General features: G+C 44.1%; 1 protein-coding gene, 1 long non-coding RNA gene, 1 pseudogene and 1 gene segment (V, D, J or C); 1 reads left to right on the top strand and 3 right to left on the bottom strand.

Annotated features, from left to right (window-relative positions):
- Window positions 1-14,395: 14,395 nt before the first annotated feature.
- On the bottom strand, window positions 14,396-16,162 carry LOC100011889 (bifunctional purine biosynthesis protein ATIC-like; annotated as a pseudogene).
- An 11,632-nt stretch (window positions 16,163-27,794) lies between these two features.
- LOC100618272 (immunoglobulin lambda variable 4-69-like) lies at window positions 27,795-28,334 on the bottom strand. The segment is given in 2 exon segments: window positions 27,795-28,160; window positions 28,289-28,334. Coding segments are annotated over 2 exon segments (378 nt in total).
- A 4,002-nt stretch (window positions 28,335-32,336) lies between these two features.
- LOC130457888 (uncharacterized) lies at window positions 32,337-40,688 on the bottom strand. The gene is made up of 2 exons (XR_008917145.1): window positions 39,680-40,688; window positions 32,337-35,864 (listed from the first exon to the last, which is right to left on the bottom strand). It is a non-coding gene; the product is annotated as an uncharacterized LOC130457888 (long non-coding RNA).
- Window positions 40,590-69,322, top strand: LOC100618223 (zinc finger protein OZF-like). 5 transcript variants are annotated; one of them, XM_016433040.2, is made up of 6 exons: window positions 40,590-40,780; window positions 48,407-48,529; window positions 54,300-54,426; window positions 58,942-58,982; window positions 67,475-67,596; window positions 68,283-69,322. In XM_016433040.2, the coding sequence occupies exons 2-6, from the start codon at window positions 48,443-48,445 to the stop codon at window positions 68,320-68,322; spliced, it is 417 nt and encodes a 138-aa protein (XP_016288526.2). In that variant the 5' UTR covers window positions 40,590-40,780; window positions 48,407-48,442; the 3' UTR covers window positions 68,323-69,322. The 5 variants fall into 5 exon arrangements, with proteins under 5 accessions (XP_016288526.2, XP_056676490.1, XP_007490758.1 ...); XM_056820512.1 differs by lacking the exons at window positions 58,942-58,982; window positions 68,283-69,322 and having other exon boundaries at window positions 40,595-40,780; window positions 67,475-67,597; XM_007490696.3 differs by lacking the exons at window positions 58,942-58,982; window positions 67,475-67,596; window positions 68,283-69,322 and adding an exon at window positions 57,153-58,907 and having other exon boundaries at window positions 40,595-40,780.
- The last annotated feature ends 1,958 nt before the right edge of the window (window positions 69,323-71,280 follow it).

Raw genomic sequence — 71,280 nt, 5'->3', positions numbered from 1 at the left:
ATCCAAATTTTTAATAGAGAAACTAGGAGAATTGAAGGAGGAATTAGACAGTAAAACCATATTAGTGGGAGACTTGAACCAACCACTATCAAATTTAGATAAATCAAATCAAAAAATAAATAAGAAAGAGGTAAAAGAGGTGAATGAAATCTTAGAAAAATTAGAATTAATAGACATATGGAGAAAAATAAATAGGGACAAAAAAGAATACACCTTCTTTTCAGCACCACATGGCACATTCACAAAAATAGATCATACACTAGGTCATAGAAACATGGCACTTAAATGCAGAAAAGCAGAAATATTAACTGCAGCCTTTTCAGATCACAAGGCAATTAAAATATTGATCGGCAAGGGTACATGGAGACCCAAATCAAAAATTAATTGGAAATTAAATAACATGATACTCCAAAATCGGATAGTTAGAGAAGAAATCATAGAAACAATTAACAATTTTGTTGAAGAAAATGACAACGGCGAAACATCCTTTCAAACCTTATGGGATGCAGCCAAGGCAGTACTTAGAGGAAAATTCATATCCCTGAGTGCATATATTAACAAATTAGGGAGGACAGAGACCAAGGAATTGGAAATGCAAATAAAAAAACTTGAGAATGAACAAATTAAAAACCCCCAGAAGAAAACCATACTAGAGATCCTAAAAATTAAGGGAGAAATTAATAAAATAGAAAGTGACAGAACTATTGAGCTAATAAACAAGACTAGAAGCTGGTACTTTGAAAAAACAGACAAAATAGACAAAGTACTGGTTAATTTAATTAAAAAAAGGAAAGAAGAAAGGCAAATTAATAGCATCAAGGATGATAAGGGGGATCTCACCTCAAATGAAGAGGAAATTAAGGCAATCATTAAAAACTACTTTGCCCAACTATATGGCAATAAATATACCAACCTAGGTGATGTGGATGAATATTTACAAAAATATAAATTGCCTAGACTAACAGAAGAAGAAATAGTTTTCTTAAATAATCCCATATCAGAAATTGAAATCCATCAAGCCATCAAAGAACTGCCTAAGAAAAAATCCCCAGGGCCTGATGGATTCACCAGTGAATTCTATCAAACATTCAGAGAACAGTTAACCCCAATATTACACAAACTATTTGACATAATAAGCAAAGAGGGAGTCCTACCAAACTCCTTTTATGACACAAGCATGGTACTAATTCCAAAGCCAGGCAGGCCAAAAACAGAGAAAGAAAACTATAGGCCAATCTCCCTAATGAATATAGATGCAAAAATCTTAAATAGGATACTAGCAAAAAGACTCCAGCAAGTGATTAGAAGGGTCATCCACCATGATCAAGTAGGATTCATACCAGGGATGCAGGGCTGGTTCAACATTAGGAAAACTATCCACATAATTGACCACATCAACAAGCAAACCAACAAGAACCACATGATTATCTCAATAGATGCAGAAAAAGCCTTTGATAAAATACAACACCCATTCCTACTAAAAACACTAGAAAGCATAGGAATAGAAGGGTCATTCCTAAAAATAATAAACAGTATATATCTAAAACCATCAGCTAATATCATCTGCAATGGGGATAAACTAAATCCATTCCCATTAAGATCAGGAGTGAAACAAGGATGCCCATTATCACCTCTATTATTTGACATTGTATTAGAAACACTAGCAGTAGCAATTAGAGAAGAAAAAGAAATTGAAGGCATCAAAATAGGCAAGGAGGAGACCAAATTATCACTCTTTGCAGATGACATGATGGTCTACTTAAAGAATCCTAGAGACTCAACCAAAAAGCTAATTGAAATAATCAACAACTTTAGCAAAGTTGCAGGATACAAAATAAACCCACATAAGTCATCAGCATTTCTATATAATTCCAACACAGCTCAGCAGCAAGAACTAGAAAGAGAAATCCCATTCAAAATTACCCAAGACAAAATAAAATACTTAGGAATCTATCACCCGAGACAAACACAGGATCTATATGAACACAACTACAAAACACTTTCCACACAACTAAAACTAGACTTGAACAATTGGAAGAACATTAACTGCTCATGGGTAGGACGAGCCAATATAATAAAAATGACCATCCTACCCAAACTCATCTATCTATTTAGTGCCATACCCATGGAACTTCCAAAATTTTTTTTTTACTGATTTAGAAAAAAAATAACAAAGTTCATTTGGAAGAACAAAAGATCAAGGATATCCAGGGAATTAATGAAAAAAAATACAAAGGAAGGGGGTCTTGCAGTCCCAGATCTCAGACTATATTACAAAGCAGTGGTCATCAAAACAATTTGGTACTGGCTAAGAGATAGAAAGGAGGATCAGTGGAATAGACTGGGGGCAAGCAACCTCAGCAAGACAGTATATGACAAACCCAAAGATCCCAGCTTTTGGGACAAAAATCCACTATTTCATAAAAACTGTTGGGAAAATTGGAGGACAGTGTGGGAAAGATTAGGCTTAGATCAACACCTCACACCCTACACCAAGATAAATTCAAAATGGATGAATGACTTGAACATAAAGAAGGAAACTATAAGAAAATTAGGCGAACATAGAATAGTATACATGTCAGACCTTTGGGAAGGGAAAGACTTCAAAACCAAGCAAGAATTAGAAAGAATTACAAAATGCAAAATAAATAATCTGGATTACATCAAATTAAAAAGTTTTTGTACAAACAAAACCAATGTAACCAAAATTAGAAGGGTAGCAACAAATTGGGAAACAATCTTCATAAAAACCTCTGACAAAGGTTTAATTACTAAAATTTATAAAGAACTAAATCAATTGTACAAAAAATCAAGCCATTCTCCAATTGACAAATGGGCAAGGGACATGAACAGGCAATTCTCAGCCAAAGAAATCAAAACTATTAATGAGCACATGAAAAAGTGCTCTACATCTCTTATAATCAGAGAGATGCAAATCAAAACAACTCTGAGGTATCATCTCACACCTAGCAGATTGGCTAACATGACAGCTATGCAAAGTAATGAATGCTGGAGGGGATGTGGCAAAGTGGGGACATTGATTCATTGCTGGTGGAGTTGTGAATTGATCCAACCATTCTGGAGGGCAATTTGGAACTATGTCCAAAGGGCGATAAAAGACTGTCTGCCCTTTGATCCAGCCATAGCACTGCTGGGCTTGTACCCCAAAGAGATAATGGACAAAAAGACTTGTACAAAAATATTCATAGCTGCGCTCTTTGTGGTGGCCAAAAATTGGAAAATGAGGGGATGCCCTTCAATTGGGGAATGGCTGAACAAATTGTGGTATATGTTGGTGATGGAATACTATTGTGCTAAAAGGAATAATAAAGTGGAGAAGTTCCATGGAGACTGGAACAACCTCCAGGAAGTAATGCAGAGCGAGAGGAGCAGAACCAGGAAAACATTATACACAGAGACTGATACATTGTGGTACAATCGAAGGTGATGGACTTCTCCATTAGTATCAATGCAATCCCTGAACAATCTGCAGGGATCTAAAAAAAAAAATACTACCCACAAGCAGAGGATAAACTGTGGGAGTAAAAACACCGCTGAAAAGCAACTGCTTGACTACAGGGTTGGAGGAGATAAGACTGAGGAGAGACTCTAAATGAACACTATAATGCAAACTCCAACAACAGGGAAATGGGTTCGAGTCAAGAACACATGTGATAACCAGTGGAATCATGCATCGGCTATGGGAGAGGGAAAGGCGGGGGGGGGGGGGTGCGGGGGGGGAAGGGGAGGGGAGGAAAAGAAAACGATCTTTGTTTCCAGTGAATAATGTATGAAAACGACCAAATAAAATAATATTAAAATTAAAAAAAAACCTATTTATTTATATTATTTCAAAAAGAACAGGGACAGGAAAAGGAAACAGAAAGGTAGGAAATATATTGAGTGTTGATTTATTTACCCTAAATCTAAAATAACTATTTAAACCATCTAAATCAGAACCAAATCTGCCTCCCCCAAGAAGTCTTCTTCCCTGATTAATTAGGGGTAATTTAACTCTTAATGTCTATTTAAAAAAACCCCTAAAAACTGAATATCTATATTATTAAACTAATCCGTTTATTTATCTCATTAAACGTATTTAGAAATCCAGAACCTGCTCTCTCTACAGAGAAAGATCTTATCTGTCTGCTGTTAGGCTGTCTTCTGTTTGAACTTGTTCTTTGTTTCCACCTAGTGGAATTCCAGAGTACTGCACATGTATTCTTCAGTTTGGATATAGAGGTTTATAGAGATTTTCCAATCTAGATATCATCAAATTCTTCCCAATAACTCAGTGCCATCTTTCTGGACAGCCATCCTCAACTAGAGAAATCAAATGAGTGTCTGTTTATCAACTGATGCTTTCCAGGGAGCCTTGGAGATTCCAAAAGCTCTGACCTCTTCAAAATTCTCTAAGTTAAATAACTTTTTAAACTCTGTGTATTTGTCCCAACTTCTTACTTCTATCTGAAGCCTATTCTTTAACTCAACTAATTCACATAACTTATTATTTAATTTTACATTTCCCCTGGGCTTCTTTGAAAAGACATGTTGATTAAAGACATTTCTTTTTATCAAATGAAGCAAACACCTAACTATTCTTATGCTAAAGCTAAACTAAGCTATAATCTATGCTAAAGACAGAGAGAGAATTACAGGAAAAATAAAAAGAGAAATTAGGGAAAATTCTTGCAACACTGAAAGTCAGACATTACAGTTACAAAAAGATTCAAATGCAAACAACTGCAATAACAAAATAACACTTTACCATATAGTAACTGCTGGCCCAGGACCAGCCCCACAGCGTCCCCTGCTGGCTACAGGACTCGTGTCCAGAAAAAGCTTAGCCAGAGACAGGAAGGTGGTCTCTTCCAGGGCTGGAGCTGGTGTTCTCTCTGGGCCTGACCTTCCCTGACAGGGGGATCTGGGCCTGCTTCCCAGAGGAAGCATGAGCACCTAGAGGAGAAGGGAAGCCAGGGGACCCCTGTTTCTGTCTCTGTTTCTGTTTCTCTGTCTCTCACTTTTATTAATAAATAATTGCAAATTAATATCCAATGAATTATGAATTAGTATCCAATCTCCAGGAACTTTAATCAATGGGCTCCTCAGGGGACTTTGGACAGCCTCTCAGCTGAGTCTGGGGTCATTATTGTCAGTCCAGTATCCTGAAGGAGTCCCTGAGGGAGACCCAGACCCTGCCTAGAGCTATCTGCATGGAGGTGGGATGAGATCTCAATATCACTTGGATCCCACTGCCACAAGGATGGGGGTTTGATGGGGAACAGCGAGGAAGAGCTAAAGGAGGGCAGAGGTGAGTGACGGACAGGACTCACAGCCATTACTATAAAAAATATAATGAAAACCTAAAAATAGACAAGGAGAAAGTCAATCACCTCATCATACCACTGAACCATTTTAGTATTAACAGGTATTTGTGAGGCTATATATGTCACATAACAACATAAAGGGACATATGGACTATTCTCCCACCTAAGGGGTAAGACTGTAGAGTATAGAATGAGTCCCTAGGTATTGAGGGGAAATATTTGAAACCTTTTTATTTTCTCTATTATCTCAATAAATATCATTTTACAGAAATAAATTGTGTTCATTGGATGATTAGAAATGTTAAAGATGGGAGATCCTATCTGGAAGGGAAGAAGTTCCTGGGGATTCCTGGGACAAAGAAATATCCAAACCAGAAGCCTAGAAGGTATCTCTGATGGGACCCCAGAGCAGGAATGCTCAGTCATCCTCCCAAATATTTGAGATTCATTCAATACATGAAAAATAAATTCTCAAAATTTCTCCCTGTGGGGATCCTGGGCCTCAGTTTCCTAAGTGAAATTCCTGAAGGATGATGGTGACATGTTACATGGAGGGCTTAACTAGGATGCTTGGGTGTTAATCTATGTAATATTAAAAAAAAGATTGTGAAAGGCCGTGCCAGGTAGCCATTGCAGGGCCACCTCCCTTCTAGCATAAGAGTCTTACCAACAAACAAACCAAAAGAACATGGGAGAGACACGAAGGGCACTGCTGAGCCAACCTCCTGTCCAAACAATAGAGATCTGCTCAACAGACATATGGCAGGTCCTTGGAACCGGGTCAAGAGAAATTAGCTGGAATGACAAGAGGATCCACCCCACAGGTTTACAGATTAGGCTTGCAGACATCCTCTTGCAGGCTAGTGGCACCTTTACTGGTTTGGGTAGACAGTTTGTAGGCTGAAGGACTGGGTAAGCCTTTTGAAGGAACAATGATTGACAATGATTTACAAGATAGAACCAGTGGATGGAGATGGCCTCAGGGGCTCTGAGCAGTGTTTTCTAAAGGATAATGAATGTCTGACCCAGTTCACTATAGAAAATGGCATGTTCTTCTTATAGGGCTCTTGCTTATTGTTTTGTTGTTTGGGGAGGGGGGGGCACAACTTCTTGTGTTTTGGCCGGCGGGAAATGTTTGCTTGTCTCAAGCTGGGCAGCAGACTGCCTGTGTCACTGCATCTGAGTCAATGGCTATGCAGACTCCTTGCAATCTGGAGTGCCCTGGACTGGTTTGCATAGCCTGGCTCAGTGGAAAGCCCCAGACTTCCTAACTGCCCAGAAGATTTCTGTCCTGGGCTGCACTGTGCCTGGGAGCCCGGGATCTTCTGTGCTAACCATAAGGTCTGAGTAACCAAAGTCCCCGGATGCAGGGACTGGACTTCTGGGCTCCTCCACTATTGCCATTCTCTTCTTGGGCCATCTGCAGTCAGGCTGGTGCTGGGAACAGCTCCTCCCGCTGATCTCCCTCCTCCTGTCCAGGGTCCTGGATCGCCTCTTTCCGGGAATTCCTTTCAAAAATAGAAGCTAATGCAATTCAGCCCCCAATCAGCATTGTCAGGAGCTGGTCAGATGGTGAGAGCAAACTAGAATCTCAGGATTGTCAAGTTCTTCCTACAAAGGAGATCGCAGGGGGCTGTTTGGCTTCTCTTCCTCATTCCTGCTTTCCAGAAATGTCCCTAACAAAGTGACAGAAATGAAGCTGATTCTTTCCCAGCATTTCTCCAGCTCTCCATTGGCGCATGCTCAGAGCCTTGGACAGGATCAGAACCAGATCTGACACCACAGACACAGCTCTGTGGAGTCTTCTGGTCTTTGTAGCTTTCTGAGGAAACTTTACCTCCATTATTCTCTTACTCTCATTATTCATCATTGCTTTAATACTCTCCCATTGTCATTATCAACCCCCACCTCCGGAGAATCTCCTCCTCCCTCAGGAACCTCAAAGGGCAACTCTCTTGGGTGCTTCTGTGCCTGAGTCAGCTGGTGAATGCCATGAATCCACCCAAAAGATGCTGCATCCTTTCCATTGTAACAAAAGTCGTGCGATGGGGAAACTGCAAAGCTGGACAGATGAGGCTACATGGTCGGACAATTTCTCTCCTGTTAGATGTCACCAGTTTCTAACCAGCCCCAAATAGACTCGATACTGTACTGCCCCCAGTGATGCCCTCAGAGCCCCTCCACACCCTGAAATGATGTGGCTGATTTTGCAGACTCCAGGCAGGGTATCTAGTCCTCAGAATTCAGCCTCTCCTCAGGGGATGCCTGTCAAGGCTTGTAGACGTGTAGACGCCTGGTCACAAGGTGTACCAACATAACACAGGGACTGTCAGCAGCAGCCTCTGTCTCCTCTCTTCCCATTTCATTCCTGAAATCTTCATTTTCCCTTTTTCTTCCCCTGAAGGATGTCTCTGGTCCTGGCCTCATGAGCACTGGCAGGGGTTCAAGGGATCTTCTCTTACAAACAAGATTCAATTCCCTGAGAGCAAACTGGGGCACAGCCAGAGCATGGCAGGGAGCCTCCTCTCAACTTATCTCCACCAGCCAAATCCTCAGCCCTGAAGGCTCAGCTGAATCACTCCTCTGCTTTCTTGGTCATCCCAAAGTGGGCTGGGACATGGAGGGAAGTACTGGTGATGGGGTGAGAGGACCTGAGTTCCAATTTTAGTCTGTGTGACCTTGGGTAAGTCACTGCTGAACTGGGTAAAATAGAGACACACAGAGAGAAAGAAGGACACACAGAGAGACAGAAGGAAAGAGCCAGAAAAAGATTCCGAGAGACAGAAATGGGGAGGGAGAGGCAGAGAGAGATAAAGACACAGAGACAGAGAGAAAGAGACAGGGAGGGAAGGACAGAGCCTAGGAAAGACAGTTGGGAGTAGGGTGAAATACAGAGACAGAAAGAGATGGGGAAGGAAAGAGAGAAAGACAAGGAGACAGAGACACACAGACAGAGAGAAAGAGACACAAAGAGGACAGAGATTGGGAGAGACAGAGGGAGCTCTAGCAGGGACAAAGAGACAAAGACAGAAAGAGAAAGAACAGCTGACTTGCCCCTAGCAGCACCCTGGCCTTGCTCACGAGCCTGGGGACAAGCGAGAAGCTGCTGCAGGCCTGACAAGGAGGTTTTTGTCCCACTTCCTCACTGAATGCATCACTGTGTAAAACGAAAGCTACTACCACTGCCATAATATGACAGACAGAAATAATCAGCTTCATCCTCAGGCTGGACGTTGCTGATGGACAGGAACCGATCAGCCCCAGAGCTGGAACCAGAGAAGCGCTCAGGGATCCCGTCGCCCCTGCTTATATCTCCACCACTGTTGACAAGCAGAAGATATCGAGGGGCCTTTCCTGGGCTCTGCTGGTGCCAATACACAGTATTACCACTGTTCCCACTGCTCAGGGTGCAGGAGAGTCTGGCCGAGCTCCCCAGGGCTGCAGAGGCAGAGGGAGGCTGAGTCACCACAGGCTGGGAGAGGGAGCCTGCAAACAGAGAGACTCATTAATGACCCTGAACAAGGAGGAAGCCAGAAGGTGCTTTGAGATCCTCCTGAGAGGCAAGAACAGGGAGGGAGGAGGAGGCCAAAGGGGAGGTCTGGGATGGTCCTGACCTGAGCAGAAGGAGAGCAGTGAGAGACAGACAAGAGGCCAGGCCATGGCGAGAGGACCCGAGAGCTCAGCTTCAAAGAGCTCCCAGCTGAGTCTGGCCTCTCTCAGCTGCCTCTTATTCTCTCCTGGTTACCCTGTGATGGTGGCTGATGGGCAGGCGGGGATTGATGCAAATCTGGGCCTGCTCCAGCCTCCTCTAGACCCCACCTGCATCCTCTCTCGCGGTCCCAGGGGGGGGCAGCCCTTCATGCAGGGGGGTTGTTGGAGTCACTTGGCCTAACCCAGCTGAGACGTCACCCAGGGGGGATCACAGGGCTCAGAGCAGCCACAGGCACAGCCAGCTGGGTTCACCCCTCCCCCCAACACCTCCAGGCTTCCCAGGCCCTCCCTGCCTGCCCATGACAGCCCCACAGCATCCCCTGCTGGCTACAGGACCCACATACAGGCCACAAGGAGGCAGAGCTCAGGACCCCCAGGCAGAGGAAGGTCTCTGCTGCCTCTTCTGTTTATCCCACCCAAAGATGGAGCCTCCCTTGAGCCCCAGCCTGAGGCACCCAGAGCAGCCCCTGTCCTCAGCCCCCTCCCTGGCCTGGCCTCCTGCCCTCACCACACTCTGCTATCAGGCACTGATCCAGGCCTGGCTTCCAGGGCTAGAAATCTTGGCCTCTCACTGGGCAAACGTTCTCCATCCCTGACCTTCGAGCCTTCCCAGAGCCCAGCCCTGCCCGCTGCCCATCCCAGCCTGCTGGGGCTCCTGGACCTACAGGAAAGTTTGCTCTCTGGTTCAGGCCAGCCTGTCCTGCCTGCCATCCTCATGGAGCTCCCCAGGCCCAGCTGGGCTCAGCTTCCAGGCCTTCTGGGCTCCCCCACAAGCCCGCAGGGTCAGCCTAATAGAAACTTAATGACTGATTCAGTTTGAAAACCAGATTCGGGAAAGCTGCCCCACCTTGCAGTGACTCTGCAGGTGTGCCTGTGCGGCCTTCTGGCAGCAGCTGGAGAGGTCTGGGAGAGGCTGTCCAGAATACCCTGTGCTGGCGTGTCTCGAATGCAGGACTGAAGCTAAAAGAGTCCAGTCAGAGACTCTGAGGAGGAGAGGAAAAGCCTGGCCAGAGACAGGAAGCTGGTCTCTACCAGGGCTGGAGCTGGTGTTCTCTCCTGGGCCTGACCTTCCCTGACAGGGGGATCTGGGCCTGCTGCCCAGAGGGAGCATCGGCACCTAGAAGGGAAGGGAAGCCAGGGGATCCCTGTCTCTGTCTGTCTGTCTGTCTGTCTGTTTGTCTGTCTGTCTGTCTCTGTGTCTCTGTCTCTGTGTCTCTGTCTCTTTGTTTCTGTCTCTGTGTCTCTGTCTCTACCTGTCTCTCTCTCTCTCACTCACTTTTACTAATGCATAACTATGAATTAATATCCAATCTCCAGGAACTTTAATCATTGTGCCTCTGAGAAGTCACAGGGTCTCAGACATTCAGTCAATCAATGAACCAATGAAATGTTTCTTTGTTCTCTGCTAAGTGCCAGGCACTGTGCTTGGTCTTAGGAACACCAGGATGAGAGTCCAGACCTCCCTGCCTCCCAGAGGCCACCCTGGAGGGGATGGGATATTTTTGTATCAGAGTGTACAAAGGTTTAACCTGCTTCCTGGCAGTTGCTTGGGCAGTCCCTCATAGGGCGCTCCTCAGGGGGCTTTGGGCAGCCTCTCAGCTGAGTCTGGGGCCATTTGTGTCCTCCCAGCATCCTGAAGGAGTCCCTGAGGGAGATGCAGACCCTGCCTAGGGCCATCTGCATGCAGGTAGGATGAGATCTCTGTATCACTTGGATACCATTGCCACAAGGATGGGGATTTGGCAGGGAACAGCGAGGAAGAGCTAAAGGAAGGCAGAGGTGAGTGACGGACAGGACTCACAGCCAAAGTCTGGTCAGGCCTCTAAAGTCAGTGCAGAGAAGAAGCCAGAGACAGTCACCTCCTTGCTGGGGGAGGTCAATAATGGTTGCAGCCTTTGCTCAGCTTTTCCTGGGTCAGTGGCTTCCCAGCAGCTCAGCCTGGCAGCCCTTCCCAGAGGAAACGTCTCTATGCTCCCTGGTGTCATTAGACCTGATTTGTAGAATTGACAAGATGGTGCACACGAATGGATGATCAGGGGAAGGAAGAGTTAAGAATGACTCAAGTTACAACCCAGATAACTTGAAAGATGGTGTTGACAGGGGAAAAAATGAAAGGATAGATTTTAGAGAAATTATTTTCATTTGTGGCATTATTTACAGACATGTACATGAATTGGTTTAAAGTAAAGCAGAGTTATACAAAATTGTCAGCCTCTCTTCCAGAGTCATTGAAGTCTAATGGCAAGACAAAAGTCAGGATGACCAGTGATGGTCTGGCATGCAGTGGGTGATGATCTTGGAGTCTTCAATATATGACCAAGCTCTAAGTGCTTCACATCACCTTCTTCAGCCGCCTTTACAGTCATTGGAACAAATTATTTTCACTCACTGATTCTGATGGGAAATCTTCACATGCCAGGATAGACACTTCTCTAATTCACTGATGGGTTTGAGACCTGTCAGTTACTCTCAGTCTTGTTTAGTCCATCTGCTGAGATGGTTTTGCTAGGATGTGGCCAGTGAGCATGTTCCAGCTTCTTAGACCCTTAAGTGAGAGTTAGGTGAAAGGTGGACACCAAACATGGATGAGCAGTCTTGAAAAGGACTTGAAATCCCTTGTATCACAGGCATGAATCCTCCCTGAACACCCCCAAACAAATTCATATTATAAAGGAAACCAACTATATTTAGTAATTCATTTAAAAACTAATCTCAGGGTCAAGTAGCTGGCTTATTGGAGACAGCCAGGCCTCAAGATGAGAGATCCTGAGTTAAAATCTGGTCTCAGCTAGCTGTGTAACCCTAGGCAAGTCATCTAACCCTAATTCCCTAGCTCTTATCCTTCTTCTGCAGTAGAGATCTGATCTTTGGGAAGCTTTTCCTGAGCTCCCAGATGTTAGTACTCTTCATTATTGTTACTTTATATTTAACCCATGCTATATCAACCAAGTCTCTTTTTACCTAATGACCTGGAGGAATTCCATGGGAACTGGAATGACCTCCAGGAATTGATGCAGAGTGAGAGGAGCAGATCCAGGAGAACATTGTACACAGAGACTGATACACTGTGGCACAATCGAATGTAATGGACTTCTCTACTAGCAGCAATGCAATGATTCAGGACAATTCTGAGGGACTTATGAAAAAAAAAAATACTATCCACAACCAGAGGAAGAACCGTGGGACTAGAAACACAGAAGAAAAACAATTGCTTGACCACATGGGTTGATGTGGATATGACTGGGGATGTAGACTCTAAATGATCATCCTAGTGCAAACACCAACACTATGGAAATAGGTCTTCATCAATGACACACGTAAACCCAGTGGAATTGCTCATTGGATATGGGGAGGTGGGGAGGGAAAGAACATGAATCATGTAACCATGAAAAAAATTTTCTTAATTTAATAAAATTTAAAAGATAAAAATTTAAAAAACCCATATATTTGTATGTAACTAACAAAGTAACAAAGGATGACTAAGAAATGCTTATTGATCTTTATGATATACTTTTTTTGCACATGAAAGCATGGGTACTTTTACTGCAATGAAGGATTTCTTAAGTATCACAAAATTGATACAAATGGCTTTCAGAAGATGCATTTCACATTTGCTCTGAGATGGGCCTCCTCTAGGGACAACTAATCACAAAGGTTGGATTTAGTAGATTGTGACTCTTAATTTGTGGCTAAAGGAAAGCAGTTTGGAACCTAAAAAAATTAATATCACCATTTTCTTGGCCAAGGTTTGCAATTTGGGGGTCATTTTTAGGTCTTTGCTAGCTCACCCGCCTTGCTAAACTATATCAGCTGTCATATCATGTCATGACTACTTCCGATTCCACATCAGATTGCAAAGACTGGTATCTCTTAGGAGTTAAGAATCAAGGTTTCATGCACTAGAACAGTTGAGTAACATGGTCATTTTATTCAAAGTTCACAAATCACATATAAAAAATCGAAAGGAACTGTAGGAATAAGAGAATTTTAAAAAGCCAAGATTTTAAAATGCTAAAAAATTCACTCCATTCACAAAACAGAAATGATTAGCGACCACTGAGGTCTAATTTTTTCTTCATTAGGCTAGGTCCAACTTCTTGCTGCAATGTTTATTCCAAAGAATGTTTTACTTAAATATGGATGTGGTATGCAAATCAATGTGTTAATATTTGAAAAATTGGCAATATGATTGGCATAGAATAAATGAGGCTGCTAATATACTTGCCTGTGAGGATGTTTAGAGACCTGAGACAGCTCAACCTAAGGCACACTTATGCTGAGTTCACTGGGAAAAAAGATGCCATCCACGTTAGTCGAAGCTGAGGCTTTTCTTCGCACCAATGAAGTTAAGATTTCTTAAGTATAAATCATGAGGAAGCATTTATTAAATGCAACCTGGAACAGCAGATGGTGAGAGGGCCTGAGGAGTTATTAAGACAATGGTTTGCATCCCACTTTTAACATATTGGTATGTGACCCCAATCAAGAATCTTGTCTTTTTAGTACCTCAAGAATGTTTCTAATACTCTTAGGTGGCAGATTAATTGTCCTTCTAGAAGAATTTTCTCACCAATCTTCAGTGGGAGTTTTTTTTAAACCCTTACTTTCTTGTTTCCATTGCAGAAGAGTGGTAAGGGTGAGGCAATTGGGGTTAAATGACTTACCCAGGGCCACACAGCTGAGAAGTATCTGAGATCAAATTTGAACCCAGGACCTTCTGTCTCTAGGCCTGGATCACCATCCACTGAGCCACTCAGCAGCCCAGGAGTGAAATCAAAAGGTCTACATTTATAAAGAAACACACAAAACTAAAAGATTGCTACTGGCTTTGGGAAAGATTTTGAGGTTGTTGTGTTTTTGCCTCTACACTTTAGGTCCACTTTAAGCAAACTTAATTTATGCAGATATAAAGCAGTAAAAATTTTTAAGGTAAAAAACAACAGAAATATCATCACCCATTTGTAGGCATTTCAGCACAAAATCTAGGCAAAAGGCTCAAAAGGGTTAACCCAAGAGAATCCACGTGAAGAGAAAACTATTAGAAGGGAGGGACAACCTAAGCCTGAAGCTCAGTCTGAAAGGGTCCATTTTTCCTTTAAACATTTACATAAAGAGGTACATTGGAGAAGATCATATACAGTAGCTGTTCAATCCTCAATGATGAAATTATGTAAACTTCCATGATTTAGATTTCTGATAGTTTTCTAATATAATTTTTTTTCAAAAGGTTCAAAATCCAGAGAATGATAAAGCATTAAAATTTGTTTTTATAAGACATCCATTAGAGTTTTTCATACATGTTATCACGATTATCCAATTATTCCAATATGATTTTGTAAATAATCCATTAATCAGAATCAATGATGAAATAGTCAAAGATTCGTATGAATGAGTGTAATTCCAAGCTCATCACAGCCTCAATCACAATGTGGTCAGCAGTTGAACCTGAGGGGGCCACAATGAAGTCTACACCACTCCTTTTTGCTCTGTCTACATTATCCCTAAAAGGGAAAAATGCATCAGAACTGACAGACACTTGTTTCAGTGTATCAGTCCATTCCTTCTTTTCTGAATCAGTTAACAGTTTAGGAACTTCCTCAAACATTGCTTCCCATTTGGCCAAATCTTCATCCTCACCAATCGTGCTGGTCACAAACTGATCGATTGCATTAGAGATTTCTGCTCTCTTTACTCCAGCTTTAAATTTCATTGAAAGCACTCGAGGATGATGTCTAAGCCACCAATTATTTGCCTTATCTCCTGCAAGCCGAGTACAGTGTATTCAGGATTGCTGACCTGCTCCAACACCAATTACCTGACCGTTCTTAGCATGGCACGCTGAATTGGACTGCGTGTATTTGACAGCAATAGTAGCTACGATGAGGTCTCTAATAGCAGGCTCAGGCAAATCTTTATGCTTTGTCACAATATTGTTAAATAATGACTTGTCAATAACACCATTATTCCTCTTCTGACTTAGATGTAATCCAAAGAGAGGACGAATTTCATCTTCTTCTGGTTTGTCCATCTGCAGTACACAGTAACTTCCATTTTTTCTTTTTGGAAAGAATCTTCAAGGCTTCCTCTTCATATCCTGGTGCAATAATACCATCAGATACCTCTCTGGAGGTAATTTTAGCAGTAGTGATGTCACAGACATCAGAAACAGCAATAAAATCACCAAATGATGACATTCTGTCAGCTCCTCTTGCTCTTCCATGTCCAGTTGACAATGGAGTAAGGCTCTTGTAGAGATCATGAACCATGCAAACTTCAGGCTCTTCCTCCCCAAGTGGTACTCCAATAGCAGCACCTGCTGGACTGACACCTTGAAGGAGGTAGCTGCTGAAATACTTGAAGCTTCTCTGAGTTCTTTTACCAACTGCCAGGCATTCAAGGCATCACACAGGTTTATAAACCCAGGGGATCCATTCAGAACTGTAAGAGGAAGTTTGGGCTTCACTGGATATAACCGTGCAGGTTTTTGGCGAGGGATCATTCCATATCTTAAAGGAATCTGAGCTATTCCTTTACTGGATTCCTTTCTGAAATAAGCTGATATTGCTTGATCATTCTGAGCAGTAAGAGTAAAGGCCTTTGATGCAAGCTGCCGTCGAGTCTCCATAGTAGTATCTTTAGTATCAGAGTTCAGCATCTCAGTATCCACCACTTCATAATCTCCTGGTTCACACACTACTGTCACTCGAGCAGGATTTTTTGTAGCATCTCTGAGTAGAGTTACTCCACCAATATCAATTTGTTCAACAGCTTCCTCAACAGTTACATTTGAAGGAGCCACAGTTTTCATGAAGGGATACAGATTACAAACAACTATTCTTATAAGACTGAAATCAAGTCTGGCCACATCAGGTTGATCTTCTGCAGAGTTGCATGCAAGATCCCCCATGGACTGCAGGATACAGTGTTTTCACACGTCCTCCTAACCTTTCTGGGAATCCTGTCAGTTCGGAAACATCTCTGACTGTGACACCAGCATCTCTTAGAGCTTTTGCAGTCCCTCCAGAAGCAACTAGTGTCAAACCAACCGAATTCAGATTTTTGGCAAAGTCCAATAGTTCTGTTTTGTCAGAGACACCAAACAAGGTGAGCTGGTGGGAAGCCATGCTGGAGGAAGCGGCAGTCTAAGGGCTCTTTGGGCAGGGGGCGTGCACATTCTATTCAGGGCCCACAGAAGCTGGGCAAGTAGCAAAAGAAGGCCGATAAGTGTCTTAAAGACACCACATCTCCAGTTTTATTTTTCTCTCTCCAAGCCCTTTAATATTTTGCTTTTTTAACAGCTTAAGGCACCAGCAATATTCAAAAATTCATCTTTTTTTAGATTGAAAGTTCTGTATAGTGTTTGTTAATGTAATAAACTAACATTCTTGAAATTTCTGTAACATCTTATATTCTGAGCAACACCCTTGTCCACAGGTTGAATAAAGTAACAAAAGCAGGCATAATGATGGTAAAAGTATTATACTCCATTTGGGATAACTGCTACAATTGTCAGAGTAACTTTGTTAACTTCAGATAAAGGTGTGTTTCTAAAATGTCTCTGTTGCGTCACACCAATTATTAAATTATGAAACAAATCAAAAACATTTATACACACAGATTTGTCCATCTTTAAAAGCTCATGACTTTATAGTTCCAATTTGATTCACTTGCACATTCTAGAGTTTGACATCAGCAAAGTTGAACATAAAATCCTTTAGGTAGAGGACCAAGGACCAAATCCTACAGATAACACATTCAAGGAATTTCAGATCTTTCTCTAGTTTCCAGATCAGTTATTTTTCACCAAAGATGTTGTTTCTGATGCCATCTGTGACTTAACAGCATTAAATCTGTAACTACCCCCCAAGAATTCAATTATAAATTGTTTTAAAAATGCATTTTTCATTCAGTGAACAAAAATGTCTCACAACAGGGACCCAATTTAAACTCTTTTAGGACTAGAAATAGTAAATGAAAATAACTGTCTTTACTGAGCTTTGATGTCACAACATGGATAAATTCATTACTTTCCTGTATCAAAGTTGATTGCATTCTTGCCTTCCTTTTACATATTTTGTAGATGGATGGTACAATAGGGTGGGTGTTAAGTTTTTTTCCTCCAGATCTCTGATTTTATCAATGTAGAGAATTCCTGGCAAACTCCACAACCACAGAGCAGCAATTTTTTTGGTATAACTTAGATTTCTCCATGACTTTTCTTCTTTCCCATCAAAGTTTAAATGATCAGCTCCATGCTACATTTTCTGTGATACCCCATTTCTCCCAAAGAAGGTTGCACTTTGCAATTTCCTTGTCTTAGTTCTCAGTATCAAGCATCTTACCCTAATTATCTGTAGAGGAGCTCTTCAAAAGCTTTATCCCTTTGGCACAATGACCTTTTCTCCACCTCCACTTTTGGTACCTAAACCATCACTTTAAGTTTCTCATTTCTTAAAGGAGCAATAGAACTAGAGATTACAGAAATCAAGATTTCAATATCACTAAAGAAAACGTATGTTTATAAACAGAAAATTTTTATAAACAAATTGTAAAAAATTACTGAGGGTGGGTTAATCACTGTGCAAGTTCAAAAAGGTCTAGGCAGGAGTTCAGTATAGAAAATCCCAATATGTTCCCAGTACAAAGCTCCAGTTTTCAAACTCGTTTGCCTATAGAAAAGGAACTTAATTAACCCAATCCTTCTTTGAAAAAGCTTTCATCTATGATGTCAAATATTGTCGTCTCTGTGTTCAAGAAGACACATGAACCAAAGGTTTGGAAGTGAGAAATGAATCAAGACGATGGAGGTAAGTGCAAGGAAGGAGTAAAGAGGTCAGTTAATTTATGCTAAAATGCATACAGTAATAAGGTTGGAAGACATTTTACCTTTGAAATCATCTAATGCAAACCATACCTGAAAAGGAATTCCAAGGTCATGGACTCTAATTTAAAGATTCCCCATGATAGGGAATTCACAATATCCTGAGATAACCTACTTTTCTTTTGTGATAGTCAATTATCAGAAAAATTTTTCTTCACAACTGATTTTTCAACAAAAATTTTATTTCAACAAAAATTTTCAACCAAAATTTCAACAAAAAAAATAAAAACTAAGCAGGGTAAGAGGCCAAGAGAACCATTTTGGAATATGCAATAATATGTGTGACTGTAAAGACAAATATGTATGGAAAATATTAACTAAGTGGCTTTGACGATGAGGAAAATAATCATAGAACTGAATAGGAACTCAGATTATTTAGTACAAACTTCTCTCATTTTACAGGGGTTCTTGTGATAAAGAGTCTGTATTTTGGGGGCATCTGGGTGGCTCAGTGGATTTAGAGTCAGGCCTAGAGACAGGAGGTCCTAAGTTCAAATCTGACCTCAAACACTTCCCAGCTGTGTTACCCTGGGCAAGTCACTTGACCCCCATCACCTAGCCCTTACCACTCTTCTGCCTTGGACACAATACACAGTATTGATTCCAAGACGGAAGGTGAGGGTTTTAAAAAAAGTCTGTATTTTGTCCTATATCAATCACAGTATATGTTAATGGGAGAACAAAACTAGAACATTCATTTCCTGATTGTTCCTAGTTCAGTGCTCTTTCCACTAACTGAATTGCAAAATAAATATCCAGGACTCATAAGCTTGTTTTAACTAAACTTTTGAAGGTTTTTTTTGAGGTGATTAATAGCTATTGCCCTATACACAAAAAGTAAACTCTCTCCTAAATGTATCCATGATTATCTTTATGAATAGGAAGCACTTTATATCCAGTGACTTCACAGCTTGTTCGCTTTGGTGAATTAAAAAAATGAAGTTTTCTAATATACTGCAAAAGATCCTGGGACAAGCCAAATGCACCCTTGAGCTCTGTGGCACAGAGTTCAGAGTTCTTATTAGATTGCCTTAACTTGGTCAAAAAAGGAGCACTGGGTAGTTGAACATGTAGAAGTGTCCGGTCATCTGTAGGTCACAACTGCATTTTTAGTAGTGAATGAAATGGGTGACAGTTAGATAACTCAGAGTGTATTCATAAAATGAAATTTGTTCTTCGGTTTGCATCAAAATACACTTCTTACTAAGATAAATGAATAAACTCGGAGCAATCCTACCTACACAAAGTTAGAATTAACCTTGGTAGACTTCAGTGTAACACGTAGTCCATAACTAGCATGTTTGCCCCTTTTCCCCCATTGCTGCTCATCTTCCGGGCTAAGGATTATTTACATTTTTTATTAAGATTCTATGACGTTGCCATGTTTCTCATTCTGCATCACCTTCGGCCAAGCTCTCTACACTCACAATTCTCCGGCTAATTGTAGGCAGCTTAGTCAGAGGCATCTGGAACACTGATGGCGGAAGAGCTTGTTGTAAAACTTGCAACAATTGCTGTGGCTGCCCCCAGTCGGCCATGGCGTTTGTCACGTGGTCAACACCCCTTTCATGTTCACCTTAGGCTAGTAATTCCTCACCAAGCTGTATTTCTTCAAGGAAGAACTTCTGAACAGCTTTGGAGTATTTAAGGTCGGGAAACTTGGAAAGCCCAGCTCTGGAAGTGTGACCTCAGGTACAGCATGGAACTTCCTGGGCTAGGAGAGAGAAAAAGAGAAAGAGATACGGGCAGAGATACAGAAAAAAGGGGAGAGGGAAGGAGAGACAGAGGGCAAAAGAAAGACGGGCACTTAGAAAGAGACATAGAAACCGAGACAGAGGCAGAAAGACAGAGAATGAGACATGCAGATACAGGGGAGAGGGAAGGATGAAAGAAGAGAGAGAGGGAGGGATGAAAGAAAGAGAGAAGAAAAGAGAAAGAGAGGGGAGAGAGACAGGCAGAGAAAGGGGCACAACGAGACAAAAAGGAATGGAGAGAGAGGGAGGGCAGGAGAGAGAGACAGAGAGGGATGAAAACAGACAGAAAATGATACAGAGCGAGTCCTGACAGGCTCCTGGCAGTTGAGGGGGTGGTAAGTTTGGGGCCAGGCATGAAACTGGGCTTGGGTTGGCAGGGAGGTGTTTGTCCCACTTCCTCACTGAATGCATCACCATGCCGAAACATAACCACTACCACTACTATAATATGACTGGCAGTAATAATCGGCTTCATCCTCAGGCTGGACGTTGCTGATGAACAGGAATCGATCAGCCCCAGATCTGGAGCCAGAGAAGCGCTCAGGGATCCTGTCGCCCCTGCTGGCACTTCCATCACAGTAAATCCTCATGACGTATCATGGGGCCCTTCCTGGGCTCTGTTGGTGCCAACCAACATCATTACCACTGTTCCCACTGCTCAGGGTACAGGAGAGTCTGGCCGAGCTCCCCAGGGCTGCAGACACAGAGGGAGGCTGAGTCACCACAGGCTGGGAGAGGGAGCCTGCAAACAGAGAGACTCATTAATGACCCTGAACAAGGAGAAAGCTAGAAGGTGCTTTGAGATCTTCCCAAGAGACAAGAACAGGGGTGGAAGAGGAGGGCAAAGGGATGTCTTGGAGGAGTCCTGACCTGAGCAGAAAGTGAGCAGTGAGAGAAAGAAAAGAGGCCAGACCATGGTAAGAGGACCCCAAGAGCTCAGCTCCCCAAAGAGCACCCAGCTGAGTCTGGCCACTCTCAGCTCCCTCTTATTTTCTTGGTTACCATGTGATGGTGGCTGATGGGCAGGTGGGAGTTGATACAAATCTGGGCTTGTTCCAGTTTCCTCTAGACCCCACCTACATTCTCTCTCAGGGTCCCAGGTCCCAGGGGGGACAACCTTTCATAATTGGGGTGGGGGGATTTGGGTCACTTGGCCCAGCCCAGCTGAGACATCATCCAGGAGTGATCACAGGTCTCAGAGCAGCCACAGGCACAGCCAGCTGGGCTCATCCCCCACCAACACCTCCAGGCTCCCCAGGCCCTCACTGCCTGCCCAGGACCAGCCCCACAGTGTCCCCTGCTGGCTACAAGATCCACATCCAGGCCACAAGGAGGCAGAGCTCAGGACCCCCAGGCAGAGGAAGCTTCCTGCTGCCTCTTCTGTTCATCCCACCCAAAGGTGGAGCCTCCCTTGAGCCCCAGCCTGAGGCACCCAGAGCAGCTCCTGCCCTCAGCGTCTTCCCTGGTTTGCCCTCTTGCACTCACCACACTCTACTAGCAGGCATTGATCCAGGCCTAGGTTCCAGGCCTAGAAATCTTGGCCTCTCGCTGGGCAAAGTTTATCCTTCCTGGGCCATAGAGCCTTCCCAGAGCCAAGCCCTTGCCTACTGCCCCATCCCAGCCTGATGGGGCTCCTGGATTTACAGGAAACTCAGCTCTCTGGGCCAGGCCAGCCCATCCTGTTGTTGTAGTGAAAATTTCACCTTTTAAGATTGTTATAATATTGAACAATGGCCACCAAGGAATTTACTTATGAAATTCCTAAAATGAAACACTCAAGTCAGAATGGAGTTTATGAGGTTTAATCACAATGGGAGTAGGGAAAAGGAGAGGGAGAGAAGGAGAGAGGAGAAAAGGGAAAGGGGTTACTCAACCTCTGACCAAGGCAGAGGGAGTTTAGGCCCAAAAGGCCAAGGTGGAAGGAATCAGTCCTTGACTCATGTGACCGATCTGAAGGGAAGCTGTCTGCGGGCCTCCTCCCTGTCCAAGCTCCTCACACGAACTGCCTTCTAGCCCTGTCCACAGGAAGTGAGCGAATTTCCGAGGCTGCTCTCTCCATCACTTCCTGTGCCTCACAAGTGCCAATGGTGGCTCAAGCTTGGCTTAGGACAGCCCAGGTGGGCAGTTAGTTATTTCTGATTTGTCATTGACTAGCACATGCCCATGTAGTGTGGGTGTGCACAATTTTGGGTGCTAGACCAAGATGGAGATTTTAAAATTCACACTGTCTCCCAACCTCATGGAGCTCACCAGGCCCAGCTGGGCTCAGCTTCCAGGCCTTCTTGGCTCCCTCCCCATAAGCCCTTTCAGAGGTCATAGAGTCTCTGATATTCAGCCAATCAATGAACCAATGAAGCATCTATTTGGTTCTCTGCTATGTCCCAGGCACTGGGCACCTTAGAAAGAGCAGGGTGACAGCCCACACCTCACTCTCCCTGCCTCCCAGAGACCATTCTAGAGGGGCTACCATCTCCTGGTACCTCTGGATCCCAAGGACTTACCCTGCTTCCTTGGCAGATGCTTATGCAACCCCTCACTGGACATTCATCAGGGGTCTTTGGGCAGCCTCTCAGCTGAGTCTGGGGCCATTAGGCTCAGGTTTCTGGGCCTTCTTCCTCCCATTTGGGGTCTCATTCCTCCTACACTGACTCTAAGTACATCAGATCACCTGGTCATTGCATAGAACCAAAGCCCCTCAGACAGGGTAAGTGCAGGAGGGGAGGGAGGAGGAACATGCTCATTGGGTGCAGGAGAAGTCATCCCTTATTCCCTCCTCCCCACCCAGGGCAGCCTGCTCCCAAGAGGACCAGAGGGAGGGAAATGGTTTTTACCTGCTCCCAGATGGAACCTGGTCCCATGTTCTGTCACTGGTTCCCTCCCCTGAAAGATGGGGAAGAAGAGAACCCTTGGGATTGGTTAAGGAGCCAGAACCCAGTAGCCAATCCCCAGCATACACAAAGAGAGTCTGGGGCTCTTGTCCTTCCTCCCTGGATGAGGGTGAAGAGAGAGGTGCTGGGAGCCCCCGGATGGAGAAAGGACATAGGTTTCCCCATTGAAGGCCAGGAAATGGCCCAGGAAGGACTGAATCTGTTTTATCCTTTGAGGTTGTCATTTCTGTTACATGAAAGCCATCAGGGAGAATTACTGCTGATGAGGTTGAACCGGTAGATATGATGAGCTTCTGAGGGACCAAGCAGCAGAGGCCAGGTCAGATTTGTAGCCAGACTAGCAGCAACAAAGGAGCCCAGAGAGCCAGGTCCCTGATTCTTAGGGAGAAGACTGAGCATGGGGCCAGACCTTATCTACAAGGAAACTGAAGGGGATGGACATAAAGTCCAAAGTAGTTCCAGTTGGAGTCCATTCTCTCCAATACACTGGACTATAGAGGAGAGATTGGGTCCCTAGATATTGAGGGGAAATATTTGAAACTTTTTTATTTTTCTGTATTATCTCAATAAATATCATTTTATGGAAACCAATTGCATTCATTGACTGATTAGAAATGTTACAGAAGGGAGACAAGCAGAATGGGAGTCTGAGCCATTACAAGTAGAAAATGGCAAGCACAAGACTCAGGGAAACCCCCAGAACCCAGAGAGAAATTAAAGATGCTTCAGGGAGTATGGGAGGTGGGATGAAGGTCCTCAAACCCTAGTCCAGTGTCCTCAGACCCTTGTCCAGTACTGGCTTTCCTGATCAGGAGTCACTGGACTGAATTCATGGTCTCTTAAGTCCCACCTCATTATCTGAAAAACATTGTTGTAAGACTCCATCACAGGGTCGGCCAGCCCTGTGTGACCTTACTTGGGGTAACGAAAATGAAGAGTAACGAATGGACGCTATATGAAATGCATAGCAACAAAGTTTATTGGATTCAAACAAAGCATATATAGGTTAAAACCACAGGAAGATATAACGTTACAGCCCAGCAACAGCAGGAACCAATAATTGGGCAACTTCATAGGAATTCATGACGTTACCTGCCAGGCACCTGGAGGAACCGAGAGAATTCCAAAAAAGGGCAGAAAAACAAGTTTCTCACAGTCGTTATCAAACCTCCCTCATGCTAACTATTCCAACCTTGAACACGCAGCTAGGCAGGTTGTACACAGTTCAACCTACGACCTTGACTATGCAGCCCAAGCAGGGAAAAAAGGAGGTCTCCTGCCTTTACGGCAATGCCTCGACTACACATTGTCATGCATGGTACTGTCAAAGATAGCTCAGAGCATATTGTTGAGTCCTCATTAGCTATTAGCTTCTGGCACCAAATCCCTGACCCTCTCAGAGGAAGTCCTCCTCAACACCAGGAGCTTCATGTTTTGGATGGAGTCATGGGTCTCCTGCTCAAGCCTCAGCTGGCCAGGGAAGCTTTCCCAGCCTCCAGTAGAGGACAATGAAGGAGTGCCACAGGGCTAGTGAGCAATAAAGGATGCTCAGAGAGCAATTAGAGAATGGGAAGAAGAGAGCAAGAGAGACTGACTTGGGAAGAGAGGAGGAGACCCATATGAAGGGATGGTGCCAGACTGCTGACAGCATATCCTTGGCCATTCCCAGAAGTCAGACCATGGTTGCACCCTTAGGACCGAAAGGATAGAATTCAGGAACTGAAATGAAGAAGACCTGAGTTCAAATGCTCCTGGAGACACTGAAATGTTGTGTGACCCTAACCATGTCACTGAGTCCCTATCTGCCTCAGTCTCTTCATCTGACAAATAAGCATAACAATATTTATATTCCAGTGTCCTTGTGAGTATCAACAAATATTATATTTGTAGTGCTTTGCGAACTCTATAGGATTATCTAAGTGGTGATTCTTATTGAGTTGTTATAGTTGTGCTTTTTCTTTTTTATGATTATGAGTGTCACCTCCTGCTGCAGCCATCAGTCCCTTTAGTTCATGACTAGAAGGTTTAGACCAAATATGGTACCTGGTGGGCCTGCCTATCCCCTGTTATGTTTAAAATTAAGGCAAGAGACTGACTCAGGGGGAAGAAGACGAGTTCATTGATGGTGGCCGCTGGCAGGTGAGACAGCATCAAACCCCACAAAGTGATCCGAGGCTCCCTGGCACTCTCATGGCCAGAATCCTCCTGTGCTGGGTCCCACAGCTGCAGAAACCAACTTTGAGAAGCTCATTACTCAGAGGTGCCCCATTAGCCCAGACAACTTTAATGTGGGAGAGCTCATGAAGAGGAGGCAGAGCCAGCTCTCCTGCCCTCCCTAGCAGACGTCATGGGAGCCCACATAGGCAAGGAAGCCTTGATGCTTTCACGGATTAGCCCAACCCTGCTGGAAAGGAAGACATTCCTGGGGATTCCTGGGACAAAAAAATGTCCAAAGCAGCAGTCTAGATGATGTCTCTGATGGGACCCTACAGCAGGAATGCTCAGTTGTCCTCCCAAGTATTTGTTATTCATACAGTATATGAAAAATAAATTCTCACAATTTCTCCCCCTCCTTCTTGGGGTTCCTTGGCATCAGTTTCCCCAGTGAATTTCCTGAAGGATGATGGCTACATGTTACATGGAGGGCTTAACTAGGATGCTTGGGTGTTACTCTATGTAATATTTAAAAAAAGATTGTGAGGTTCTGTCAAGGACACATGTAATACCCACTGGAATTATGTGTTGGCTACAAAAAGGGGGAGGGGAGGGGAGGGAGGGTAAGAATATGATTCTTGTAACCAAGGAATAATGTTCTAAATTGACTAAATAAAATTTTTTAAAAAGATTGGAGAGGCCTTGCCAGGTGCCATTATGGGGTCACCCCCTGCTAGCAAAAGAGTCTCATCAACTAACAAACGAAAAGAACATGGAAGAGACACAGAGGGCACTGCTGAGCCAACCCCGGTCCAAACTGTAGAGATCTGCTCCACAGACATATGGCGAGTCCTCCGAAATGGGAGAAGAGAAATTGGCAGGTATTACAGGGGGATCCACCCCACAGGTTTACAGATTAGACTAGCAGACATCCTCTTGCTGGGCGGTGACAATGTTTACTGGTTTGGGTACACAATTTGTAGGGAAATGACATCAGCTAAAGGATGGGTTAAGCCTTTGGCAGGAACCACGACTGGCGGTGATTTACAAGATAGAACCAATGGATGGAGATGGCCTCAGTGGCTCTGAGCAGCGTCTTCTTGGGGTTAATGGATGTCTGGCCAGTTCACTGTAGAATACGGCTTGTTCTTCTTCCCGGGCTCTGGCTTGTTGCTTTCTTGGCTCGACGTCTCCTGTTCTGGCCGGCGGGAAATGTTCGCTTGTCTCAGGCTGGGCTGCAGACTGCGTGTCTCACTGCTTCGGAGCTAATGGCTATACAGACACGTTGCAATCTGGCGTGCGCTGGGCTGCTTTGCCCAGCCTGGCTCAATGGAACGCCCCAGACTTCCTAACTGCCCAGAAGATGTCCGTCCTGGGCTGCACTGTGCCTGGCAGCCCCGGATCTTCTGTGCGGACCATTAGGTCGGAGGACTCAGAGTCCCGGGATGCAGCGGGCTGACTTCCGGGCTCCCCGGCTCTTTGGATCCTCTTCTTGGGCCCTCTGCAGTCAGGCTGGTGCTGGGAACAGCTCCTCCCGCTGATCTCGCTCCTCCTGTCCAGGGTCCTGGATCGCTTCTTTCCCGGAATTCCCTTCAAAAATAGAACTTAATGCAATTCAGCCTCAAATCAGCATTGTGAGGAGCTGGTCAGCCGGTGAGAGCGAACTCGGGCCTCCGGACTCTGCTTCCGCCTACACAGCACAGACAGGACGGAGGCCGGCGCGGGACGATCCGCGTTTCTCAGACTCGGGGCTGTTTGGCTTCTTCCTGCTCTCCAGAACTGGCCGTAACCACGTGACCCAAACGAAGCTGCTACTTTCCCGACGTTTCTCCAGCTCTGCCTTGGAGCACACTCAGAGCCTTGGACAGGATCAGAACCAGATGAGGCACAGACGCAGCTCTGTGGATTCTTCTGGTCTTTGTAGCTGTCTGAGGAAACTTTCCCTCCGTTATTCTCTCGCTCCCGTCAGTCCTCATTGCTGCAATCCTCTCCTTTTCTCATTCTCAGCCCCCAGAAGCTCCTCCTCCCTCCGGAGCCTCTCAGGGCGGCTCTCTTGGCCCACGCGGGGCTTCTGGGCCCGAGTCAGCTGGTGGCCGCCAGGAATCCACCCAAACGCTGCTTCCTCCCTTCTACTGGAAGGAGAGACTCGCAATGGGGGTGCTGCCAAGCAGACGGGGCTACACTGTCAGACACGTTCTCTCCCGTCATGTGGCAGCAGCTTCTAACCAGGCCCGAATAGACTTGACACTGTCCTGGCCACAGGGAGGCCCTCAGAGCCCCTTCGCAGCCCTGACAATGACGTGGCTGATTTTCCAGCCTCCAGGCAGGGTTTCTAGTCCTCAGGATTCAGCCTCTCCTCAGCTGATGCTTATCAAGGCTTGTAGAGGTGTGGGCGCTTGGCCACAAGGTGTACAACATGGTGCAGGGACTGTCAGCAGCTGGCTCTGTCTCCTCTCTTCCCATTTCCTTCCGGATATATTCACCCCTTTTCCTTCCCTGGAAAGTGTCTCTGGTCATGGACTCATGAGCACTGGCAGGGGTACAAGGGATCCCTTCAGACAAACAAGATTCTATTCCCTGAGAGCAAACCGAGGCACAGCCAGAGCATGGCAGGGAGCTTCCTCTCAGCTTCTCTCCACCAGTCGAATCCTCAGCCCTGAAGGCTCAACTGAATCACTCCTCTGGTGTCTTGGTCATCCCAAAGGAGGCTGGGACATGGCGGGAAGTACTGGTGATGGGGTGAGAGGACCTGAGTTCCAGATTTAGTCTGTGTGATCTTGGACAAGTCACTGCTGAACTGGGTAAAATAGAGACACACACACACAGAGAAAGAAGGACACACAGAGAGACAGAAGGAAAGAGCCAGAAAAAAGAAACAGAGAGATAGAAATGGGGAGGGAGAGACAGAGGAGAGAGAAAGAGACTGGGAGGGAAGGACAGAGACTGGGAGAGACAGAGGGAGCTCTAGCAGGGATAGAGACAAAGACTGGGAGGGAAAGAACAGCTGACTTGGCCCTAGCAGCACCCTGGCCTTGCTCAGGAGCCTGAGGACAAGGGAGAAGCTGCTGCAGGCCTGACAAGGAGGTTTTTGTCCCACTTCCTCACTGAATGCATCACTGTGTAGAAGCATAGCTACCACCAGGGTAGTGATACGACTGGCAAAAATAATCGGCTTCATCCTCAGGCTGGACGTTGCTGATGGACAGGAATCGGTTAGTCCCAGATCCGGAGCCAGAGAAGCGCTCAGGGATCCCGTCGCCCCTGCCTGTACCTCCACTGCTGGTGACATACAGGAGGTACCGAGGGGGCTTTCCGGGGCTTTGCTGGTGCCAACCAACATTATTACCACTGTTCCCACTGCTCAGGGTGCAGGAGAGTCTGGCCGAGCTCCCCAGGGCTGCAGAGGCAGAGGGAGGCTGAGTCACCACAGCCTGGGAGAGGGAGCCTGCAAACAGAGAGACTCATTAATGACCCTGAACAAGGAGGAAGCTAGAAGGTGCTTTGAGATCCTCCTGAGAGGCAAGAACAGGGAGGGAGGAGGAGGCCAAAGGGGAGGTCTGGGATGGTCCTGACCTGAGCAGAAGGAGAGCAGTGAGAGACAGATGAGAGGCCAGGCCATGGCGAGAGGACCCGAGAGCTCAGCTTCAAAGAGCTCCCAGCTGAGTCTGGCCTCTCTCAGCTCCCTCTTATTCTCTCCTGGTTACCCGGTGATGGTGGCTGAGGGGCAGGCGGGGATTGATGCAAATCTGGGCCTGCTCCAGCCTCCTCTAGACCCCACCTGCATCCTCTCTCGGGGTCCCAGGGGGGGCAGCCCTTCATGCAGGGGGGTTGTTGGGGTCACTTGGTCCAGCCCAGCTGAGACGTCACCCAGGAGGGATCACAGGGCTCAGAGCAGCCACAGGCACAGCCAGCTGGGCTCATCCCCCCCCCAACACTTCTAGTCTCCCCAAGGCCTCACTGCATGCCCAGGACCAGCCCCACAGCATCCCCTGCTGGCTACAAGACCCACATCCAGGCCACAAGGAGGCAGAGCTCAGGGCCCCCAGGCAGAGGAAGCTTCCTGCTGCCTCTTCTGTTCATCGCATCCAAAGGTGGAGCCTCCCTTGAGCCCAAGCCTGAGGCACCCAGAACAGCCCCTGTCCTCAGCCCCTTCCTGTTCTGACCTCTGGCCCTCACCACAGTCTGCTAGCAGGCACAGATCCAGACCCGGGTTCCAGGGCTAGAAATCTTGGCCTCTCACTGAGCAAAGGTTCTCCTTCCCTGGCCATAGAGCCTTCCCAGAGCCCAGCCCCTGCCTGCTGCCCCATCCCAGCCTGCTGGGGCTCCTGGACCTACTGGAAACTCTGCTCTCTGGGCAAGGCCAGACTGTCCTGTCTGCCATCCTCATGGAGCTCCCCAGGCCCAGCTGGGCTCAGCTTCCAGGCCTTCTGGGCTCCCCCCACAAGCCCGCAGGGTCAGTGTAATAGAAACTTAATGACTGATTCAGTTTGAAAACCAGATTTTGGACAGCTGTCCCACCTTGTAGTGACTCTGCAGGTGTGTCTGTGAGGCCTTTTGGCAGGGGCTGGAGAGGTCTGGGAGAGGCTGTCCAGAATACTCTGTGCTGGTGTGTCTCGAATGCAGGACTGAAGCTGAAAGAGGCCAGTCAGAGACTCTGAAGAGGAGAGGAAAAGCCTGGCCAGAGACAGGAAGCTGGTCTCTTCCAGGGCTGGAGCTGGTGTTCTCTCCTGGGCCTGACCTTCCCTGACACGGGATCTGGGCCTGCTGCCCAGAGGGAGCTTTAGAACCTAGAAGGGAAGGGAAGCCCGGGGATCTATGTCTCTGGATGTCTGTCTCTGTCTGTCTCTGTGTCTGTCTCTGTGTCTCTGTGTCTCTTTATCTCTCTCTCACTTTTACTAATAAATAATTATGATTTAATATCCAATCTCCAGGAACTTTTCTCATTGCGCTCCTCAGGGGGTTTTGGGCAGCCTCTCAGCTGAGTCTAGGACCATCCGTGTCAGCCCAGCATCCTGAAGGAGTCCCTGAGGGAGACCCAATCCCTGCCTAGGGCCATCTGCATGGAGGTGGGATGAGATCTCTGTCTCACTTGTATCCACTGCCACAAGGATGGGGATTTAATGGGGAACAGCGAGGAAGAGCTAAAGGAAGGCAGAGGGGAATGATGGACAGGACTCACAGCCAAAGCCTGGTCAGGCCTCCAAAGTCAGTGCTGAGAAGAAGTCAGAGACAGGCACAGCCTTGCTGGGGAGGTCGACGATGGCTGCAGCCTTTGCTCAGCCATTCCTGGGTCAGAGGCTTCCCAGCAGCTCAGCCTGGCAGCCCTTCCCAGAGGAATCGTCTCTTTGCTCTCTGCTGTCATTAGACCGGATTCTGCTTACTATGGCAGGAGGGGAAGCCCTGGCAGGAGCTGCTGTGAGCTGTTGGGACCCTCTGAGTGACTGTGGAAGGGAAACGTCCTGGAGGGGTCTGGCACCACCTGCACAGAGAGGTGTCGGAGCACCCAGTGCCATTAGCTGGTGGAGTCAGTCCTTTGGGGACTCAATCTGGGAGTGCCCTGGGGGAGGCAGGGGGGGTGAACTTAATCTTAAGGACAATCACAGAAATCCCAATAGCCGGCTCTTACCCACATCAGGGCTCACTCTTCATCTTCTCACAGGTTCAGCTCTTCTGTCTCAGCCCTCTCTCAGGTTCTGATGACCTGGGCATTTTACTCCCAGAAACTCAGGCAAACTGTTAGCAGGGAAACTCCCTCCCTCCCTTCCATCCTCATGACTCTAAGCCTAAAAACACCCAGTGACCCCTCTAGGGTCCTGAGATGATTATCCTTCTTTGATGGTCCTCTAGATTTAAGATGGACAGAAAGAGGCACCTCCAGGCTACACCTTGATCCTATTAGGCTACATCTCAGACAGCTGTTTGTTCCTTAAAACTAAGGAATCTTTATGTCCCCAGGCAGATGATCACCTCACCTCACCAAATGCCTGGGAGACTAACACTCTGTTGTAAAAAGTATAAAATCCCCAGAACTGATGTGGTCAGGGGTGGAACAGCCTTTCCATTCATGCTGTCCTCTCAAGGAACTGCTCCCCATCTTGCTGTTCCACCTTGCTATCCTCCTGGCCATTCTCAACATTACCTCCTAAATTAATACATTTCTCTTTTTGTTTTTAAGCTAAGTTTTGGAGTCTTGCATTCTTGCAAAAGGTATCCTTCCCGAACCCCAGGGGTTCACCTCTGCACCCCCACAACACCAAGTCATTCCTTGTCCTCTCCCAAGGAGTTCATGCCTTGTTAACAGGCTTCTTCTCATTCTAATCTCTGGTTCTCAGGACTAGGAACACCAAAATACATATTTTTGTCCTTTAGAAGACACTGACTTCTCAGGTATTTGTTTTTTTATTCTTTTTAAAAAAAACCTCTCATCTTCTATCTTAGAATCAATACTGTGTATTGGTTCTAAGGCAGAAGAGCAGTAAGGACTGGGCAATGAGGGTGAAGTGACTTGCACAGGGTCACACAGCTAAGAAGTGCCTGATGGTAGATTTGAACCCAGAACCTCTCAACTATAGGCCTGGCTTTCCATCCACTGGGCCAACCAGCTTTGCTTCTTGCCTTGCTTCTCAGTTATCAGTGAGAAAAAGCACTTCTCAATTAGTAAGTATCCATAATGACCCAGATATTGTGCCAAGAAAACCCCCAACCAGACCACAAAGAGTCAGACATGGTTGAAAGGGCCTGAGGGACAACTGTGTTAGACCCATGTGAACCTTAAAAATTCTCAGACCCTACTTCATAAGGTTGGGTTAAGACCATTCCCCATTTGGGCAGTGAAGGTACTTAGATCAGGAATGTGAGACCTCTATTCCACCTGTACTTAGGCATGCTTTAGGGGAAGAAATTCCTGGCTGAACAATGAAAAATACTTAAACCCATACTTATAGTAAGGCAAAAGTTCTTAAGCTGTGCCTATTTTTAGATCTAATACAAAAGGGTGCCAAGTACCTATAAAGGTCAGGCAACTTGTGAATTTACAAAGGCAAAGAAGTGAGAACTTACTCAGGCATGAATTACTCAAAAATTTAGCCTTCTTAGGTGTGAATTAAGAATGGTCTGTCCTTTGGAAAACGTCTACTGTGATTGGTAGATGTGAGAACTTAGGGGAGGTGACATAGGAGAAAATTCCCTTCATAAGGAGAGGAAAAACTGAGTCTCAAGAAGTCTCAGAGGAACTCTATCTGGAGATGGCAGCTGGCCAAAGCTGAGCTAGTGTTTCTCTGAACACTAGAATCCTTGCTTGGACAAATCTTGTGGTGAGTGGATAAAAGACTGACTGATCTCTCTTTTAGGGCTTGGGCCTGGGCTGGCCTGGGTTGGCCTGGGCCGGCCTATCTTTTTCTCATTATTTCCTTTTTTTCTCTCTCCCTTTAAATTAATTCCTCATTTGTATTAATTAAAATCTCTATAAAACCCAGCTGACTTGGGTATGTTTAATAATTCGGAATTTTTCCCTGGCGACCACCTTATATTTAATTTAAAACAAGACACTGTCTTGAAACCATATTTTCTGCGGTCACAATTTAAGCCATACACTCTTTTATCTGCAACAATTTGTGTCTTCCACTATTTTAATTGTTACACCCAGGAACATTGAAGAACTCTCTGCCCTTTGGAAGGCCATAGTATAGCGAGAGAGTATTAAATGTGCAAGTATAAATATAGAGAAAATATAGAAAATGAAAAAGTCATTGGTTTGTGGGAAATAGAAGACATCATAAGCTTGGGGAACTGGGAAAGCCTTCACATCAAGTAGAGAATCTGAAGAAATCAAGGAACTCCCAAAGGGAGTGGAGGCATGAAGGGCACTGCATGGCATTGGGCACCAGGAGTGCTAAAATTAAGATGATGGATGATGGATCATCCAATCAGAAGGACATATACCTGGGCCATAGGATTATGGAAGAGGAAGGATTTGGAGTAAGGTATAAGGAAGGTTGGGCTGGGTTTGAAAAGCTGTGATAAACACACAAAACCACTTCTGTACAAGGCTGAAGAATCAATGAAATCTCTTAAAAGGAATCTACTTTCAATGAACTGACTTCTCAGCAGAGCCCCAGAGCAGAAAATCACCTAAAAGCTGTGGGCCTCCATTTCCTGCTCAATAAATTGTGTGAGGTGAACTTCCTTGTTTTTAAAGTCACTTCCAGGTCTACATCTGGGATCCTGGGATCCCAATGAATTAAGATTGTGAGCAAATAGATGACTCACTGGATTGAGAGCCCAGCCTATAGACAGAAGCTCAAATCCAGCTTTAGACACTTCCTACCTGGGCAAGTCACTTCACCACCATGGTCTAACCCTTACCATTCTTCTGCCTTAAAAACCAATAAAAAGTATTGATTCTAAGTGCAACATAGAATCTAGCAATCCCAAACTTGTTACCTAGTGAGATCTGATGAATCCCAAGTTTCAGGACTAGCTTGTAGATTGGAGACCCCAAGGCTTGTCATTGTTCCCTCTTCCCATGGGAATCTACCCTGAAGGGAATCCCAATCTAGCATTTTCAGACTGAGTGGGAGACCCTCACGGAAATGACAATCCTAGTTGGGTGAGACTAAGCAGATGCTAAGGACCCTCTTTGTCTCAGGCAATCTCCCCTATTGTATCAGAACCTTTCCCAAGAAGATCCACACCTGGGCAGGAAATATCCTTTAGTGTCTATTGTTAGTAGCCCCTTCTCTTATACCCTAGACTCTAGCTATGATTCCTTTCCCAGGCTTGATTGTATCCTGTCAGTGTAGTTTGAACACTCCCATTTTCCTTGTAGCTATGGTGATGTCAATCATCTTTCCTTGTCCCTGGACTCCCCAAATGGTATATAGGTTCCCCAGATTCTTTTGTTCCTCGGAGTCCATCCTGAGTTGGTGGCACTCCCAGGTGTCAGTGTCCAGAGCGGCCAGAGTTCAATCCTTGGACTCTGTGCAGTCATGGGAACAAGCAGCTCTGTTGTCGAGGCCTATTAGCACTGAGGCCTTTTAGTGCTGAACCCCTTTTGCCCTTGATTAAAGAGTGATTTTGACTATTGAATAGTTCTGTGTTTTTTTCTAGTTAACATAATGGAGGTCCCACCGAGATCCGAAGTCCCGGCTGCCTGAGCCTTCCTGCTAACAAGGACCATGAGACTTGAGGTACCTCACACAACCCATTTGGGGTTGGGTCAGGAGTCCTGTTAGCAAGCGCCAGGTAAGCAGCTCTTGGAGGCAGGACTCGCATCTCCTGTATTTGGGAGTGACTTGCTCTTTAATTAAGGGATTGTTAATTGGGCGTCTGTGGGGTACACAGAGCTGCATCATCCATAGCCACCTGGGCACTATTGGACATGGATAACAGCTTATCTGTTGTCCCCAAAAAAGGTGGGGGCAGTCAGCAGCCCGAAGAACCACCTAGAAATACGGCCGCAAGTTTCATGATTTCAAAGTGTGGACCTGATGCAAGCAAGTATTTAGATAAATGGCAAACAGTGACAAAGGCCAATCCAAAGGTAAACTGGCCAAGGTGGGGTTCATGTAATGAGGAAAAGATATTGTTTCTTTAGTCTGTTTTAAGGGAAGCAGATTGAGAGATTGAAGAAGACAAAAGAGAAGTCTTCAACCAATGGCTCCAGGAGTGCACCAGAAGAAAAACCAGGTCAAAACGGTCCATGAACCAGGAGAAGGGTAAGTACAAGAGAAAGGTAAGGGAGGAGGAGAATCAAGGCGAACAAGGAGAACAGTCTGAGGAACAGAGCAGGGAGACCACTAAAAAGGAAATAGCCGATTTACAGAAGGAGGTAGAGAACCTTAAGGAACTCGGAAAAGCTCTAATAATCCAGCAACCTCTTTAGACAGCATATCTGAGCCCCTAGGATCACCTGAGGCACCCATCCCTCAATTCCCCGTTAAAATTAAGGGAAAGGAAGGAACTGAAACAAAGCAGCAACAGAGCTCAGAGCCAGGGCCAAGGAATTCCCCAAGGCTAGGGAAAACCCCATAGAATTTGCCAAGGAATTTGAGTTGACTCTTTCTACTTATCAGCCTGGCCTTCTACTCATCAGACCTTTACCAGCTAGCTCACATATTGGTAGGTCCGGGAGATGCCAATCATTGGTTTAGAACTGCTAATTGGGAGAACCCTTTAGAATATATTAATCAGTTAATGGCCAGAAAGGAAGGACTTGAAATTCGCCTCCAGGAGGCAAAGAAGATGGGAGAAGCTTTGCTAGAAGCAATCCCCGAGGCTATTCCAAAGTCGGTAAATTGGAGGGAAATCCAAACTTGCACTCCGAAGGAAAGGAGAGTCGGTATTTGATTTTTATAATAGAACTTTAGTTACCTTCAGGGAGAATTCTGGGCTTTCCCCAGTCAGCCCAGATGCCTTAATCACTTTTAACACCCTCTACAAAATAAGGCCCTTGCTAATCTCCTCAAGAGAGGGAAAGTAGTGGTAGTCTCTTGGCAGAGAATGATGATTGTCTTTGTGCAGTTTCATCTACGGTGTACCCTCATGTGGCTTTGGAGTCCAAAGGCTGAGGCGCAGAGTGTGTGGCACATGGGGCCTGGGACGCCAGTTGTTACAAGAGGTGCGGTTGTGGCCTGGTGTCGGCGTTCACACGCAGCAGCAAGACGTCGACGTCGCTCATCTTCAAAGATGGCGGCAGCATGGTTAATGTGGGCTCGCCAGCTGCTTCTGTCAGAGGCAGCGAGTTCTAGTTGCTTTGGTGTAATGCCAGCCCACTTCAAGTTGGACTTTAGCTGATCCTTGAATCTTTTCTTTGGCCGGCCTTGTTTCCTGAGTCCAGCTGACAGCTCACCATAGAATACGTGTCTTGGTATTCGCTGTGGGTCCATGCGGATGACGTGTCCAGACCATCTGAGGACCAGGACTTCGATGCTGGTGGAGTTGGCTCTGTCGAGGACTTCCTGGTGGGTGATTCGGTCCTGCCATCGGATCCTCATGATTGACTGGAGGGAGCGTTGGTGGAATTGCTCCAGCTGCTTCATGTGCTTTTGGTACAGTGTCCATGTCTCACAACCGTACAGGAGCGAGCTGAGGACCACTGTGTTGTACACTTTGAGCTTCGTCGCAGTGCTTACACCTCTGTGGTGGAGGACTATGGGAGGAGGGAAAACGGAGAAGAGATAACTGCCTGATCTGTTAGTTATCATTAATAATCAATATAGTCCCTCATTATTATCTATTACATTTATTTGGGGTTACTTTTTGGACCTGTCTACCAAACCAAGCTCTACACCTCACTGTATACCAAAAATTTCTATTGAAATTCCTTTAACTCTTGCTTCAATATTAAGGCCTGCCCCTTGTTTTGTCTCATTTCAAAGAAAAAATGACTTTAAAAATGGAAACCTGACTTACTTCAGTCCCTCTCACCATAATTCCAGAGTCTCTCCTCCCCCTCTACCAATTTCTCCTTCTCTTCCTCTTCCTCCAGCTTCTCCCCTCTCCCCTTTCCTTCCCACTTTGGCCCTCTCCTGCCCTCCCCCTTTCTCATTCTCTTCTTCTTCCTCTCCCTCCTGCCCCAAACCTTTCTCCTGCTCCTCTCTTTTCCTCCTGCCCCTTCCTTCTCTTCCCCTCTTACTCCTCCCCTTCACCTACCTGCTGCTCCACCCCTTTCACTTTCTCCTGTTCTCACACACACACACTCCACCTGTGATGTGTTCCGTCTTTACTCAGACTTCAGCTAGGTATTGGGTACCAAAGGAATCTCAAATAAAGGCATTCTTCCCCTCACCCCAGAGAAGTTTCCACCCAAGATCAAAGAGAGAGGAAACCTAACAACAATAAGAAATCATGTCCCATTCAGTTCCAGTGACATTGATGGATAGATCCCATACCTTCCTTTGCTGTTGAATCCTTGATCATAACCAAATGACTAGAGAAAGTTTACCTTACCTAGAATCCAAATTGAACTGATGTCATGGATCTCCTCTATGCTTTGTTAACTGATGGAGATAGGCAGATGAGTCTTTTAGCTACTGATGATTCTCAGGGTGAAAATGCGAAACAATGGCCTTTAAAGGACTCCAAATGGGACCCAAATGTAGCTGAGGACTATATACCATTAAGTGAAGGCAAAAGGCTTTATTAGGAGTTATGAAGACTTGTTCCTCAAGACCAGAGAGCTGGGTAAAATTTGAATATATTAATCAGGAAAAAGATGAAAAGTCAACCAGATTTTATTATAGAATTATAGAATTAGAAGCTAGATAACTTGAACAAGATGTATCAAAACAGACCCTAGAATTCTAAGAAATCATTTTATAAATCACTCTTTCCCAGAAATCAGAGAATATTTTTAGAAGAGTAGTCCAAACTGGTCTAGCATGGACATAGAAAATTTGAAGAGAACAGCAGTATATGTTTTTGAAGGCAGTGAAAGGAGATGAAAGGAAAAAAGGTTTAAAAGAAGATTTAGAAAAGAAAAGACAGAACAAAGAAAATGAGGCAGTCACATTAGCTCCTATCTCAACAAATGCAATTAAGGAAATCTTGGCCTTTTGAGAAAAGTGACAAGGGCCCTGACAGACAAAGGGTCAACACAATGCTATTTCTGTGGTAAGCAAGGCAATGTACCTGTGAATTGTAGAGGGAAGAATCAGGAAAATAGGAACAGACGTTGGAGGGATAATAATAATAGAACTTCCAGCAGGCCTCAGAATTCTATTGAGATGAATTATAACTCAAACCATAATACCCCTCAAGGATCCTGTAGTCACTGTGGGGGACCGCAGAGGAATGGCCAGAGGTATTGCCAAAAGAATCACAGGGATGGCCAAAGGATTTCTAATGGCATAAGGGAAAGGAAGGGACTTCAAGAAGTCTCTCTGGAGGTGAAGTTTACTCCTTTTCAGACTCCAATGTTTTGTTGATGCTATTTCAGTCTGCTCCCCTCCCCCTAGAAAAGACCTCATGTAACACAACAGTAGATGCAGATCTGCACCCAGGACACAAGGTGTAGGTAAAAAATTTCCAGCAGCATTGGAGGAACAAAGCCTTCCTGGAAAGGCTGTTTCCAAGTATTGCCAACTCTGATTACTATCAAAATTGGAGAAAAAGACTCTAGGATTCATTGTTATTTAAATTGGTACTATCTGACACTGAGTAACTACATCCTGTCACACACATTGCATTTGTTGCTTCTTTGTTTTTGGATTTGATTTTGCTTTAGTTATAAATTAATCTAATCTGGGGTATTTTGTTACAAAATGTTACCTTCGGTTGGTGTGTTTTGGTTATTAGCTATGAGTTCTGTTACATTGTCTTCCATTTGTATCCAGTTTGGTAGCGACTATAGACAAAAGAGGTTTTGTTTTGTTTTTTAATCCTAGGAATTGTGGTACTTTTTGGAATACTGTTGTAACAAAATTTATACTAAACTTTTACCAGGAGAAAAAGTTATGTACAGTCAAATGGTGGATCACGGTCATATCTTTCACTTTTGAGTGACACATCTTTTTGTTATCCCTATCTTCAGCTGACCCATTGTTTAATTGGGTGTACAATATGATTTTCTTTTGCTTGTTTGTTTCTTTCTTACTAAAATATGATAGTTTTTAACCTTGAGTTTGTGGAATCAGAATTGATATTTTGATCTCGAAGGATAAGTTTATAATACCTGTTAGCTCTGATAACATTGCATGCCCAAGAGCTTTAGACTATTGAAACCTACCATTGGTTGTTAAATATTGTGGGGCTTTAACTGATATTTGTGTCTGATTTCAGAAGAAGGGACTGCTAGTGAGTCACTGATTAGTTTGAAAGAGCACAGGATCAAGGAGACCAACAATTCCAGTGGGGTTGGTGAGGATCTATGCCAAGGCAGAGGACATGTTTCAGAAGATTTGGGGAAGCAGCTGTTTGGCAAGTTCTGATGTCAGACATCCCTGTTTTCTGCCTTTCCATGAGGCTAAAATGTATCTCTGTTTGGCTTTCACTTTGCCTTACTATCCCTGTGAGTGAAGTTGAAATCAGACCAGGGAGTCATATTTCCCTTTTCCTCAGACTTTTGTCCCTTCTTTCTTCTTTAGTATGGCAATTTTCCATAGTCTTGACTGATGGTGGGTAACTGCAATACTGCTGCACCTGGCCTGCATGCTGATAGGATATAAGCTACGTCTACTGGCCCTTGATGGCGAATCAAGGACCTGTTATGATTTTGATTTATACTCATATTTATATACATATATGATTTTATCATTTTTAAAATTAATTTTCTCTCTCCTCTTGTTTTTGGGAGAATTGATTCATATACCTTATAACTTAAGCCATGCATCCTGTGTCAATTCTATTGTTGGTATACACCCTCCTGGGGGGCGGGGGTTGTGTAATTATTCTGTAAGTCCAAAGTCTAAGATGTTTTAAAGTAATTTTAGGCAAAGATAACCACCAACACCCTGTAGCAGAAGGCAGATCTTCTGGAGGAGATGCTATAAGGATGCTAGCAGAAATCAAACACTGCATAAGGAGATTCAGAGTGAACTTTTGGAAATAATGAACTGAGGTGAGGTGAGGTTGAGCCCCGCCCCCCTTTATCCTGATTGTAAACACGTATGCCATAGGGGAGTGATCCCTCAGTACTTCCTGACAATGTGCCCATCAATCATTTTTTCTTTCTCTTTCATTCCCAAAATTGATATAACTTCCTCCAAGAAACATACAACATCTATTCTTTTTTTTTTTTTATACCCTCAGTGAGAAAATCCTAACTGAACAGACTCCATATGTGGAATGATTCCCTGGGGAGACCTGGTGTGCTAATTTCCTAAAGAACCAAGAGTGGGGAGGCTCCACATGCTGGTCTCCCAAAGAATCAGAGAAGGGGGATTGTGTGAAGTAAAATACCTCTAGCCCCCAGGATCCCAGCAGTGGGCTTAGCTGTTACAGAGTCAAAGGCTACTTCATCCTCACCTGGAAGAATGGACGTCCTTGGCTTTGGCTGGGTGAAGCAGGAGCAACTTGTTGCCCGGTGGGGAAGCAATTAACTTTGTAGAAGCAATTTGTTGGAATGAGGCAGGAGCCGAGATCTGGGGCAGTTTCCCACACTCTCAGGGGCTGGTGAAAAGTCAGAAGGTAAGTACATCACCCCAGCACCTGACCCAGGTGAAAATCCAGCCTGAGACATTTACAACTGTGTGACACTGGAAACTGGACAGATCACCTAAGTATGTTTCCCTCTTTTCTTCATTGTGATCACAATATTATAAAGACAAACAAATTTGAATGACAGAAACTCTGATGAAGAAAAGAGCAAGAATATTAGATTCATGATGAAAAATGGTATCCACCTCTGAGCCCAGGGTACAAATTTAGCCACATTCTTTTTGGCCATGGCCGAGACTGGGCAGAAGCGGGCTTCCTTGACAGGCTACAGAGAAAGGGAGCCCGACATTGGAAAAGGCCCTGCTCTGGCTGGACAGGACCAGGAACCCCCTTCGGGCCTCCTTCCAGCGTCTTCCTGACTGGCTTTGGGAAGCAGCGCCAGAGAAAGGCCCCATCGGAGCACGAGAGCCCATCTGCTACCCAGAATGCCCCACGCGGTGCCCTCGGGCCCCCTTCCACCCTCGCACAGCGTCGGAATGCAAAGACCCCAAAGAAAGCGCCGGGCCCAGAGCTGTCTTGGGCCCAAGAAGAGCTGGGAACTCGGGACGCCTGAGGCCCCGGGAGCCTTTTTTATCTTCCAGAAAGCCAGGAGACCGGAAAGTCCTAAACTGAGCAGACGAGGACTGGCATTCCCGGCCCTCTGACCCACCGGGGAGGGACGGGAGTAGGGGGGGGGGAAGGGGCAGGCCCACAGTGGGTACGGAGGAGTGAAGGGGACCGGAGTGAGGAGAACAAGCCCCAAGAGGGGAGGCGGGGCAATCTAGCCCTGGAACAGGTGGAGCAGAGGCCTCCGGGAAACCGGAAGTTAAGATCGTAACCAGTCCCCTTTCCTCCGCCTTTCCATATCTTGTCCCGCCTCGGCCCCGTATCCCGCCCAGGAACTCCCTCCGCCCCGCGCCTCAAACCTGGGTAATTACGAAGTGGTGGCGGGGGACCGCGGGCAAGGGGAGGTGAACCAATGGGGAGCAGCCAGAGGGAAAGGAGCCTGGGGGAGGAAGGGCGGCAGAGAGCGTGACTGAGCTCGAATTCTCTCTTTTACGAGTCCCTCTGGGGCAGACCACCTCCTGCCTGTGCCTCCTGGAGCCCAATTCCTGGATCCCCCCCCCCCAAAGCCGGTACCCGATCCCCGATCCCCTCCTCCCACGTTATGGGACTCTGAAGCTGAGCAGGGCTGGCTAGGGAAGGAAGGACTTGGGGCCGGAGCAGAGCAGGACAGGCAGTTCGGAGGTGCGAATTTCTTGCGGGGTACAATGTATCCACGGGGCTGCTCCGGTCTCTGACAGGGGTCGGCTGTGGCCTCCGGTTCCTCTTCTGCATCTTCTTTCCTGCTAAAACGTCGAGCCTGGTGGATGAGTCGGGAGGAGGCGGGACTAGTACCAGATGCAGTTTTACCTCGTCCTGTAAGGACCAAGGAGTCCTGCCTCCCAGCCTCGGGCCCCAGACATCCCCCTCCCTCTCGCCCAGCTTCTGCTCCCTTACCCCTCCGTCCCCCACCTCTTGGGCAGCCTCAGCTTCAGTCACTCCGAGCATGCTTTATTTAGGCTAAACAGGCAGTAATGATCAGAAAGAGGACTGAGTGAAGAGGAGTTCAGGAGGGCTTCCTGGAGGAGGCGAGATTGTCCTTTGGACTGTAGGGAAGCCAGGGAGGACGGTGGTCCGAGCTGGGGAAGGGGAGTCTCTCAGCTGCCCATGGAGAACAGCCAGAGAAGGTGCTCCGAGCCGGAGGTTCTGTTCATGGATTCCTGGGAGGCAGATGAGGCCCAGGGCATAGTGTATGGGTGTGTGTGGTGGTGGGGAATGGGGCCATTAGGACTGGGAGTGCTGGAGAGCATCATGGGAGATTTGATCTGGGGACAGGGAGATTAGGCTGGAGTAAAGTCAGGGCAGTGGCTGAATGGAGACTGGCAGGAAGGGGGAAGAGAGCCCAGGAGGCCAGCAGAGCCCCAGGAAGGCCCTGCAGTCAGGGATGGTGGGCAGAGGGAGGAGGAGGGCCTTCCCTACAGGGAGATCTGCCCTCTAGCAAAGGGAGCCCCAGGGGAGAGTGCCAGGCCTGCAGTGGGGAGGTCCTGGGTTCCAGTCTGGTCTGAGACCCTTCTTGTGCTCTTGGCGGCTCCCCCTTTTGTCTTTGAACCCCAAGCCTGGCCTGGCCCCCTGGAAGGGCTTCCTGGCTGGAGGGAGGTTGGCTGGGCCCCCCTAGAGCACTAGGAGGGACCCTCATGACCCTCCCCCAGCTCAAGGGGGCCTCCAGCAGGCACTTGAGGACTTCTGGGATGGGAGAGCTGGGGTGGGGGGTGGGGTCCTCCTGCAGCCCCTCTGGCTGCAGGCCTGTTTCTTGTTAGACTGCTCACCTTGGCCTCTTGGCCTGATCCAGGCCCTGTTCCTAGTTCTCCCCCTTCCCCCTCCCCATCTGCAGTGACCCCCCCCCTTCACCTGCCCAATTCTCCTGAGATGCTTCAACCCCCCCCCCCCAGCACCCTTCACATTTCCTTATCCCTTATCCCCCATGGGGCCCTGCTCTTCTCCTGTAGCTCTCTGCTGCCCCCACCTCCGTCAAGCTATATCTAGGCAGTATGGGAGGAGGGGATTGCAGGGGAGGGTCCCAAGGATGGCTGGGGAGGGAAGGAGGGACTGGATGGAGGGGGCTCTCTCCTCCCCAGTCAGGGGTGGGGGGTGGCCCAGAGGGAATCCCAACCCTAGGGAGGAGTCTAGGGAGAGAGGGGGGGCTATTCCAGGGGCCCAGGAATTCCTGACCCAGGTGTCCTGACCCCCAGCTCCTGCTTAGAGATTCCTCTGTACTGCCCTCAGAGCCGGCCCTCTGGCAGGAGCCAAAGCCTTTTCCTGGCCCCCTTCTTTGGCCCCCTGGTGTTATGGTGAAAACCACCTTTATAGATTGTTATAATATTAATTTATGGTCTCCAAGGAATTTACTTATGAAATTCCTAAAATGAAACACTCAAGTCAGAATGGAGTTTATGGTGGTTTAATCACATTGGGAGTAAGAAAGGAGAGGGAGAGAAGGAGAGAGGAGAAAAGGGAAAAAGGTTAACTCAACCTTCTGGCAGAGCCAGAGGGAGTTTAGGTCTGAAGGCCAAGGTAGAGAAGAGAATCAGTCCTTGACTCACATGACCGATCTGAAGGAAAGCTGTCTGCGGGCCTCCTCTCTCCTCCAGTTCCCAGCATGAACTGGCACCTAGCTCTGTCCACCTACCTCACTTCCTGTGCCTCACAAGTGCCAATGGTGGCTCAAGCTTGGCTTAGGACAGCCCAGGTGGGCAGTTAGTTATTTCTGATTTGTCATTGACTAGCACATGCCCCTGTAGTGTGGGTGTGCACAATCCTGGGTGCTAGACCAAGCAAGATGGAGATTTTAAAATTCACAATCCCCCCTGATGATGATTGGGGGACTAGTCTTCCCAATTGATCACTAAACATAAGGGTCCTGTACCCCGAAAAATTCTAATTGCAAGTGTATACAAAAATTTACCCACTAAGAGGAAAACTACAATAGTTGTAGATTAAGGGAAATAGAGGAGAGAGAAAGACAGCAACCCAATGTTTTGCTGGGCGCATTGACAAAAGCCAATTAGGGGGCAGTCCCCTTTGGCATAAGAGTGTACATTCAAAAAATGTTCAATCAACCACACCCCAAGGTTCATTCTGGATCTTCCTGTAGTGAAAGGGTTTAGATACCTTTCTGCAAACAGTTCATTCTCTGGATTCAGTTAGTTAGCAAGCTTCTTCTCTGAAAATCTATCTCGAACAAAATTTAAATCTTGGATTTTATGAAAATACAATGTCCCCTGAAGAAAGTGTTGAACACCGAGTCCAGCTAAGGATGCAAGGTTTAGTTGGGGGGGGGGGTGAGTTAATTCAAAAAGGAAAACAAAATTTTAAAAAAAGGAAAAAAATTAAGGGAAAAAACATAAACCCTTATATATATATTAAAGAAGAATTCAAAATCAGTATCAAAATATCAAAAATCTATGAATACAAAATTTTGAGAAAGCAAGAATAAATTTTTTCACAGGCCCCTGTATTAGCAATTAAGTAATTAAGTAATTTCTAATCCCACAAGTCTGTAAGACAGAATGCAGTAAATTTCACTTACCCATTTGCAGGCAAGGCTACGGGAAGTTGCCATACTATAGGAGAGGGAAAAGGACCAGATTCTTATTTTTACAGGGAAGTGTCATTCCCTCGTCTGATTTTACCTTCATTCTCGGGGATGGAGGGAGCCAGAATGGTAGCCAACCTTTGGTACTTGTCTGTAGGTATTTTCACAAAGAGTGTGGATACAAGGAAGGCCTACATCTTAACATATGTCAAGTGTCGCAACCCCGAGGCTCACACTAGGTTCAAGTCCTTAGTATTGGCTTAGAAGTGCATCAATCCTACCTGGATTGGTTTTTTTTAATTTTTTTTTAGACCTGTGAGCTCTTTTGGTGTTATCCAGGTTATCTCTGTGCTCCTTTTTTTTTTTTATCATATTCCTAGAATCAGACACAAACATTAATCACAGTCCCATAACAATTATCAATAAATGGCAGATTCCCATAGTCTAAAGCTGTTTGGTTACGTATTAATAATATAACAAGTATATATATTTAAACTAATGTTATTGTAGAATAAAAATTAATATTGATTGTATGTACCTTAAGTACATAGAAGTGAGAAAAGGGAAAAATAAATATTTTAATTAAAAAAAAACAAAATAAGGAAAAGAGAAAAAGGGAAAAAATACATTCAGGAATTCAATGTGTTAAAAACAAAATAAAACAGTTCCACTTGTCAATGGGTAGTTACCTCCAATGCATGTATAGGATACAGTCAATCAGTCTCAATAGAAGAAGCTCTCTTTACATGTGAGCAATGAATCCCAAAGTCCTTTTCTCCAACCTTTATAGATGTTGGAGTAGTTAACAATATTTGGAATGGTCCTTCCCAGGAAGGCTGGGTTGCTCCCGTATGCTGGAAGTTCTTTATATATACGTTGTCTCCTGGGTTCAGGTCATGAAGTGAGAAGTCTAGTGGTCCGGCTTGTACTGCAGCTCTGTAGCTCATTCATGTAGCTCACGCAGTTTGTGCTGCAATTCCTGTATATAGGAAGCAATAGTAGTATCTCCCCCTAATAGCGATGTATAAGCCGGGGAGAAAGGCGTAGCCTGTATAGGCGGATGTCCAAAAAGCATCTCAAATGGTGAAATATGTAAGTCTCCTCTAGGCCTGCTTCTAAGATAAAATAGGGCCAGAGGGAGAATTTCAGGTCATTTTAAATGGGTTTCAGTGCATAATTTTCCAATCATAGTTTTAAATTCTTTGTTCATCCTCTCAACTTGGCCTGAACTCTGGGGATGATATGGAACATGAAATTTGGGAGTTTTCCCCAAGCAAGAATATATCTGATTTAGAACAGAATCAGTAAAATGACTCTATCAGAGCAATTATTGGTTTTGTTCTTTTTTTTTCTCTTATCCTCAAATTATTGTAATCTTTAAATTGATTATGCTTTTATGATCCTTTGGGGAAGTCCTTCCCAGAGGATCAAACGGGGAATATGTAAAATTGGAGACTTGAATCCAGGACTTCAATCCCCAGAAGTCCTTGCTCCACTTCCTCAGAATGCTTTGTAATATCACTGAATTCTCACCTGGGCCGAGAGCAAATTATGATATAAAGGGTCTCCGCCATAAGTGGGGTCTCGCTCTTCTCTTCCTGTCTCTGCTGGCAAGCAGACGCATCTCATGATGTGAGTGAAATTGAATTGGGCCTCTTGGCCCACCTGGCATGTGCCTTTCTTGTATTTTTCTTAAATTCTCAACCTTTAATACACCTCTAAAAATATCATACTCCTTGCAGAGAAACTAATCTCTACTTGCCCCAGCTTCCCCCCCAAATTTTAATCTTTACACTGGTCTTTGGCTGGGTCCCCATCAGGGCCCAGGCCTTAGGCTCCCTGGATCCAGTTCCCTTTAGGGATTCCCAGCTTCAGCTGTGCCAGAGGGTCCCAGGCTCCCTCCCCACCTCCTAGGGAGACCCCAGCACCCCTTCATCCTGTTTCCCCAGGCTCAGCCACCCCCAGGAACACTTAAGTCTCTCCAGGATCCTGTCCTCCTTGCCAGGAGCTCTATTGGACCCTGTGCCTTCCCAGCCCCTCCCTGGGCTCCCCTTCCCCAGGATTCTCTGCTCCCCCTTCTGGCAGAGCCCTCAGACCCCTTTTCTGCCAGGGAGGGGATTGGGGGATGGGGGGAGTTGGGCTCTGCCTGGATCCCTCCTGTGTGGGATTCCAAATCCCTGCTGCCTCTTGGTGGTCTGGGAGGATGGGAGAAGGGAGGGGGCAGAAGAGGAGGAACAGCAGGAGGGGCTTATCTGCCCCCTTCAGACCCTCTTCTCTTCCCAAGCTGCTTCCCTTCTGCTGGTAGCAGGCTCTACCCTGAGGCCAGGCCTGCCCCCTGGGTGACTCTTGCAGACCCTCACCCCGGGGAGATCCCTGTGGAGAAACCTCAGGTCTGGGAAGAGAAGGGAAAACCTCTCCCCTCTGGGTCCCTTCTCTCTCCCAGCTCAGGGTACAGAAGCCCAGGGCTGGCCCCAGAAGGGATGGTGCTGAGCAAGATCCCGAGCTCCTGGGTGATGAGGGCAGCTTTCTTCTGAGGTCCCACCAAGAGCAATTGTCCCAGAGAGTGAGTGCAAAGGAAGTGAGGAAGATGGGCTTTTCTACACTAGGGGAATGAGGGGAAGAAGTACCCTGGGAGGGGGCCTGCAGGCCAGCTCCTGCTGCTCAGAAGGGCAGAGAAGTCAGACATTCCCTGGGCCAGGGGTGACCTGTTGGGAAGAGCTTTGGCTGGAGTTCCATCTGGCAGGCCATAAAGTGTGTGTGTTGGAGGAGGGGTTCGGATAACCCTGAGTGTTGGTGATGTTAAAAGGATTTTTTTTTCCTTTTTTAATTTAATGGGGGACCTGGAGGTCCTCTTACCAAAGAGCTATGTAGGGATTAACCAGCTCATAGTGACAGGAAGGAGGAACCATAGAGATAGGAAGTGAGGTAGAAAAGGAGTATAAAAGGGGGCTAGTGTCAGTTGGTCAGTCTGTCTGTTGCTGACAGGGCTGGCAGTTGGGGGAAAGTTTGGTGCTGTGTGTTAGGTTGGTGGTTAGTTGCTGGAATGTAAAGGTAGGTCTGAGCTTACTGAGAGGGCTTTTTGGCTTCTAAGGATATTAGAAAATAAGTATTATTTTATTAGTTTAGGGATAAGAAGTAACGTGGCTGCTTAAGAAAAGAATTGGAGTTTGAAGCAGAGCTGAGAGAGCATGGTAATTTCAGATGTGACAGTTATAGCCAATTTTCTATATCAATTACTCTTTGGCAGTTGGTAGAGACACACTCTCAAAGACTCTCAGGGCTGGAGGAAGGAACATCTCTGCCTCTCTCTGTCTGAGGGAAAGATCTGAAGGAGCTCAGTGTTTTCCTTTCCCAACTTGGGAAACAGTATTGAATATCTATTGCGGTTTTATAGATTGTTTAACTCTGAGAAGACCAAATAAAAACCTGGTTTTTGGTTTGGACTCTTGAGTCTGTTAAGACTCAGAGTCCTAACTTGATTCTTGTTGAGACCCAACCAACTAGCCTTTGCTATTTTATAATTTGAAGGTGAAGTTAAGAATTATGAGGAAAATAGTGTTAGTTTTTATTTAGATAGTATAAATTTGGGTTCGATCAGGGAGGAGTAGTATAGCCTGTGAAACACAGGAGAAGCAGTTCCTTGAGGAACCTGGGGGTTTATTTGAGTAGATTTAGAATCCCTTAGAATTAGAAATCTTTCTTTATCCTTATATATTTCAATAAACATTTTATGTTTATAATAAGAATCTCTTTAGTGTCCTTGTGCCTGGCCCTAAAGGGAAGTTCACATTTGAGCTTCATTTCATCACTGAAGATACTTTTGATTACATCCATTAAAGGTATCCACATACTTTTGAACCTGTATGGGAGTTTTCCCATCTATCTATGTTTATGTAGATTGCCATTTATTATTTTTACAGGCTTTAGCCTTTAGAGAGCTTTTGAGTTTTGGGTTGGGCTGTTAGGTTTTTTCTTTCCTGAACTTTTTGGAAGGTGGCTGGTCTTCATTGACAGACTTAATTGGGGTTGGATTAAACACTTACTGATTTGGTTTTGATTGGACTGGAACTTGGTGGGGTGATTGTTATTAGTAATAGTTAAAGGCAGTTATAGGTAGATATGGACAGTTTTAGGTAGTAAATATAGGTAGTTATAGTTATAGGATAACTAGTATATACATTAGGAAATTTTCTTTCTCTACCGCTTTCTTATATTTCTCTACTATATTCATTTTACTATATTCTTCTACTATCTCTATTTTAATTAAACTAAATTGTTACTTGCTAAAAGCTGCTAGAAGTTTTCTTTCCTCTGGCTTAAAGGAATAATATTAATTTAAAATTCTACCATATTCTCTTTAAAACATAAATGATTAAAGGTGCTCTCTTATTTTGTCAAAACTCCTAATTTAACCCTTACAGAGATAAAGCTGGGAAAAGATGTAGTAACTTCACCAGATGGACTCACTGGGGCTACTTTACTGCTTCTACAGGGAGCTTGGAGTTCCAGGGATGGCCTTTGAGAGGGACAGACTCCTAGCCCAGGTAAGTGCATTCCAGCCTGTAAATCTTGAAATTTCTCAGACTTGTGAATGTTAAAAATTTCCACATTGAGGAATCCTCCATTGGAACAAATTCCCTACTGGGAAACATTCCCCATTTTGATGTGAGAACTTGCCAGGATCAGAAATGGGAGGACCTCTACTCCACCCGTACTTAAGACTGCTTTAGGGGAGAAAAATCCTTGCTAAACAATGAAAGTACTTGGACCCATGCTTATAATAAGGCAAGGAGTTCTTTGAGCCATGCCTGTTTTTTAGAATTGATACAATGAGATGCTAGGTACCTAAAAGGGTCGGGCAAGTTTTCTCTTAATGAGATTAGTTGACTCAGCTGTGTTTTCACTGGTTCAGACTTACTGAGGAGATTAGTCGACACAGCAGCATTTTTTCTGGTTCAGACCTACTGAGGAGATTAGTCGACTTAGCAGGAATTCAGATGGGCAGTCCTTTGGAAAACGTCTACAGTGATTGGTAGATGTAAGGACTTAGGGGAGGTGACATAGGAGAAAAACCCCTATATAAGAAAAAGCAGAATCTTTTGAAGAGAAAGAATCCTTTTGGAAGATCTCTGATGAGGATTGCTTGGGAAGAATCTCTTGAGAGAGGCTCTGGAGAAGGGAAGCTCTTGGAGGACAATCTCTAAGGAGGTCTCACTAGAGCTCCTCTGAGGGGACTCTGTCCCTCTGGAGGCTCTGGAGAGAGGCCCTTTGGAACAGTCTCTGGCTGGAAGGCTCTTTAAGGAGGACTCTGGCTGGAACTGTCTCTGGTGAAGTCAGCTGAGATGGAGCTGGCCTGGTGTCACTAGAATCCTTGCTTAGACAGACCTTGTGGTGAGTGATAAAAGACTGACTGACTGATCTCTCTCTCTTAAGACTCAGGTCTAGGCCATGTTGGCTTAAGGCCCTTCATACTTATTTCCTTTTTCTCTCTTTCTCTTTTTTCTTTAATTCCACATTTGTATTAATTAAAATCTCTATAAAACCCAGTTGACTTGGGTATTTGAATAATTGGGAATATTTCCCTGGAGACCACCTTATATTTGATTTAAAAACCAAGACACTGTAGTGAAACATATTTTCTGCAGTCAAATTTACTCACCCTCTCTTATATCTATCACAATTTATATCTTCCACCATTTTAACTCACTACAGTTTACAACATCACTCTTTTAACTGTTACAGTTTAAGACCTTCAACCATTTTAAATCTAACAAGCCCCAGATGGCAGCCTCATCGACCAGGAAGGCCCTTCCCTGGCTCTGACACAAGATGGGCTGGAAAGCTGCTTCCTCCTCCCTGCTGGGCCGTTTCTGTCCCCACATCCTAGGCAGGAGAAACAGCCCTTCCTGGCTCTCTTCTCAGCTTTAGCAGTGATTCCTTGGCCCTTGGGTAGCTCAGACCACCAAGAACTCCCCCAGGCATTGCCTCCCATGTCAAATTAATACCTGGGCACAAGTGAGTGCCAAGGAAGACCACTGACTCCTTCTTCCCTGTCTCAAGATAGTGTCTTTGCTCTCTGCTTGTCTGGCACAATTCTTCCCAGTGTTAGTTTTATGGTTTGACTGAATATTTAATTGATTGCCAGGGATTTAATTTTTAAATCCCAAAATTGAATTTCTAAAGTAAAATGGAATTTATGGTAGTTTATTTTTACAGTAGAGGGAAGATATTAAGGAAGAGGAAGAGTGAAAAGGGGAGAGAGAGAGCTCTCCAGCTTCCTCTGAGCCAGGTGGAAATTCTAAGGCCCCAGCCAGAGGAAAGGAGTCTCAAGACAATGAGTCTTAGGAAGTCAGCCTTTACACTCACCATGTTGTCAGTTCAATCAGCAGATTCTTTATCAGCCTCAACTCCAACAGGCTTCACTCCAAGTGTGTCTCTTTCAAACTCCAAGTTTCTCTTCTTCTCCAAGTATCTATGTTCACTCCTAGTGTCTTCTTTCAAGTCTCTCTTCACTACAAGTCCGAGTGTCTATCCTCTGTGAGTCTCTGTTTCCACTTTTAAAGACCTTTATCTCTTGTGTCATTTCCCCTAAATTTTACATCTACCAATCACAGCTGATGCTCCACTGCAGGACTGCCCACTTTTTCACATGTGGGTCACAGACTTCTCACTCAGTTTATGAAATGGGTGGTCACCTTTTTGTGGTTAAAACCCCAAATGGGTAGATCTCCATACTCAAGTTTAAGTACTGTGTTTACATTTTGGGGACTAAAATCTAAAAATAGACAGAGGATTACAATTTAATCTTCACAATCAAGGAAGAGCTAAGTACCTTCATTGTTATAATCAGAGGAGAGCCAAATCCAGTCTTCACACCAGGATCCCCTCTGTCTTCACCTTCACCTCTAGCCCTTCCTGGTTTCCTCCTTCTTCCCTTTCTCCTTGCCTGTAATTTTTTTTTAAACCCTTACCTTCCGTCTTGGAGTCAATACTGTGTATTGGCTCCAAGGCAGAAGAGTGGTAAGGGTAGGCAATGGGGGTCAAGTGACTTGCCCAGGGTCACACAGCTAGGAAGTGGCTGAGGCCGGATTTGAACCTAGGACCTCCCATCTCTAGGCCTGGCTCTCAATCCACTGAGCTACCCAGCTGCCCCCACCTGTAATTTTTAAAAGAAGCCTCTCTCTGATATTCTGCTGCTGCTACTGCTGTGTTTAGCTTTTCATCTTCCTGCATTTCTGCTGCTCAGGGTATTCAAGAAGGAAATGATCGCTTCTCTTCAGGGTCTCTTCCTAAAAGTACTGCTGATTCCTTTTCATTAGTGAACATCTACTGCTCTGTCCAACATGGTTAAGCTCACTTGTGCAGGTGCTGGGAGTGAAATTTAACCAAAGGGTAAACTGAGACAGTTCTCTAAGGAAGAGAAGCAGAGGAATGCTGCCTGTTGTAATATAGGGTTGTTAGAGGATGGGTTTAGAGGTTTTATTAGGACCAGTAACTGTTTTGGGAAGGCCACCGAAGCCCAGTGCAGACAGAGCTAGACACTGAGATGACGCCCACAGACCACTAAGATGTGTAATAAAAGTTGGTTTAATTAACAAGGGACAGGTTATGAGGGATTTGGAGAAAACTTAATCTAATGTTAACCACTTACACCTTCCCCCAGATCTAAAAAGAGATCTAAAATCTCTTTACAGAGATTTCTTCCGAGTTATTTCCCTACTCTACTCCTCTCCTCACTATCTAAACCAAATTCCTGTACTTGGCTAAAGTAACACTAACCCCTCCCTCCTCTTTGATGGGTTTAAGGAAAGGTCTGTGTAAGCCAGACAGGGCTCAAGATTGTCCAAGATCAAAAAGGATTCTAGGCTGGGTCTCACACACAGATGGCAGATGTCTCAGGATCAACACCGGAATTCATCCACAGGCAGCAGCAAAACAGGAAACCAGAGCAGCAGGTAGGATGGGAAGATAAGGTAGAAAAGCAGTCACAGGGAACTAGCAAGTTTCCTCGGGTCAAAACCCAGAGAGAAAAGCACATCTCCAGCCAGTTGTCTCTTAGTAACAGCACAGCTCCCAACAGATTTCTGGAATCTTGTATTCTGCTGCTCATGCTTCTGCCCTTGGCAGATTTACACACCATAACTTTTCCTATAACACTGTCAATAAAGGGGTCCGGGGCTTGCCTCTGTTAATGCTCCAAATCCTAAGGAGAAGGGTAGATCTCGTTGATAGGTTTGGGGGAGCACAGAACAAAGAACAGACAGGCTAAGTGATGTCTGTCATAGGATGGAGGGTCACCAGTGGTTATAGAGCTGGGATACTCAGGGACACTGAGTGACTGGAGTAATCAATAATAAGGGCCAGCAGTGCCCCAGCCCTCCTTCTCAGACTAAGAAGAGCTTCTTGTGTGAGTCCAGGGCAAGGTCAGGACCCCGACCTTGGGCAGCAACCCAGACATCTCTTAGATGGTTCAGGAGTATAGAAAGACTAGAGTTGACTCCCTGGGTCTCCTCTGAGTCTTCCAAGGCCAGCAAATGCCTTGAAATGAGGCTAGAACAGTGATGAAGTGCCCAAGAGCTGGATTCAGCACTTCCCCTGTTAACGGCTGGCTGAATGTAGAGCTGAGTCTGAAGGCAGAGAACCAGGACTCAGGCGGTTACCAGACAAAAGCAGTTACTGGTAAATAAGATCTATAAGTAAATGATCTGAGGTCAACTCAGTCTTTTCTGAGGATAGGTCACCCTGGGCTGCATCATGAGTCTTCGATTTCTCCAGAATATTCTTTCCTTTCTCCTGCCTTCCCTAGTGTTATAAAACATTGATCTGGGCGCTCATTACCAGATTGATGAGCATTTAGTAGGAGGGAGAGCGAGAGACAGACAGAGAGGGAGGGAAAGAAGGAGGGAGAGAGAGAGAGAGAGAGAGAGAGAGAGAGAGAGAGAGAGAGAGAGAGAGAGAGAGAGAGAGAGAGAGAGAGAGAGAGAGAGAATCACGGAAACTGAGAGAATCCTTCAGCCCAGAGAGCTAACGTTTTTTGGGGGTGAGTACCAAAGCCCCCTCTCCTTCCTTGGGCTACCTTTTACCTTCCCCAGCTCCTCCCTCCGTGGCTCGGGCTCTGGCATGTTGGTGACTCTCACACTGATGCTGGCTGCCCTGGGACACAGCAACAGGGCCACAGACATGTGACTGACACCTACATCCCAGCGAGGGGCCCTGGGATCCAGGCTACCTTGGAGGTCCCCTAGGGATTTCCCTTCACACACTAGAAACTCCTTGGCTTCCTTCCCGAGCATCCTAGAACTGCTCTTCGCAAGCCTCCATTGGGCTCTTAAAGACTCAGCTTCTAATGCTGGCTCTGACACTGACAAAGGGCGGGACCTTTGAACCCCTCCCTTCTCTGTGTTTTTAAAATAGAGAAATAACAAAGTAAGTTTGCAAAAGACCTCAGAGGTTGCAAATCAAGTGACTCACAGACAGAACTTGAGGAAGGGTTTCCAAAAGGAATGTCAGGAAAAAATAAAAAGAGGACTTGAAGCCTGAAGCTAGGAGCTGGGTTCCTGTTTCCTTTGGAACGTGGAGGAATCCACTTCCTATAAGGAGATAACTGACTCCTTCTGTGAGAAGCTTGTGACCAGCTTTCCAGTCCCCAGATAGAGATTTTATCTAGATTTCCATCTGCTGCTACCTCCTTTGTTCTTGATTTGCAGTTTGAAATATATTCATATTCCTGTGAGAAAAGCCAACTTGAAGAAATTCTGTACCTGCCAGTAATCAAGGAACCCTGCAGCCTCTTGGCTGTGGGCCCTGGGTAGCTATACCATTTGGTCACCACCTTATCCAGCACCTGAACTATATTATCTTACCAAAACCTGTTTTGGGGAGTGGCTATTGTCAGGAAAGCTAGATGTAGGGATTTTTTTGGAGAGTCAGCATAGGTTATCATTTATCCTCAGGAAAAAGAAGCCAGATTTGTGAGAATCTGTTAACTTGGATGGAGAACTAGAATATTAGATCTGGGGTATTCCCTTGGCCCTCCTTCCCTTTCCCTTTCCTTGTTTAAATCTTCCAAATTACATCCTTTTTTGTTCTATAATAAATCAGTCAGATTGCATTATTCAGAGATTCAGGTCTGAGGACAGCCATTTTGGCCTGTCAGCCTGACCTGGACAGAGACCTTTGAATTTTCAATTTATCATCTTTAAAAGTGAGACAACTCATTTTTCAGTGTCAGTTTCCTCCTGTAACTGACCCGAGGTGGGCTCTTCATTGTGATGTGGCTTTCAGTCCTCTTTGCTCTGCCTTGGGCTGCTCTAGGAGGTGGTGACGTTCAAGGATGTGGCTGTGGAGTTCACTCGGGAGGAGTGGCACCTCTTGTCTTCTCCCCAGAAGGAGCTGTTCAAGGAGGTGATGCTGGAGAATGCCTGGAACCTGCTCTTTGTGGGTAAGGAGCCTCTTCCTACTGCCCGAGTCTGCCTTCCAAGGGAATGTCACCCTCAACAACAGGCAGGGTTGGGAGCGGTTTTCAGTCACGAGGAAGGGATGAGGGCTGGTATGCTGAGTCCCAGAGCCAGGGCTCATGCTGCCTGGTTCTCCTGTAAAAGGCCTTTGCATTGTATAATGGGACCTTGTGGGCTCCCTTTGGTGCTCCTGAAGTCTGAGATCAAATGGCTGTTGGAGAACATGGAAATAATCTCAGAGCTGATTCTGTCTCGCCTCCCCCTGGCCCCTAGTTTTGTCTCCCAAACCCATCTGGGAAAATGTTCAGGAGGGTTTTCTCACCCTCTTCCCCTCTAGCGTGGATCTACTATTGGAGCTCTTTTTCTCTTTAACCAGCATAAACTCATAGTTCACAAATCCTCAGTGTCCCCAGGAGAGATGTTTTGTCTTTAGTCCTCCTTCCTATTTCCCTAATTCTTCAGCAGAGCCAGTAAGGAAGGGAGGGAAGAGATGGAAGTGTTTATAATGACCTGTTCTTGGCTTCGGGCTCTGCCTAGGGTTTTCTCTGTAATATTACTTCTTTCTCACTTTCATCTTCCTAATTCAGTGACACAATTATCCCCATTTTACAGGTGAGGAAATAGATTCAATTAAGTGCCCTCCCCTTCTAGCTGCCTCCCATTTCCTGATAATGGAGAACTATGGACAGAGTCCAGCCTTCTCTCAAGAAAATGCCCTAGAACCTAAAGTTCTGGTTCTAGATCAGTTCCCCGACCTTTACCCCCCTCTCCCCACCCTATATGCTGGGGAGACTCTCCTCCAGGAGTCCCCCTAAACCACCTGCAGACCCTGCTTGCCCTCCTCTGTGATTGTCAAGATAAAAGGACTGGCTGAGAGACAGCCTTGGGCTCAGTGACGATTCTAGAATTCCCAAGGTGAAGATACAGAGACTCCCCAAGAGAAGAGTCCTTGAGGCTCAGAGAGGTGTCAGTGAGAGAGGAGCAGACAGGGTGGTGGGACAAAAGCTGGTCCCTCGAGGTTGCTGTGTCTGGGCCTTCAGATGGACTGAGAACACCAACCCTCGGACCCAGTTTGGGAGTTTAGCACTTTCTGCCAGAATGGATCAAAACAGGATAGGGATGAGGGCTGTTACTCTTTCGAGGTTCTACAGAAGGGGAACAGACACATCCTACCTGGGCTTTATACATTACAGATACTGAGGGGTGAAGGCAGACTCCTGTGGAAACACCATGGAGAGAGTCTTCGAGTAGAGTCACTGGTCTCCCCAATCTTTCCCTACTCAGAACTCAGTAACAAGCTTCTCTCCATCCTCTTCCCTGACTATTCCACATGCCAAGGGCTTCCCCCAAAAGACTTGGTCTCTTCTTTGGAGCAGAAGGAAGCCCTGTGGATGCTGGAGCAAGAAGGCCTGAGGAGCTGCTGCCCACATGAGGGAGGACAAAAAGTGGTGTGAGAGCCAGGGTGACCAGAGACTTCTGTGTGCTCTGGTGAAGCCAGGGCTAGATTTGGGGCCAGGAAGACCAGACTTGGAATTTTTTTTTCAAAGGTTTTAGCAGGGGCTTCTAGGGCAAGTCACTGAACCCCTGAGTCTCTGTTTCCCCATTTGCAAGATGAGGCTGTTGGACTGCATTTCCTATCTGCTCCCTTCATGGGATCAGTTTGTGACCCTCTAAGAAGTCAGTGTTTGGGACTAAAGGGCCTGAAAGTTTCCGTCAGGTTCCAGAAGACCTGTGCTTATCCCCTCCGAGCTCTTTAGTATCCAGAAACATATAAATGCTTGCTCTGTGCCGAGTCCTGGTCCAAGTTATGGGGGACATAAAGGGCTGCAGTGGACATCTCCTGCCCTCCAGGAGCTCACCCTCTGCTGGAGCAGACAGCAGCATGCCAACAGTTCTGTAGTAGCCCTCTAGATCCCAGCTCCAGGGCAACCAAACTACAGAGGGAAGGCTCCATAGAGAAGGAGCCCTAGAGGGGTGTAATGGGGGGAGGTGGCCTGGGGTTTTAGGAGAGGCAAACTGAGGATTCTGGGGGAAAGTATAGCAGAGAAAACAAGGAAAAGGCACTGGCTTAACTCACTGCAAATGGCCATCTTTAGAAGTTTAGCCCTGAACCTGAGGACAGTTGTTGGACAGTATCTCATGGGGAGGAAGAGATCAAGTGAAAGTGTTTGGAGCATTGGGGAGAAGTGGTTTATTGGTTCTCAGAGGAAGAGAGTATTAGATCCTTAGTGTGGGAAAGGCTGAAGATGAAAGAACAATGGGAGCACTGTAGGGAGGAATACATAGGTTTAGATAAGGGATGGGAAGGGTTTCTTTGCCTATGGAAAGAGATTTTCTTTAACTAGGAGAAGAATAGCTTTTCCTCTGATGCTGAGATGAGAGAGGAAAAGGAGGCAGCTGAGCTGGGTTAGATGTGGAGATAAGAGAGCTCTTTGCAGAACAAAGAGATCCAATATTTGTTCAGTGAAATATGAGGCCAAGTTCTCAGCTCAAAAGGTGAGGCAAGTTGTGGGAGGAAGCCATGAGGAAGAGCTAGAGACCAGGGAAATATTTGGAACGTTGCTGTGGTGATTGGGAAAGGGAATCTTTGAGGGAGATGTCATTGGATTGCCTTGCCATGGTGAGGACCCAGCTGAGGTCAAGGAGCCTCGATGTAGAGTGGAGCCAGGTAGCTGGTTTCCTGATTTTCCTTCTCTCCATTGACTTGCAGCCCATGCGCAGGAGTGAAGACTACTGCCTTCCTTGGAAGCAATTCAAGGCTAAGCTTTCCCTAAATCATCAGCTCCAGTACCTTTCCTGGTCTCTGGGGCTCAGTTTTTTCCCTGTTCTTGGACAATCAGGTGACCACAGCACCTCACTTTAGGGAGGTGAGAGCCTAGAGAGAAGTCTCTGGGATCTTCAGGATTGGGTTTTCTCTAGTTCCAAGAGAATTACTGTTGGTTGCTGAGAAATAAGGGCAAAAGAGAGGCAGAAACAAGGCTGAAGCCAGAGCATGCATTTTTCTCTAGGAGAGAGACCGGAATGCAAGAATCCCAGTAAAGGTTGGGCCTCACATAAACCCTGGGCCCAATTAGTAAACATGTATTAAATAATATATATGTTCTAGAAACTGTGCTAAGTCCTGAGCATAGAAAGGAAGGGAAACACCAGTCTGGGCTGTCCTGGAGCTCATAATCTCGGACTCAGACATGGAAGTGGTTTAGAAAGTAGCAACAGATCTTGAATCTTACTCTGAGATAATCCAGGGAGAAAGGAGTGTTGGGGAATGGAAATGCATTTAATTCAACAGGGAAATCAGGAACTAGAGGAGTGAAGAGAATGATAGTTTAAGGAGAAAAGCAATCCAAGGAGGAACTAATCCAAATTCTAATGATGAAAATAAACATCATTTGCATATGGCCCCTAATGTGTTTCATATACTTTATAAATATTATCTCATTAGATCCTCATAGGAACTCTAGGAGTCACTTGATATTATTATGCCCATGTTCTAGTTGAGGAACATGAGACCATCAGAGCTCCTGTGACTTGCCCAGGTTTAAAAGTCCTAGCAACTTTCTGAGGTACAATGAGAATGCATCACCACCTGTAATGGGATTTTTAAGATCATGAAAATGCTGGTATCTATATAAGGTGGGAAATAGGAAGCTAATTATACGACCTTTCTTCCCCCATTTCCTTACAAAAGGATCATGGACTCAACTTACTGTATGAGACATTTTTAAACATGAAAAACTACATATTAATTTTTTTTATTGTATTTAGTAGGTGGGTTTTATTTTTTTTGAAAAGAGTCATTAAAGAAAAGTAATGGCTGCTCTCAAGGAGTAGGGAACAGAACAAAATCTTATGCCTTGGATAAATGCAAAAAGAATGCTGAATTTCTTCATCTGATCTCAGATACTGGAACAAAAAAAGTCAAAAGCAATCACAAAGGGAATTACATAATGTTTACAGAGAACTTACATGATGAAATAAGATTATTTAGTCTGCATGCACTCAGAGGTGTCATATCAAGGAAGACAAGATTGAACGTTAAGACAAAAGGAAAGCAAAAAGATTGAATTGTTTAGTACTGTATACAGAGCATGCCCAGCCTCAATATTAGTTTTCAGTTGCCAGGATTTCAGATCTAGTCACTTATCCAGCTTTTCTGAGGTCATGATCTGAGTTAGGAATATAATAAAGCCAGCCTGTTCAAAATCCCAGATTTGTTATGAAGAGCCAATGAGATGACGTGGGAGGCTCTTCGTTATTTAATTTGTTCTTTAGTTTTGATGTAATGGCATTTTTAAAGGATGGATTGTGCCCATTTCAGTTGAAAGACATTTCTTCTTACTTGAGGAAATAGGATATAAAGCAGTTTATGTTCTGACAGTTGAGGAAAGGAGATAGTTATATATGTGTGTAGATATAGATATACACATTCACACATACACACACACACACACACACACACACACACACATATATATATATATATTGTTTGTTTCTTTTAGAAGGAGAGATCAGACCTGAAATGAAGGTGAATCCAACAGAGGTGAGCTTTTCTTTGGAAGAAATGAACCTACAGTGTTTCATGAGTGATTGTCCCAACTTTGCTTTTAGAGAATTCTGTGTTGCACCTCAAAATTTATCTCATATTGAACATCAAAGAATGAACACTGAGGAAAAATCTACTGAAAGTTATCGGTGCAGAAAGACTTTTTTACAGAGGGCCAGTCTTGCTAGACATCAGAGAATCCACACTGGGAAGAAATCTTATGAATGCAATCAGTTTGGAAGAACATTCAGTTATACTTCTAGACTTGCTGTACATGAGAAAGTCCACTCTGGGGAGAAACCTTATGAATGCAAACAGTGTGGAGAGACATTCAGTCGGAGCTCCTGTCTTGCTGTACATCAGAGAATGCACACTGGGGAGAAACCTTATGAATGCAATCAACGTGAAAAAACATTCAGTCAGTGCTCTGGTCTTGCTGCACATCAGAGAATTCAGAATGTGCAGAAACCTCATGAATGCAAGCAGTGTGGAAAAACATTCAGTCAGAGATCTGGTCTTGCTATACATCGGAGAATCCACACTGGGGAGAAACCTTATGAATGCCACCAATGTGGAAAGTCATTCACAGGGTATTCTAGTCTTGTTAGACATCAGAGAATCCACACTGGGGAGAAACCTTATGAATGCAAGCAGTGTGGAGAGACATTCACTCAGAACTCCCATCTTGCTGTACATCAGAGAATCCATACTGGGGAGAAACCTTATGAATGCAAGCAGTGTGGAAAGACATTCAGTCAGAACTCCCATCTTGCTAGACATCAGAGAATGCATACTGGGGAGAAACCTTATAAGTGTAACCAATGTGGGAAGACATTCAGTAATAGCTCTGGTCTTACTGTACATCAGAGAATCCACACTGGGCAGAAACCTTATGAATGTAACCAATGTGGAAAGACATTCAGTCATTACTCTGGTCTTGCTCTACATCAGAGAATCCATACTGGGGAGAAACCTTATGAATGCAAGCAGTGTGGAAAGACATTCAGTCAGAGCTCCCATCTTGCTAGACATCAGAGAATGCACACTGGAGAGAAACCTTATAAGTGTAACCAATGTGGGAAGACATTCAGTAATAGCTCTGGTCTTACTGTACATCAGAGAATCCACACTGGGCAGAAACCTTATGAATGTAATCAATGTGGAAAGACATTCAGTCATTACTCTGGTCTTGCTCTACATCAGAGAATCCATACTGGGGAGAAACCTTACGAATGTAACCAATGTGGAAAAACATTCAGGCAGAGCTCCAATCTTGCTGTACATCAGAGAATGCACTCCGGGGAGAAACCTTAAATATATAAGTTATGTGGAAAGATGTTCACATACAGCTCCAATCTTGCTATTGTGTGAAGGAAATTTACCCTCCACCCCTTTCTGGGCCAGTATAACTGTTTTGAGCCTGAACTTGACTCAGAGTCTAAGGTTGCATGATGTAAGCCATTGAGTGAAGATAGATTGGCAAAAAGATAAAGGCAGCAATGGAGTTGAGAGATCACAACATGAGGCCAGGGTCATGTTCCTTGTGCTGCTCCATGGACTGTCCCCCTTGCCAGTTCAGGCAAAATAGAAAGCCACAGTTGCTTCCTGAGATGAGGTTTGTGAGTTAGTGGGAGGAGAAAAGGTTTGATAAAATGAGGCAAGAGTGGATATCCAAGCTCTTCTCTTTAAGTTTGCTGGCTGGACTTACCTGTGAGCATGGGCTAGGGTGCCCTAATGGTTGCCACAGAATAAATGGAGCAGTATGGAAAGTCTATCCTATTTTTCCATCTTTTCCTCCTGGTACCTTAATTTAAATAAAACTGATTTAGGGCCAGTCTCATAATTTTCCTTCTACTATACATCACACCACAGACATTCACATTGATTTCTCACCTTGCCCAAAATTAGACAGTTCAATCTACTGTGCCATAATCCCCTAAGATGAGGTCCAAATGATTTAAGCATAAAGTGTGATCCCTTAAGATAATTAAGGAAGTACAGAACAGTTTAAGTTTCAGATCAATTTTTTGATAAAGGAAGAATTTCTGAACAAATAAGAAATAGATAACATTATGATGCTTAAAATAGGTAATTATATTAAATTCAAAACTTTATATAATCAAAACTAATGTAACCAAGATTAAAATTGGAAACAAGAAGTTATTTCATTTATAATTAAATATTTCAGTTTTTAAAACTTCTAACCCTATTCTTCAATGCATTAATTTATCATTTCAGAGTATCTGGATCCAAAGAGGAGTTAATTTAGGAAGGGAATGATATCTTTGCTCTAAAGAAGTTATTTAGATTAGCATCATTTCCTTTAAAAATTTTTCCCAATAATTCCTAGGAAGCAAAAGTTAAAAGAAAAAAGATATTGTGGATTTCAAATATAAAATGAAATTATTGGCATCCCAATGACTTCTATTCTGTTGAATGCATTGTCAAAATAACTATTTTACATAGAAAATCACCATGCATCTATCAGCTTGACACTCTGGACTAATTATACCAAGAGACCAGTATAACTGATACAATTACACTTATTTATATAATTTTTAAACCTATCACTTATCAAATCTTAAGCCTGTTTTACAATAAGGTCTGTCCTACATATGTGGCAAAAATTCATCACACAAGTTAAGAACTTCAAGCTAAATAGGTTTATTGGGAGGAGGGTAGACTCCCAATAAAGCCAGACCCTGGTCAAATCAAGAGTAGAGTCCCTGAGCCTTAGGAGATAGCTTTTTTATGCCAAATCTGATGGCACTGACAGAAAATACAGTCACAATGAAAATAGAATGAATGCAAAATCCTTCATATGGGCATCTTAATTGATTACATAAGTGCTTATTAATTTGGTAAGTGTAAAAATGATCAGTATGGGTTGTAACTGTGCAGTACTCAGTCAGGGTCTTGGTGTTTTTACTGATGATTATGGTTGAATAATAGGAGTTAAGCATTTTGGTTAACTGATATGTGAAAACAAGAGTATCCCTCCACTTCCTGTGTGACTTGTTCTACAAATGAGATCATCCTTCCTCTTTTTTGTCTGACCATCTTGTTATACACCCAAGGTGGATATGGTAGGATTTATGGAATCTCTTGGGTTATAAGCTTTAGGTCTGGTTGTAAACAAATTTTGATAGTACCCCAAACTAATCCTTTTAGCTAATGGTTATAATTTTTATAAAGCAAACTATTATTTGACTGAACTCAAAACTCTTGATTGTGTTACAAAAATAATCATGAAGGCCAATACATAAGACAGGGGGTTGGTTTTATGAGGGGGAATAAAAAATAGAATATTGGCTAATTTCATTGTTCAAAAAAGGAAAGAACATTCAATTGCCTATATCAAAAATGAAAAGGATAAATATATCTCCAATGAAAAGGAAATAGAAGCAATCACTAGGAACTGTTTGCCCATTATATGACAATACATCTGACAATAATGGATGAATATTTACAAAAATATAAACGTCCCAGCTTAATATAAGAGGAAATAGAATACGTAAATAATCCTGTCTCAGAAAAAAAGAAATTGAACAGACCATCAATGAATTCCCTAAGAAAAAAATCTCCAGGTCCAGGTGGATTCACAAGTGAATTCTATCAGACATTTAAAGAACAATCCCAATACTATATAAACTATTTGGTAAAATAAGCATAGAAGGAGTCCTGTAAGATCCTAAGCTAGGAAGACCAAAAACAAAATTATAGAGCAGTTTCCTTAATGACTGTCAATGCTGAAACCTTAAATAAATACTAGCAAAGAAACTACAGCAATCTATCATAAGGATTATTCTATATGACCAGGTGGGATTTATATATACTGGGAATGCTAGACTGGTTTTATATTAGGAAAACTATACGCATAATTGACCATATCAATAATAAAACTGAAGATAGGATGAACTGTCCCCCTTTCTATTTTTAAATAAATCAAGAGCTTAAAGTATCCCCATTTGACACTAAAAGTTCTCAAATCACTTACTAGAGTAAGCTCACACATCCAAAGGTCACTGCTCCCTGTTCCTGTTGCTTTATGCAAATGAAAGAGGAAAAGAGACAGGGCAATCTGTGCTCTAAGGACACGTTTGTTTTCTCTACTGGACTTTTCATATCAAAATCTCCCATTATTTATAAGTCAATCAATCAACAATTGTTCAACTTAGTAAGTGACATCTGTGTGTCAAGCACTATACTTAACGCTGCATATACAGGCACAAGTTATCAAACAAACCTTGCTTCCAAGACATTCAGCCTGTGTTTAGTGAACATTTGCTCTATGATAGGCACTATATTCAGTACAAGGGATGCAAAGGAAGGGAAAAAGAAAAGCAGACCCTGCCTTCAGGAAGCACAGAATCTACGAGGGATGTACACTAATGTATGTGCATCATAAATACAAAGTGCAGATATACAACTAACACTTGTTAAAGAAAGTTTTTTTCTTTTTTGCTTAGAAACAACATAGGAGCAAGGAGTATTTTGAGTCCTCTACCATTACCAGTAAATCAAGAGATAGGGGAGAAAGTGTACCTAGCACTAGACAGGTTAGCAAAAGAAGCAATGCTGCCAACAATGAGCCATGTCTTGGGGAAGGCTAGAAAAGAAAGTGGATGAGAGAAGTCAGATTAAGATGAAAAGAAATTTATTATGGGGCAGGAATTTCAGAGAGCACAATGATAGTTTGGATTGGATAGCTGCTATTCAGAGACCTTTAAACTAAAATTTTTTGGACCCAATAGGAATTAAATTTTAATGGTTTGACTAGGATATATGAAAATTATAAATAATAATAATAATAATAATAATAAATAACCACCCAAATGGTGGTTGCCAATTTAAAGTATTATTTAAAGTATTGCTCAAAGTTGAAATGAATTAATAGCTTTTATTTACAAAAGAGGTGGAAAAAGTGAAAGTAGAGAAATACAAAAAGGTAGAGAAGACATTTAGCCTATTTAAATACTGCATTAAATAACAGTGTTTTTGCAGAAACTAAACCACTACAACAAAGATGAGAAGGAAAACAACAAACTGGAAAAATGTTTACATCAAGTGTCTTTGACAAAGTCCTCCTTTCTTATACATATGGTGAAATGAGTTAAATTTATGACAATACAAATGATTTCTCAATTCATAAATGGTCAAATGATATGAACATAGCTTTAGATGAAGGAACTTCAGTTACCTAAAGTCGTGTTAAAAATATACCCAAATCAGAGGGCAGCTGGGTAGCTTAGTGGATTGAGAGTCAAGCCTAGAGACGGGAGGTCCTAGATTCAAATCTGGCCTCAGACACTTCCCTGTTTTGTGACCCTGGGCAAGTCACTTGACCCCCATTGCCTAGCCCTTATCACTCTTCTGCCTTGGAACCAATACACAGTATTGATTCCAAGATGGAAAGTAATGGTTTCAAAAAAATACAGACCCAATCTATTGACTAGGAAAATACAAAATAGAATAATTATGTGGGACCACCTCACACCTATCAGATTGACTAATATGACAGAAAAAAGAAGTTATAAATGTTGGAGGGAATGTGGGGAAATTATATCCTAATGCACCGTTGGAGATGTTAATTGCTTTTTATCATTCTGAAGAGCCATTTGGTGGCACAACTGAAGGGCTATAAAATGGTGTATACCCTTTGATCCAGCAATAGCACTACTGAGGCTACATCCCAAGGCGATCCAAAAAAAGGGAAGAGAACCTATTAGTATGAAAATATCTATTCCAGCTCTTTTTGTGGTGACAAAAAATTGGAAACCAAGGGGGTGTCCATCAGTGGGGGAATGGCTGAAAAACTTGTGCTGTACAATTATAATCAAATACTGTCATGTTCTAAGAAATAACCAATAGAAGGATTTCAGAAAAGCGTAGAAAGAATTCTATGATGTGATACAGAGTAAAGGGAGGAGAGGCAAGAGACAATCCTGTACAGGAATAACAATATTGTAGGACGATAAGCTCTAAATGACACAGGTATTCTCAGCAATGCAATGATCACAGACAACTCAAAAGGACTCATCATGAAAAACCTTATATACATCCAGAGATAGAAAGCATGAAATTTGAATGCAAATTGAAGCATATTATTTTTACTTTCTTTTCTTCTTTCAAAATATGTAAAAATGTAAAACACCAAACAAGAAATAGATGAGACTCCATCCCAGTTTATGGATAGAAAATGATAACTCAAACAAATTAAATCCACAACAGTATAACTTAAGTGGAGCTTGCTCAAAAAATACTCAGGGTACAACTGCCCCTCCACGTGGGGCAGAAGGTGGTGCCTCTTAAACTCTGTAGATTTTGTTGATATTAATTAACCCTTTTCAGTTGTGTCTGCCCTCCAAATAGTAGCAAAGACAAAGAAATGGATTTTTTAAAAATACAGTACCTTTGTGACTGATTATACCTTCTGTTGATAATGAATTCTTCCTTTTTACACAAAAATCTAGTCCTTTTTTCTCTCTTAAGATATGGCAACTTCCTGTAGTCCTGACTTATAATGGGTAAATACAACATGACTGCAATTTTTCCCCTACAGATTTGCAGGACAGAAATTTAATTGTACCCTAATACAAGGACCTGTTATGAATATATTCTTTTATTCAGAAAAGTTATACACATAGTTTTTGATATTTTGATTTTTAATTTTGATTTTTTTTTCTCTCAAAGTCTAATTTTTCTTCAATTTATTTTTTCCATTATGTTTTTGAGTTTTTTTTGATAATTGACTCATACAACCCAGAACTCAACCACTTTGAGCTAATTCAGATGTTGACAGACACCCTTTTCAGGGGGGATTGTATTATATTTTTATAAAAAATCCAAGATTTAAAATTTTGTTGAGAAGAATTTCAGGAAAAGAAGTTTGCTAACTCCTTGAATCTAGAGAATGAACTCTTTGAAGAAAGATGCTTGCAGAAACCTACACTGCATCAAGAAGATCAGAATGAATTTTGGGTACAATTGATTGAACAAAAGGGGATTGAACATTTATTGTAAATGTATACTTTTTTGCCAAAGGGGACTGCCCCCTAATTTGGCTTTTGTCAATGTGCCTAGAAAAACATTGGTTTTACTTTCTCTTTTTCTATTTCTCATTTCTCTCTATTGTAATTTCCTCTTAGAAAGTAAAATATTGTATACATCTGTAGTTGGAAGTTTTTATGGGTAAAAGATGATTCTGTTAAATGATCAATGGGGAGACTAGTCTCCCAATGATCATCAGGGGGGATTGCGAAGATTGGATTTGGCTATCTCCTGATTGTAACAATGAAGGTACTTAGCTATTCCTTTATTGGGAAGATTGTATTGTAATCCCCAGTCTATTTTTAGATTTTAATCTCCAAAAGTGTTAACTCAGTATTTAAAGTAGATCTACCCATTTTAACTACAAAAAGGTGAATTAACTACAAAAGGTGCAAACTAACTACAAAAGGTTTGATCTAACAAAAAAAGGTATAATCTAACCAAAAAAGGTGTGAACACCCATTTCATATATTGAGTGGGCAGTCCTGGAGAGGAGTATCTGCTGTGATTGGTAGATGTGAAATTTAGGGGAGGTGACACAAGAGAAAAAGATCTTTTAATAGAGGACCACAGAGGCCAGGGAATAGATGAGGAACTCTGACTCAGAGTTGGACTGGAGGATTAGTCTTTTGAATTTGGAGTAAAGAAGAGTCACTCAGAGGAGAGACTCGAAGACAGACACTCAGACTTGGAGTGAAGACACTTGGCTTTGGAACTGGACCCCTAGAGGAGCTCATGCAGGAGACCTCAGACTGCTTTCCTTTTAGTCAGTCACTATGGTGAGTGAAAGTCTGACTTAGTTTCCCTGCCTTTCTTGAGGTGTGAACCTTCAAGAAAGGGCCATCATCTTGAGACTCTTTTACCTGATTAAAGCCTTAACATTTCTACCTGTCTCTCTCTCTGTCCCTCTCTCTCTCTCTCTTTCTCTCTCTCTGTCTGTCTCTCTGTCTCTCCCTCCTTTTATCTTATTCCTTAATATCTTCTCTCTATTGTAAAAATAAACTATCATAAATTCCATTTATTGAATAATTAATTTTGGGATTTAGAAATTAAATCCCTGGTGACCACCAAATTATATATTCAGTCAAAACAATAAAAATTTAACAATGATAACCTATGTACACTCTATCAAATTATTTACTCTCTCAGGGAAAGGGGAGGGGAAGAAGGAAGAGGAAGAACTGGGAAAAAAGTTAGAAAATCAATGTTAAATATTGTTTTTACTATAATTGATAAAAATATTACTAAACAGAAAAAATACATTAAAGACTTTGAAGGCTTGAAAAGAAGAGAAATTAAATCCTTTGAATGTTCTAGTATTGATGTTCATTGAAATAGGATCTGAGTTATTTTAGAGGATAACTTTCTGGACCAACATCATCCAATATAAGTGTTTCCCTGGTTCATGTTTATTTTCTGTTTTCCTGTTAATGGCATAGATCTGCTCTTCTGGGTGCAGTGAGAGCGGTTACCCAGGATACAAGAAGACAATGAAGGAGGGATGCTGTCTGCTGCTTCAGCTGCACCCAGTGTCCAGAGGGAGGGATTTCCAATCGAGTCAGTAAATGTCCCCAAGGAGCTTCCCTCGTGCCCCATCTGGTACAGGACAGTTTGGGGACAGGTTCCTGGAGTGATATGTGGCCCCCAGAGACTTCTCTGTCCAAGTAACGGGGTGCCCATCCCCAAGGACAGTCAGGGTAAATGGGTAAGGTGAGGCCAAGTAGATGGGAGCAGTAGTACACAGCCAGGCAATGACACTTATAATCACAACTTCATTTAAAAAATAATCAAGCCGTTAAAGAAGTCAAAACTATTAATAAGCACATGAAAAAGTGTTCTAGATCTCATAATCAGAGAGATACAAATCAAAACAACTCTGAGGTATCACCTCACACCAAGCAGATTGACTAACATGATAGCAAAGGAAAGTAATGAATGCTGGAGGGGATGTGGCAAAGTTGGAACATTAATTCATTGCTGGTGGAGTCGTGAACTGATCCAACCATTCTGAAGGGCAATTTGGAACTATGCCCAAAGGGCGATAAAAGACTGTCTACCCTTTGATCCAGTCATAGCATTGCTGGGTTTGTACACCAAAGAGATAAGGAAAAAGACTTGTACAAGAATATTCATAGCTGCACTCTTTGTGGTGGCCAAAAATTGGAAAATGAGGGGATGCCCTTCAATTGGGGAAAGGCTGAACAAATTGTGGTATATGTTGGTGATGGAATACTATTGTGCTCAAAGGAATAAAGTGGAGGAGACTGGGACAACCTCCAGGAACTGATGCAGAGTGAAAGGAGCAGAACCAGGAAAACATTGTACACAGAGACTGAAAACTGGTACAATGGAATGTAATGGACTTCTCCATTAGTGGCAATGCAGTGATCCAGAACAACTCAGAGGGATCTATGAGAAAGAGCACTATCCACATTCAAGGAAACACTGTAGGAGCAGAAACACAGAAGAAAAACAACTGCTTGATTACATGGGTCAAGGGAATATGATTGGGGATGTAGACTCTAAATGAACATCTTAGTGCAAACACCAACAACATGGAAATGGGTTCTGATCAAGGACACATGCAATACCCAGAGGAAGAGTGTATCAGCTACAGGAGGGAGTGGGGGTAGGAGGGGAGGGAAATAACATGAATCATATAACCATAGAAAAACATTCTAAGTTAATTAATTAAATAAAAATTTCCAAATGAAAAAAGAAAAAAGCAGCCCATCTTCCTCACTGTCTTTGGGCTCCCTCTTTGGGCCAATTGCTCTTGGTGGGATGTCAGAAGAAAGCTGCTCTGATCACCCTCAAGCTCAGGACAGGGAGGGATTTCTCCTCAACCCACCTACCTAATAGCTTTCCTGACATCTTTCTGAATTAACCACTGCTATTCTAACATGCAGTCATATCTAACCATGTTGGCCTAGGCTGAGGGTGATGCTATCTCTGCCCTCAGTCAGTGGAGAGAATAACTCTGTCTGGCAAGGTCTGCAAAATCCTTGCAAACCATTCCATCCATCATCACAGAGACTCTATTCTGCATAATTGAGTTACCTTGACCACTAGATTGTACTGGCCTAAGACTGAGAGGATAACCATCTTTACTATCAGTCTCACAGGGTAAGTATCATGATCACCTGTCTGTATTAACATGCCAGGATCTCACTCCCTTTTTTTTTATAACCCTTACCTTCTGTTTTGGAGTCAATACTGTGTATTGGCTCCAAGGCAGAAGAGTGGTAAGGGCTAGGCAATGGGGGTCAAGTGACTTGCCCAGAGTCACACAGTGTAAACCTCAAAATTCCTTAGACTTATAAATGTTGGAAATTTCACCATTGGGATATTTCATACTTGGAAAATTTCTTACTGATAGTCTATTGGAATGGGAACCCCATTGGCATGGGAGGTTCCTTCTCTTCCCTTCTTAAGATTACTTTAGGACAGAAACCTTTTGCTGAACAATGGAAAGGACTTTGACCTATGCTTAAGCATAGAACAGGAATTTCTTTGAGTCATGATTGATTTTAGAATTGATACAATGGAGATACTTGGAATCAATCTCCACCCTATTCAGTCCTAACAGGATTGAGTAAGGGCTGCAGCCTAGATCAAAATTTAATTATTCCAATCTCTACCCTACTCAGGTTAACAGGATTTAGAAAGGGCTGTAGCAAAGGAGCAAAGATTTAATCATTTGAAATTATGACCTTCAACAGACATGTGCAAAGCCTCTGGGCAGTCCTGGGTTAAGCTAGAGCCTCCATTGGCACAGGGAAATTGATGGACAGTGATTGGTAGATGTGAGAACTGAGGGGAGGCAACTTGGATGGTTTCCTTAAAGATCAGGGGTGGTTGAGGAGTTGGTCGGGAGTGGTGGCAGTGTACTCTGAGAAGCTTGCTCTGAAGGAAGCTGAAGGTGGGGGCCTCTGAGACTGTTTCTCCATTTTGGTCACGTGAGTAATAGGGACTGATCTCCTTTCTTTGCCCCAGCTATCTAAAGGCTTGGGCCTTTTGGCCCAGCCTAAACAGAAGGGGTATTTAAGCCCTATTCATTTCTCTCCCTTTTTCTCTCTCTCTCTCTCTAATTCCTTTCTTCCTCCTATTGTAATTAAACTCCATAAAAGATTGACTGCAAACTTGAGTTTTCATTTAGGAATTACATAGCTGAATTCCTTGGCGACCATAAATTAATATATATCAGTCTTTTAAAGTGATTCCCTTGTAACAACAGCTGGGAAGTGTCTGAGGTCAGATTTGAACCTAGGACATCCTGTCTCTAGGGCTGGTTCTCAATTCACTGAGCTACCCAGCTGCCCCCAATCTCCTGCCCTTTTAACAAATTTCAGAGGAGAAAAGGGGTACTGTGAATCTTAAAAATTACTCAGACTCTACTTTAGAAGATTTGATTTAGCTATTCCCTTATTGTAACAATGGAGATACTTGAATCAGGAATGTATTGTGAACTTGGAAATTATTCCACCCTACTTAGACAGTGCCTTAGGGGAAGAAAAAGTTGTAAACTCCTGATTGAGCAATGAAAGTCCCTAACTCATACTCTATAGTAAAGCTAGAACCTTAAGATAGGTCTATTTTTAGATCTAATACAAAAAGGTGCTAAGTACCCGTAAAGGTTAAATTAGTACCTAAAAGGGTCAATTAACTTACAAAAGGCAAACTTAACAAAGAGTTGTGAAGTACTCAGAAGATTTAATCTAACTAGAGAAGGTGAGAACCAAAGAAGGTGAGAACTAAGAATGGGCAGTCCTGGAAAAAAGCATCTACTGTGATTGGTAGGTGTGAAAATTTAGGGGAGGTGACATAAGAGAAATATTTCTTTAAAAGGAAGGGGAGAAAAAAAGTCAGGAGGAAAATTGAGTTCGGAATTGAGTTCAGAGTGGAATTGGATTCTGAACTCCATTCAGGAGATTCAGTGGAGGACTGGAACTTGCTTGGAAATGGTCTTGTGCTGAGTGATAAGACTGACTTCCTCTCTCTTAGGCTCAGGGAGGCCACTTTGGCCAAGGTCTTTAACTACTTCTTGTCTCAGCCTGAGCCAGAGGAGTTTAAATTAATTCTCTCTGTCTCTGTCTCTCTGTCTCTGTCTCTCTGTCTGTCTGTCTTTCTCTCTTTTTCTCTCTCTTTCTCCTTCGCTTAATTCCTTCATTTATATTAATTAAAATCTCCATAAATCCCCAGCTGACTTGGGCATTTTTCATATTTGGGAATTTCCCATGGTGAC

This window comes from Monodelphis domestica, chromosome 3, assembly GCF_027887165.1.
Source record: "Monodelphis domestica isolate mMonDom1 chromosome 3, mMonDom1.pri, whole genome shotgun sequence".
NCBI classification, from domain to species: domain Eukaryota; kingdom Metazoa; phylum Chordata; class Mammalia; order Didelphimorphia; family Didelphidae; genus Monodelphis; species Monodelphis domestica.
This window is presented reverse-complemented; position numbering and strand designations above follow the sequence as displayed.

Excerpts from the sequence above, each read along its gene's own strand:
- LOC100618223 (XM_016433038.2), top strand. The coding sequence starts at position 48,443 with ATGGACTCACTGGGGCTACTTTACTGCTTCTACAGGGAGCTTGGAGTT. Across the intron at positions 48,530-54,299 it reads GGGACAGACTCCTAGCCCAG|GAGGTGGTGACGTTCAAGGA; the intron begins GTAAGTGCATTC and ends GGGCTGCTCTAG. Across the intron at positions 54,427-58,941 it reads CTGGAACCTGCTCTTTGTGG|AAGGAGAGATCAGACCTGAA; the intron begins GTAAGGAGCCTC and ends TGTTTCTTTTAG.